The following is a 72,089-nucleotide window of genomic DNA, read 5'->3' on the forward strand; positions in this document are numbered from 1 at the left end:
TCGGATCCTTCCCTTTGTGGGCGTCGGCCTGCCGGATCTGCCGGGCCTGGTGAGCCCGGCAGATTTTAAAATGCCCCATTGTGGGCCGGCTGTCAGTGGAGGGCCGTGCTGCTGCTGCTGCTTCCTGCAGCAGTGCGAGTCGGATCGTGTGTGTGCGTTGATGGCTCCAGAGAGTCGGGGGACCGGTTCGGTGTTTGCTGTAAACGGGTAAACAGCCTCTCGCTTGTTTGATCGGTGTCATCCAAGTGAATTCACATTGCAAACGCTTTCCTGTCGATGAGAAGTGAATCAACACCAGCTGAGCATTCTATCTTTTTACCTTTTTTGCCTTTCTTGCGTGCTCCTGCGATGAGGAAAACAACCAAATTGCCGCAATTACTTGAGAGCAATTTGAGCGCTTTTCACCACCTCATCTCCTCTGGCCGAAACACGCCGTCTGACCGTATTCCCTGTGCGTGTCGTCTCAGAGCTACGCAAGCAGATGGAGAGCTCAGAGCTCAGGAACCAGAGGCTGAAGGAGGTGTTTCAGAGGAAGATCCAGGAGTTCCGCACGGTCTGCTACGTCCTGACCGGCTACCAGATCGACATCACCACCGAGAACCAGTACAGGCTCACGTCGGTCTACGCCGAGCACATGGACGACGCCCTGCTCTTCAAGAAGGTACACACACACACACACACACACACACCTCTGTCTCGGAGGGCATGGAAGCCTAAAATAGATTTTAAAAAGTACCCGTAACTAAAGAGTCTCGGCCCTTCGAGTCCACGACAGAGCGTAGCCAACCAGCTCGCGGCTCAGTCACATGTGACCAAACGCGTCACGAGGAACGCGTGCAGCAATCACGGCCGCTGCTGATAGCACTCGATGCGGCTTCGTATAACGGCATCGATGTATTTCAGCACGCGCGCGCACGCACGCACGAGCCTCCCGGCGGCGCGTGTTCTCCGGTAAGCGAGCGCGTCGCGATCCGTAGGTGTGAAGTTAAAAGGCAGATCGCTGACAGCGGCGCCGTTCCTGCCGGCTGCAGCATCTGTGCTGATATCCGTCTGCTCGGGATCCTTCAGCAATGCGTCCGGAAGTGCAAATTTGACCTTGCAAGGTGTTTTTATTTTTTTTAATTTTTTCTCTCCCTTTTATGAATCCCCCACGTTGATGCACCGTGTTTTGGCTTTGTACCCGACTCGGCCATGCAGGCAGAAGAACACCACGCCGACACACACACACACACACACACACACACACACACACCTCGCGTGTGTGTGTGTGTGTGTGTGTGTGTGTGTGTGTGTGTGTGTGTGTGTGTGTGTGTGTGTGTGTGTGTGTGTGTGTGTGTGTGTGTGTGTGTGTGTGTGTGTGTGTGTGTGTGTGTGTGTGTGTGTGTGTGTGTGTGTGTGTGTGTGTGTGTGTGTGTCTGTGAGAGAGTGATGACTGGGCAATGTCACCGGGTCGGTCTGCATGAATCGATCACCGCTCCCCCTGCACTCATTGAGAGGGCCGAATACAACCTCCACGTGTGGAACCCCCCCCTCAGCTTCTTTTACTTTAAAGCAGCTTTACAGTAAAATATATCATGCTGTTGTTCTCTCTTCCCACTTGTCCCCCCCCCCCCCCCACCACACACACACACACACACACAGTCCACCTCATCTCCCCGTCTACTCCCGCAACACCTTCTCTCCCGTCTTTATCTCCCTCTTGTTTATCTCGGCGCCTCTCTCTCTGCTGCTCTGTGATCGGCGTGTAGCAGCAGGAGCTAATCAGCAGCGCGTCGTTGCCATGTGATCGCCGGCGCCGTTACCTCGGCGGTGTGGTGACAACGAAGACGATGGCGGCGGCTCATTGCAGCCTCGCTCGAGAAGGCGTTTGACTTGAACGCGGCGTGCGGGCGGCCACGTGCTCCACCCCCCCCCCCCCCCCCCCCCCCCCTCTATCTACTCGCTGCTGTGTCCAATTGGCTGCATCGAACCCACCTGCGACCCCCGCCTGAAGAGATAACTCACTGTCAATATGTGTTAACCTCAGACACACACAGGCGTGATACCCTCATACTGCGCGCTGTTACACTAAAACACGCACGCACACACACACACACTCACTGCAAACTCAACCCCTCTCCTTCACATCACAATTACCTTCACCCCTCATGCATACAGATGTGCAAAGACACACATAACGGATGCTAACACTTCCTGTATTAGTATTCAAGGTGTTCTCTGTGTATGACACACACACACACCTGGTGGCCTATAGGAGGCATACAACCCTCACACTCACATTTAAAGGAACACGCACGGATCACAATATGCACGACATGCGCAACATGCTTTTGCTGTGTGAGCTGTTGGTAATTGTGGGGTGAGGGGCGGGCGGGTGGGTGGCGGCTCTGGGATTGTGGACAGGAAGGAGACAAATAGGATTCTAATGTTATTCACCTCCAGTAACGGCGTTGCCAGATAATCCTGCTAATATCCCCCCTCTGGCAGAGGCACCCAAATCCCCCTCCTGTGGCGTAAGCTGTTTAACCTGCGACTGTCACGTTCCAGCCCCCCCCCCCCCCCCCCCCCTCCCCTCATCCCCCCTCGCTCCTCACGCCTTCCTTCATCGTGTCGCATTTCCATTCAAAGGCTTTTCTTCGCCACCTTAATTCAGGTTCACTGTTCAGCCCTCAAACGTTAGCATAAGTTGTTAATTGAAATGCTTTGAGTTAAAACTGCACAACGAGCTTCTTTCTTTTCTTTGTGTTTGACTCGTCCAGTTTAAACCGGGCTGTAGAGACATGATGATGATGATGATGATGCTAATAATGACAGAGAGGGACGTTTTGTTTATTGCGTCTTTGTCATTGTCTGTCGCTGCGATGTTTTAATTCACCCTCCAGCGTCCCCACACACACACAAACACACAAATGTAATTTTGAATGGCCAGGGGAGGTTTGGTTTGGCGGGTCATCAGTTATTGCCACACGTGAGTGGTGTCTCAAAGGGTCTCGGTTGCTTCTAATCTATTCGGACACTTTGACTCACGAGGTAACGCGTCTCGTGTCGCAAGCGTCAGCGTTAAGTCTGCGGCAGGCTGCTAAATGATGCCTGTTAACACAATGACAAGAGTCCGAGTCGGAGTACTGACCGCTGGTCAAGTTACTTTATTAAGTCCATTAATACGAGCGGCGCGTGTAAGGCTGCAAACGCTGGTTTATGTGGATTAAAAAGTGTCTGTCAATCAAAGCCCGTGATGACAGAATGATTTAGACGAGCGAAAAAGGGGCCCATAAATTACACGTTTTATATCCGTGGCTCGACCCCGGGTGAGAGGGCTGATTAGCAGCGGTGATTATGTATTCTCGAGGCTCCGCTAATCAGCGAGACAAACATCTCGGCTCTGAGTATTTACAGCGCTCGTCTCCGGGAGTTTCTCCCCTTAACGGCGTTAGCGGGGGATCCATTTACACGTCGAGACAAAAGTCCATAAAAGTCAGTCTGACAAAACCCAATAATGACTTTGAAATTTGTTGCCCCCCCCCCCCCCCCCTCATAGTGCCGACGAGACTCTGAATGAAGCAAAGCATTTTTTTTCAGATAAAGACTTTTAAATTGAGAAACTCCATTTGAGCCGCGGATGAAGTAAAACAACAACAACAACAACCGAGGTGAGCTGAGGTGTCTCTGTGAGTAATCTCCCCCAAGCAGACCCTCTCCCCCGGGCGCACACACACACACCTCTCTGCTATTGATTAGCTCATTAACAAATAAACACACTCTCGCACTTTCCACAGCAGAGACGGTAAAGTTCCACATGTTCCCTCTCGACCGATCCGCTCCATCTCGCCTCACTCTTTGCCTCCTTCCCCTCCTTAACGCCTCCGTCTCCCTGCCCTCCTCCCTCCCTCCCTCCCTAATGAAAGGGGGAGATAGAATCTCAGGGCCGGCTCATTGACGCACGCTCTCACACAACCGGGGGGGGGGGGGGGGGGGTGGAGGGAAAGAGGAGAGCCGAGCGTTTCAGAAAAGAAGAAAAGACACGGCGATGGTTTCGAGATGAAAAAAAAAAAAAGGCGACATGAATAGTGTGAGAGGGTCGTGGATGAAGAACATCTTATGAACAATGTCAGCCACTGCGCAGTGATTAAAGGTTCTAAGCCTTCATCTTCATTGGTCGAGTCATTAACATATATTTATATATATATATATATTAAATGACTTTGAAGCATTGTGGGAGCACTGTGGCCTTTTTTGGAGTTTATGGGGGATAAGCCCCGCCCCTCTGCCTCTCAGACCAATCAGATCTAATGTCACTGGAGTGTTGGCTACTTAAAACGCTCTTTTTTTTCTTTCTTTTTTTGTTGCATTATTCTTGATTCATTTGATATTGTTCGGAGGCGTGTAAAATATGAACAGAGTTAGAGAACCGTCCAGTTGATGATTGTGCTCATCCTGTGGTGCACATACGTTAAGCTCGACAGCTAATTAAGCGCCAATCGATTTCTTTATTTATTTTTGCCTTCCCACTATTAAACGAACACGCTCGACTGAGACAGTCGAGACGTTTAAGTGAAGAGTCGTGCTGGGGGGGGAGAGTTTAAATGCGCCCCGGTGGACACTCATCGTGGTCTCAATATTAAAATGGTGGTTATCGGGGGGGGTTTTGGGGCCATAATTGTGCAGCTCCGTGCTGCAGAACAAAGGCCGGAGCGGCTGCAACAGAAAGTGTTCTGTTGAGATGCGGCGCCATTGTTCGAGTATGTAAATGAATGTCCGCGTGCGGCGCCTGTTTATCTTCAATCTGTCTCTGTGCAAAATGGGTTTCTTATTACTGAAATAACGGAGATCAGTCATGAGTTTCATTCTCAAAATTCTCATTTCTTTTAAGTTATCTATGATTACTGTGTGTGTGTGTGTGTGTGTGTGTGTGTGTGTGTGTGTGTGTGTGTGTGTATTAATGACGTGGTGGGTGTTTATAAATATTTCGGATACAGAAGGAGCGCATGCTGGGGACTGAATCTCACTCTGCTCACCGACCGAAACAAAACCCCTCTGATACATCGCTGATGGCTACGAAGATAAACACGAGCAAAGCGCTAATAAACAGTAAACACAGCGGCTGATGGGAACACGAGGGAGAATAAATTAGTGAGTACGACTCTGTGTCGTACTCACTGTCGTAAACCTTGGGAGAGAAAACCTTCGCGTTGGAGGCCCGGAGAAAAGCCCGGAACGTTCACTCTGATTTCTCCCGACAGTTTCCTGTCCCGCTTGTCCTCGGGGTGTGTGTGTGTGTGTTTATGTACGTATGTATCATTGTGTGAGTGTGTGTGTGTGTGTGTGTGTGTTTATGTACGTATGTATCATTGTGTGAGTGTGTGTGTGTGTGTGTTTATGTACGTATGTATCATTGTGTGAGTGTGTGTGTGTGTGTGTGTTTATGTACGTATGTATCATTGTGTGAGTGTGTGTGTGTGTGTGTTTATGTACGTATGTATCATTGTGTGAGTGTGTGTGTGTGTGTGTGTGTGTTTATGTACGTATGTATCATTGTGTGAGTGTGTGTGTGTGTGTGTTTATGTACGTATGTATCATTGTGTGAGTGTGTGTGTGTGTGTGTGTGTGTGTTTATGTACGTATGTATCATTGTGTGAGTGTGTGTGTGTGTGTGTGTGTTTATGTACATATGTATCATTGTGTGTGTGTGTGTTTATGTACGTATGTATCATTGTGTGAGTGTGTGTGTGTGTGTGTGTGTTTATGTACGTATGTATCATTGTGTGAGTGTGTGTGTGTGTGTGTGTGTGTGTGTGCACGCTTCGTCGGCATCCCTGGCTCCTCTGTTCGATCGGAAAAAAAAACATATGTCTGCTGTCTCCATGGTAACGTGATACGGCAAGAACCGCACTGAAGTCCAACAGCCGTTGGAGCAGCTCCGTGTGTGTGTGTGTGTGTGTGTGTGTGTGTGTGTGTGTGTGTGTGTGTGTGTGTGTTGATGAACTATCTTCTGAGGGGCCACATCAGGAGATGTGGTGGGAGAGTTGAATGAAGGCCCCTGAAGTCTGATATCGGTTCATATTTTTGGGGGGGCGGGGTGAAGTGGATTTCTAGACCTCGGGGCTACCCTAACGTAGCCCCGAGCTACGTTAGCCGCTGCTGGCGTGACGTCGCCGCATCGAGCGGCTGACGCGGTCAGTTGAAATGTGGCTGATCTTCAGCACCCGGATTAAAGAGAGAATTTAAGGACTGAAAATTACAATATTTGTTTTTGAGCCTCTTTTTTTTTAACCCTTTTTTTTTGCACTTGGTGCTAAATTGGTGGAGTTGATTTTTCTCTTCACTTCCTCCTCAGTGAGCAAAGATAAGAGGGTGCAGTCAATATACGAGGTTTCTTTATACTTATGAGACGTGTTCCCTTTTCCGAGATTTTCCACTGTGCAAAAAGTACAAATAGCCGTTGTGTGTGTGTTTGCGTGTTGTTGTTTTTGTCGGCGCTGTATGCGGCGCGCGGCTGGTGCTGGGCAGCCGGGGTGATTGACAGGCTCAACAGCTTCACAGCGTGAGACCTTCACTGACCTCCTCCGCTCGGTAAATGTGACAACCTCCTTTCCGTGACACGTCGGTCCCTTACGAGATGTTCACAACCCCCCCCCCCCCCCCCCCCCAGCGTGTTGCTGCACATTCACTCTTCACTCCTCGACATTCCACCTGTTGCTTTTTTGAGTCCGATCTGATCAGCAGGTCACGTGTCCCACTGCGTTCTGGCTGTAAATCCTCCTCCATATAAAACATCTGTTGGATCCGTCGGGCTTTAAATGGAGTAAATTCCAGCCTGTTGGACGAGTTCATTCTGTAAAAGTCCAGACTTTATTCCTCACAGAGGTCGTTCACGCTGCTCTAACTAACAGATTAATAACCTGTCAATCACGCATCAAAGGTGACATTCAGGGCAGGGCAGAAATACATCTGTGAAACACATTTTCCCCGCGATGACAAAATAATTAAAAACACCAGGAAATTGCTGTTCAGAACCAACAGGGACACAGTTAAGGTTCCCTCTGCCTGAGATGGAACAAAGCACAACGTTTTTCTTCATGTCCTCCATAAGACTCTGGTTGAGTTGATACCAATCTGACATTTAATGTGTGTATACTTTTATTTGTTGATCTTCATCTCAGTCAAAGGCAAAAGCTGAAATGGGAAGGTCTGAGTATTTATTTCTTAGGCTCTAATGTAGTTAAATGTACCCAGTTATTTGTTAATTACTGCCCAGACAGATGAATACCGCTTTAAAAACGGTAAACAAAATGCTGATTAGAACATAAATATGGATAGAATTACTTTTCTACTCTGTGACATCCTCCGACTGCGCGTGGGGTGGGGTGGGGGGGAAATCAGCATTTAAATTGAAAGCTCATCATCTGCATACTTGTGATTATTCAATCTATCTGCCTTCTGCTTTTTGTTTTCTTTTTGTTTCGACCCCACCCCCCCGCCCCGCGCTCGCCGTCCGCCACCGCCTCCGGGGCGGTTTCTGCGCGTGGGAACCCAATGCGGGGGGGGAGTCTGAGAGGAGACGAAAGTGTAGACGAGCGTTTTAGATGTTGTGTTCATCTTCGTCGACCCCCCCCCCCCCCCCCCGTCGGCGCTGCGGCGAGGCTACCGGGCGCCGGCTGACCCGCGTGTCGCCACCTCGGTACCGGCCCACGGCGAGGGGAGTCGCAGAAGTCACATGGGTGCAAAGCAGCGCGTGGCGTCGGAGGGACTGATGATTCAGATGATACGAGCGGCTCATCGAGCACGGAGATGAGATCCTCCGGCTCATGTGGTTATCTGCTCGGTTTTTTTTTCCTGCATCACAACCGCGCAAATTAGTGTAATAGAAGTCTGCACAGTCTGTAACGCGTGATTGATACGGTTGTCTTTTATCAGTTGTGATTAATTTACATGCGACAATCATGTAATTATTGGTGAATATTCAGGAAGGGGAAGAAGCAGCAGCTTGTTATTAGTCATTTAATGTCTTCTCTCATCGTATTTAAATACATATATGTGTGTATATATACATGTATGTGTGTATATATACATGTATGTGTGTATATATACATATATGTGTGTATATATACATGTATGTGTGTATATATACATATATGTGTGTATATATACATGTATGTGTGTATATATACATGTATGTGTGTATATTTGAAGTCTTCCAAAATGAAACCCCACTTCAGCCAGACACATTAGTACAGGGGGCCATGTCTGGCATGGCGGTTGCCCCTGGTAACCCCGAGCTTTTTGGATGAGCGCCGCGTGGCAGACGGGGAGGAGATGGGATGGAGAGCGGAGCGGGGGGGGGGAAGATTGGCGAGTGCGTCGGTAGAAAGAGAGTCTAAGGTTATTTGGCATCAGTCTAGGGGGGGTGTGTGGGGGGGGGGGGGGGGGTCTGTGAGCTCATTGTGTGTAACGACCAACCGGCGCTTTGGGGGCGGCCCCCTTCGGCAGCGAGACGCCACGCAGAGAGCCGCTGTGAAAGCATCCAACGTCCTGCAGACGTCTCACGACAAAACCAGGAGTTCTGTTTTACATTTTTTGCTTTTAATCGTCAACAGACCTTCAAAGGCAGCCTTTCCCTGCTGTGGTTGGCCAACTCATCACGTTGAAGGACAGCGATTGGCTGGGAGCAGAACACAATTACTCTGTCGACGTCGTGATTGTCATTCAGGCGGCGTGCTGCTCCCTGGTTGGATGAGGTCACTGTGCCCCCCCCACCACCAGACCCTCCCCAGCATCTCATGCCAGGCAGAGTATCGATTTCCGTTAATTGGGTCGACGAATGGAAGGAGGGGAAGAACGAGGCCACACTCCTCGTCTCCATTGTTGAGGTCACGTGCGCCTTTGTTTCTTATCGCTGATCCCGAAGAGACGGACGTTTTTCTCTCCCGTCTTTTGTCTGTTTTGATCCACGTCGAGGAGAGACTCGGGTTCTTCTGTTCTTCTGTTCTTCTGTTCTTCTGCCGCCTGACGCCACAGAACGAGGGAACTCGAGTTGTTTTCAGAAAGGTCACAAAGGGTTTAAAACGCCTAATAAGGAAGCGCAAGTATGCAAATGTTCATTGATAAGGTCAATATTTGAATAAAGCTGATTTAAAAAAAAAATAAAAAAAATACACTTGACCTTTCATTAACTTGTTTTTATTTTCTCCATCCAAAAGGAAGGAGATGCGGAGGATAAAAAAAAAAAGTCTTGCTAGCGGTGTGGCCTTCTGGGTAAAAACTTACCTGCGACTGCACTTTTTAGCCCTCATACTATACGCGTTTCTTTTTTTCTTTCTTTTTTTTACCAAAAAGCTAAATTTGGCAGATTTCCAAAAGGTGACAACGAGCGGAAATGACACGACTGCTTCGTCTGAAGTTCGCAGCGTTTGTTTTAACCACACGAGATTGTAATTAATGAATGAAGTCGGCGAGCGGCGCTTCGTCGGGCGGATCAGCCGAAAAAAAAAAAATCAATTTCAGCTCAATTTAGTGGTTTAAGCAGCTTTAGTTTACTGGATGAGCATGCTTACTTTATTAAATCACTTGTGCGCGTGTATTTGTGTAGCATCTGTTAATAATTGAAAGAATTGTAATTTTGTGGAGACGCTCATCCGACTCCCCTCCACCTTCTAACAACTCTAGCTCTCTGCATCCATATTTTTTTTTGGGGTTGGGATCTCTACGTTCACGGCCTCGGCTTCTCGCCGTTTCGGCGGCGAGGCGCTCGGACAGACGTCGTTGTCTCAAAATGTCCCCCGAATCGTCTCTGACCATCGCTTAAGTCGGCGGGCTTCACTGCCGCAAAGTCAAACCGTCTGGACGGAGAATGTAAGGAGATAAATAAATAACGTCGTTATTGCACAGGCGGACTCCGTGGGCAAACTGAGATCTCCATGGTAACTGCTCTTTGATGTGTGTGTGTGTGTGTGTGTGTGCGACGGGGAGGACGGCTGGAGAAGAGCTGCTGTGTGATTAGAGGAGCCCGAGTGGTGAGATTGCATTCAGAAGGTATTTGTGAGAGACAGAGACTCCTCGGCGGCAGACGGGTCTCCTTCTCGAGTGTTTGAGTGGCTCCGCGGCGCATCGAGAGCGTCCCGCTGCTCCATGCACGTTGCCCGAGAAAAAAAGAAACCATTTTGGTTCTGAGAGACAACAGAAGGCTGATAAATAGTCACTGATGCTGTGATAGAGAGGCAGAGGAAGCGTATGAAGCGTCATCCTCACAGGAACTTTGTTTAATAGGAGTTGAGATGTTGAAGATACCAGCGTTGGCGGCGTGTCGCGTCTAAGGCGCTTACCACATGACCGCGACAAATCCGTCTGGAGAACCCCGCGCAGCGTGTCATCCGCCCCGGTTTCTCCCCTCCGCCTCCTCACTTTATTCAGTCGTTACGGGATAATTGACTATTAAATACTGAATACAGTGTTGCTCTGTCGAAGCGCCTCGTAAACTCTGTTTTTAAAAGGTGAGGATTGTTACGTAACGATTATTACGGATATTAAGGGTCACTTTTTTATATATATATCTATTAGTTTGAAGGCCCCCTCTTCACATACAGCTGGTACAATAGACAATTAGTATTTTTACGAACATACTAAACTACACGTATCTGCAGGTTTTCTTTTACCGCCAAAGATCCACCGACCTTAAAACTCCCCGTTAGCATAATGCTAGCTCGAGGTTAGCTCACCGGAGCTGCCTTTTGGTTTCTTCGCAGAGACAGGAAGCCGTCGGGCCCCGTTTTTCATCAGGCGGCGTTTGGCACTTTGCAGCCCGCTTGCCAAAGTCATTAGTTTGGTCATGCGCCCCCCCCAACCCCCCCCCCACCGGAGATTTGTGGCTGTTCACGCGGAAGTGAACCTCGCCCCGCTGTGTGTGAGGAAGCACACTGATTGCTTTATCAAGTAGGGTTTACTTTCCAGGTACGCTTTCCAACGCGCTGCAGCTCAAGAGGGATTAATTTTTAAAAAGACACATACAACCTTTATTGAGTTATTCAGCTCCGAATCGCAGAGAGGACATCTACCCGCTTCGGCCGTTGTGACGCTCGGGGTCACGTGACGCGAGTCTTTCCTCCAGACGTCTCGATGTCTCTGCTGCCGCTCGCTGGCGTCCTCCGCCCTGCGACGCTTTAATTACTTCATCCCTCGCTTCCCTCATCCCTTCCTCCTTCACTCCATCGCCCCGAGCTGCTCCTCGCTCCTTTTAATTAATCCACACAGATTTAGACACCTTCACCCTGCTGTGAATGGGGAAACACACACACACACACACACACGACTATCCCCTCTAGACAACAACAACTTGAAGTGTTCTCGCTTCACTTTGAAAGTTTTTCTCTGGAGTTGGATGCAAAAACCCAGGTCCTAATGTTTCCTGATGTCTTCTGGTGTGTGTGTGTGTGTGTGTGCGTGTGTGTGTGTGTGTGTGCGTGTGCGTGTGCACGTAGGGCTCCAGTGGAAGCATGCAGCTCATGGAGACGGAGTTCTCCAAAACTCTGGGAGAGATGGTGGCGCTCCACCTGCATCACCAGAAGAGCCTCCCGGCGTTCCTCTCCGCCGTGACCCTTGACCTCTTCAGCCGGCAAACCACGATCTGAAGTAACTGGTGCATCCGGGATGGATCACTTCTGTCTTGTATATTTTCCTGCTCACTTTCCTGCGTTTTTATTTTCATCTCATCAGCGTTTGGTTGAATATTCACACGTTCTTTTGACACATGAATATATTTTTTGTTGCTTTTTACAGTGAAATACTCACTGTGTGGATCTTCTTTATGTGAATTATTCAGTCAAATCCAGTGTGAAAACAACTTTTCTGTTTTGTTCATTCAGTGATGCCGTATAATGTTTTAACTACTTTTAATCATTTTATTCATGTTTGCTTGTATTTGGAGATGAACCTTCCTCTACTGTCTCCATACCTTACTGTTGGAGAATGCTCTCTTTGCCTTCTTTATTATGTTGAAAATAAAGAGATTAAATAAAGGCAACCTTCCCCTTCATCACTTTGAGAACTCGACTGTGAGGGGAAAAACATGTGGTTTTAGATCTTCAATATTTCTTCCTAACTCCAACCAGAAAAGTGAATGTCTCACCCTCGTTGGACCTAAAGATGGAGAAAACCAGACTACATGTTTTCTGCAGATCCCTCATGTGAGCATCCGTCTGCTCCTGGAGGATCCAGATGTTGTTTCTCCTCCTCATTCACACTGTTCATAGTAGCAGATTAACAGAGGAGGCGTTAATACCTGAAACTCACTAAGAAGGTGTGTGTGTGTGTGTGTGTGTGTGTGTGTGTGTGTGTGTGTGTGTGTGTGTGTGTGTGTGTGTGTGTGTGTGTGTGTGTGTGTGTGTGTGTGTGTGTGTGTGTGTGTGTGTGTGTGTGTGTGTGTGTGTGTGTGTGTGTGTGTGTGTGCGCGCGCTTTTATCAGAACCGCTTTCACCCAATAAAACTACTGCGCCTCCTACTGGTCTGAAATGCAAATGCAATCAATAAAGCACAGTGTGGGAATATTAATTAACATTAACTGGAGTGACTGGTCTGCACTGTGGGATTCCACCTCTCTGTTTGGTCACAGGACTCGTGGAAGCACATGAGAGAGACGGATTGTGTTTCTTGGTTCGGACCCAGCGACTCCGTTGGGAAAGAAGCTTCGGAGACGAAGGGCGAGGTTTTATTTTTGGGCTCCGCTGTAAGAAAAGACTCGAGAGGGGTTCATGGAGTCCTCAAAGGACATCAGATCCTGCTATTTGGTTGTGTGTGTGTGTGTGTTCACACAATGGCCTCCAGCTACAGAAGCTTTCTTTAAGTCGCCATTCTTTTTTTTATTTTTATTTTTTTATGTTTTAGGGCCTTTAGTCAATTTCCCCGATGGCTGGTTCCATTTTGCCGGTGAGAATTAACCGAGCCTCCGGTCATAAGAAACCAAGCGGGGGGGTGTTTGAAGATAAATGTTACACAACGTGTAGGAAGTGAATGGCCCGTCATTAATGTGTTAGTAGCGCACAGCAGCGATGCTCATGGTCTCCATAACCGTAAAGTTCTGTTATTTGAGGAATAAACGGCGTGATTTGGTCCGTCCTTCCTCTCGACTTCTCCTCCTCCTCCTCCTCCTCCCGCTTCTCTCCACTTTTATTTTTATTTTTTATTCATTCCTTTATCTTTATTTAATCAACCCATCACCTCTCAGTGGGAAACAATTAGTGCATCCGCTGATATCTGGTTCATTATTAATGGAGTGGTGGATGGAGAGGGATTGAAAATGCCAAAGTTGAGCTTCATGAGCTCTGCAGCGCTCATCAGATTTTCACACCAAGCCTCATCAGGCGTTAAACAATCATTTGGGAGAGCTGTTTTTTTTTTTTTTTTTTTTTAATTTCGATGCCGCTCTAAATCGTTCAAAACAGTTCTGGTTAATTTAAAAAGTACAGGATTGGCATTTCGACTGCATCTCATTCCGATTTTCTTTTATTTTTCCACCGTGAAGAGACTCTGTGATTTTCATGGAACACAAACTTCTTCTTTTTTTGTTTTTATTGGAATCTTTAGAATACATTTATTTAAATAAAATACAAGCAAACTCTAAGGTGCTTTGATGATAAAATTGTAAACGAAGCGACTTCAAAGTGCACCAAAAAGCTTAAAACAGCGTGTTTCATGTCCCCATTATCTCGGCTAAATATAATTGCGATTTACTATATTGAAGCGCTTGATTACACTTGAAACGGTTTGGAAACAAACCGGAGCAGCTTCACCTTTAGATGATGTTTAAATCGCTCTCTTGCATCACAGAGAGGGTTCATATCTCTTTTCTCCAACAATCTCACTTGGAGATGATCATAAATCCAAAGTTCCTGCTGCATGAATAAATCAATTAAAAGTTGCCACACTTTCTGTTCTTTTTTCTCTCAGCTTTTTTTTTCTCTCGATTATCCCGGTAATGGAAACTCTCTACATTCATCTTATTGTTTACTTTTTACATCGTCCACAGTTCTTTATTAAGCAAAACGCTCACGATCACATGACCGCTGCTCAATCAGCTGAGGCCAAGTATCGGTGGGACCAGGAGGAGCGATTCGGACGCAGCAGCAAGGGGAAGAGGATGGTGGTGGGGGGGGGTGGGTGATGGAGCTCCTCGGGGCACTTTCATTAACGCCTCCCTCCCTGTTCAGGAGAACATTTTGGAGCGGCGCTGAAACATCTGGCGTCAAGTGTGAAGTGTGATTCTCGACAGCCTCTAATCCTCCCTCCCATGCAGTGTGTGTATACATATATATATATTTATACATTATATTTATACATATATATACGTATATATTGTATATGGCCATTCAGGGGCCCGGTGGAGGTCTCCAGGCAGGCTTCAATATGAAGCTGTAGAGTGACAGTTCGGCCAATGAGAGGGCTTTTAATTTGCTCCCTCTTCAATCCAGAGGGGGGGGGGGGGGGGTAATCAATTTTCCGGTGTAATTTGGGAAAGTTATTGCGCTTCTCTGAGCCCTCACTCTGTCTTTTTAGAGGGGTGTGAGATCCGGTTCCATCGCGTTCCCCCGACGAACCCCCCCCCCCCCCCCTCCCGCTTCAGCCCAGCGTCTCCTGAGTGACGCCCCCGCCCCCCCCACCCCCCCCCCCCCTCGTGAGACGTCGTGACCGAAGTCGCTGAGGTGCTCTGAGGTCGCAGATGAGATTTACTCATTTAACCGCTGACCTGGTAACTAACTACAAGTCACGTCGTTCGCCCCCACGGCCGACCTTCGACCTTTCCCGCTCACCCCGTACGCCATTAACGCCGCTCGGCCCTCCGTGCACGTGTGTGTGTGTGTGTGTGTGTGTTGTGAGCGGGGTGATTTTAATATGTAGTCATACCGTGGTGGCAGCGACTCTTAATGTGTGTGTGACCCACACCAGGCGCTCACGGCCAGCCCCCCCCCCCCCCCCCCCATTCCCATTTTTTAAAAAGGTTATTTCACAAAGACGACCCCCCCCCTCGAGGCTCTGAGGGAAATCAAAACCGGTGGCGAATGAGCAAAGAACCCCGGCGCTCTGCCCTCTGTTATCTTCCTCCGCCCCTCATTTCTGATTCCGTTTCCTGCTTCTTCTTTGTTCCTCCGTCCCTTCCTTTCCTTCTCGTGTCTTCTCCGCCCTCCATCTCTGCCCCGGAAGTGTCACCAGCAAATGCCACGTGCCAATGAAGGAGGGGGGGGGGAGTTATTGTTCGTACCCGGAGGCCGGGTGGTGGTGGGGGGAGGGGAGGGGGGGGAGCACACACGTTAATAAAAGAGAGATATTTTGGTCAGGAGCCTGACAGATACTTGTGTACCAAACCCTGACAGCGGGGGGGGGCGGGCCCGGAGGCCCCTCTTCGTCGGGCTGCTTTGATTAGACGGCTTCTGGCGCCACAGCGCGAGGTGAAATGAGGGTGGGGGGGGGGGAGTTTTTGGAGAAAAGATGATGCAACCGCGGAGACATACCGCACTCACCTGCCCTCGGTTAGAGTCACGCGGCACGGACGGCGAGATGTGAGGATAACGGAGAGAGCCCCAGCGAGGACGTGTTCTCGTCTCGATGGAAGCCGCCGCCCCCCCCCCCCGCGGGGGCCCTTAAGCCGCTTGTACCGCTTTGCAGATAAGGAGTAATGAAACCTCTTTGGCGTTGCAGCGGAGTTGCGATTTTCCTCCCGCTTCGGGTTGGCGATGGAAGGGGCGTTGCGCTCCTGCATTATGAATCCCAAAAGGGGTTATTCCCCCCCCCCCCCCCCCCGAATGGATGAGCGTCGCGTCCAGGCCTGTTGTGCTGCGGGGTCATCGCCCCCCACGTGTGCCACGAAATGATCAATTACGTGCTCTTACGTCCAAAACGCTTCTCAGTAGAACACACATTTTAGCCCCTAAACCCCCCCCCCCCCCCTTTCGCTTGGTTGATGGTTTTATGAGAGAATCGATAGCGCTGTTTGTCCTTCGGAGTCTGAGGAGCTCTGGTGGTTTCTAGAAGCTCATTTATGTCCTCTTCACAGAGCCGTTACTACGTCTAGCTGCTTGTCACCTGAATCAAACACCTAGCCTAGCTTAGCATAACTAGCATAGCTCCAGCTTGGCTCCTCTTCTCTAATCCACACTTGTTCAATCCAAACACAAAGGGAATTCGTAAAATAGCAGTTTGTGGTTTTATTGATACCTTATCGTGACATGACCCGCCGGTTGCTTAGCAACCTGACGTTGGCAAGAGCTGCTGATCGCGGGTATTTATGCTAAGCTAAACTAATCTCCCGGCTACTTGCTGAACCGAGACCATCTGGTAGGAAAGTGAATGAGCTTTATTCCCCAGGAGGTCAAACTTTACCTTCAAGCACTTAAGATAATCTTTCAAATGTTTTTTTAAACTCAGCATTTTTGGAAGTGATAGCTGACAACGGCAATATGTTCATTGTAATCTTGACTGCGCTGTGAGTCTCTAATGTGGGTCAAGCTCCAAAAAACCCCCGGATCCTCACTTCATGTTAAGCTTTTTCATTTTCGTTTTTTACCTTTTGAACGTTTCACTGACGTCACGAGTCATTGAACATTCTTATTGTCGGTTCTACTTTCACTTTTGTCACATTTTTGTCATATTTAGCGCTGCTACGGCATTATCGAGTATCAACTGAGTCCTCGTGGGATTCTCCAGCGTCGCCTCACTCACCTGCAGAGAAGCTTCTCATCAAGAGTCTCCGGATGAAGCCGTGAAGGAGTGACTGTGAGGGGGGGGGAGCCCCCTTTTCGACTGTCACACGGTGACGTTTTAAGCTGCCGACGGTTCAAACCGCTGGAGAAAGTCGGTTACAACACTCGGGCGCCGCGTCGTTCTTCTCGCGAAACCCACAAGAAAACAGGCTGTTTTTAAATGCTACATCTCCGCGGCCCATTAAGCGATTTCCAGAGCGAGAGCGCTCCTCTTCAGAGGGATCAGCTGCTGCTGTCAAATATTCATCCCGCCAAGGACACGCTGCGAGGTCGGCCTTTCGTCCACAATGCAACACTGCGTGTTGTGACATCACTGCATTTTTTCCCCCCTCTTGTGAAGTCTCTCTTGAAGACGGTGCCTCGGGTCCGTCGGTTCTCCATGCGGCGCCATGCGGCCCCCGGATTCAGCTCGGACATAAATAGTAGAGATGGGCCAAAAATACATATGGTTTTAAATGTATTTAAGCGGATTATATTCATCTGGGCGCCAAAAACATCCCACGGATATATGGGTTAACCAATTACAGTTAGTTATTGTGATGTCTTCATGTGGTTTTGTGTTATAAAACTACAAACTAGATTCAAGTCACATGTAAAATGATCTTTGAACTCTGCATGTTCGTGACTTCCTTCACGCTGAATTCTATTAACTTTGGTGGCCCCTTAAATGGCAAGAAAAGTGCAATAGCTCTGGAACTACTTTGTCTATTTGTACATTTTATTTTTGTTTAAGTGCTAGAATGTGTGACAATCAGTTTATATATCAATATTATGGTATACTGGTTCTGACCTGTTTCTGTCTTTTTTTGGGCCCCAATTGGGATCTGTTAGTGCCTTCAAGCGGCATCATCTGGTCGATATTCCACTTTGTCCTGTACTTTACGCCAGACGTCTTCAATCGGGGCCCGAAAGTCTCCCCCTGCCGGTCTGTTTTAGGTGGAACCAGAACCCAGAGACCCAGAGACTAGCATCTTATTCTCACCGCTCAGCGCCTGCAGGTACCGAGTCGTCGAGGATGCGCTCAAACAACCGTTGAAATGCGCTTAAGACATCTGCCGCACGTATGGTTTCTCCAGGGAAAGGAGACGGTGAAAGAAAAGCTAGTTTATTGTGCTCATTTAAGTTTTGTTTTTTTTGACAAGAAAAGAAAGAAAGAGCCTCGGAGAGAGATCCTACGGCAACACGAGCATCCGCCCAGGATTTCCTTGCATCATGCTCCGGTGTTTCTGTCTGTTGTCAGCAGGACCTCTATTTATTTCCACTTTCTAGGCATTGTAGTTTCAAAAAACAGTTTATTTTTTTTTTATCTTCTTCACGCCTCAAGGAGCAGCAGCGCCGGTCGGGGGGGGGGTCAGCGGCCTTCCGCCGACTCGTCGTCCGATTCCAGACGAAGCTCCGCTGCTCTCCGACACGTGAGGAATTCAGGCCATTATTGTTCATAAACAGAACCGGGGGGGGGGGGGGGGAGAAAAACAGAGAGGGAAACAGTACTATAATACATCGCTACATTGATATTACTGTTACTCAAAGAATGCTCAAGTGAGGCTTAAGAATCGAGCAATTATAAAATTGCAGTCAGGAAAAGTATGAGAGACGAGGAAATTCTTTGATTTTCCAAGCAACGCTTCGGTTAAAAAGAGTAATGAAAAAAAATTGAATGTTTTTAAGGCTGTTGTTTAAGTTAAAGCCACAATCTGGGACGTGTAATGCAGAAACAACCACGGCTCGTCTTCCTCCTTTTCGGGGGTCGGAGCTGCTGCGGTGTGAGGAGAGGACAAAAAAAAACAAAAACACTGGCTTATTTTTATTAATTTTTTTTAACCACACAAAATGTGCTTTTTGCAGTGCTACGAACAGCTGTGGTGATTTCACTATCCCGCGATTATGGCTTTAACCGGGCTTTAATGACTGGAGCATTCTGAACTCATCGTAGCAGAGAATAATAAAGAAAAGATTTTATACAGTGTTTCCATTCACCAATAAAGTTTTCATTGTTTGCCAACTGCGATGTTTATCCCCGATGTCACTTCTGTTCCGATTCCCCAAAATCCACTTGTAATTATCGAAATCGGTCAATTCTGCGAATATAATTCCAGCAGGTTCAACTCCAACGACGACAACAATCCACTGAGTTGAAATGTCCTCCTGTTGTCACATGTCGGCCTCCAGCATTCGGATCCAGCGCATAAACGCGTCGTCTCTTTTCACAACACTTCTAAACATCTGGAATATGTTTCTGTTAAAAACCTTTGATAAGGCAAACCCCCCCCCCCCCCCCCCTCTTCCCTCCCCAACAATGCTGTTACTTAAACAGACGCAGGAGGGTGGTCCGGGAGAATCTGGTCAGATCTCAGCGTCCTGGAAAAAAAGCCAAATATTCCGATTTTTTTTTTTTCCGTGTCCTGGTGGAAATGAGGACACTGTTGTTGATGTTGAACATCAGAAAACAAGGATTCCAGGCTGCTGGATACATTCATCTGTGTGTGTGTGTGTGTGTGTGGTTGTGTGTGGGTACACTTAAATGTGTGCGCCTGTGCTAGAGTTGCTGTTGTGTGGCGGTGATGGTGGGTGAGTAGGGAGGGGGTGGAGGGGGTGGGGGGGAGGGCTATAGAGGTCAATTTAATACCACAGTACTTTGGTCTTAGAAATGATTGGAGGATAGAAGGTTGAGCGGTGAGCCAATGGGGGGACGGGTCGCTTTGTGCAAATGGTTGTTGACGCGTCGACGTGAATAGTCGTTATTTAAATTCCTCTTTGTCGAGTTGGCACAACGGCACCACAGTGGAACCAGAGGAATCCCGAAGGAAACCCAAAAACCTGGAAGTGGGGGGGGGGGGGGGGGGGGGGGGATTTGTTGATAGGACACAGTGGAGCCACCGTGTATCGGGGGGGGGGGGGGGGGGGCTGAGAGTTCAAGTCTTCTCCCGAAGAGTCGTTTTTTTGATTTTGAACAGTGCAGATATGTCCCCCCCCCCCGTCAAAAACATTCATTTGAAGATTAGAATTCTTATCTCCATTTCAAAATCAATGAGTGGCAGGCAGCCGACCACCGGGACGTCGTGCAAACTAAACAGTCACCTCTGTTGCAAATATAGAACTTCTCTCTCTCATCTGTACAGCGGCCCCTCTTTAGGAGGAGGAGGAGCAGGTGTAGGGGGGGGGGGGGGTCTGGTTTTTTCGGCAGAGAGCACATTCCTCTTGGGTAGAAAAGAAGAACTCAAAAGTCTGGTCCGTCGTCGGTGCTTCTCGGACTGAGAGGTTTTAGAAACAGTCAGTGTTGAAATAATAGAATATTAATGGAGCGGAGCACAAGAATAAGAAGAAGACCAGTAATAAGAATAATTAATAGTAGTAACATATCATTCTAGGTTTTTAAAATCTCTATAAAAACAGTGGCGGGGGGGGGAAGTTGGTACGCTGCAGGGGCTCTACCCCCCCCCCCCCACACACACACACTTTGTTGATTTGGCACATTATGCTAACGTCCTGGTGAGAGCCACCGACTCCTTCCCAGCACGGTAGAATATGACTGTTGCCTGGCGACCCATCCACAGTCTGTCACTGTGATGTAAAAAAATCTCCCACATAACGGCGGATCTTTTCAAATGTTGTATTTTTTCTTTTTTCCTTTTTTTAAAGCAGCGTCCCCGAGCTTTCCCGTCGAGGCAGAACGTTAAACGGGTCACCGCGGCGACTGGCAACCACCGGAGAGGTCAGTCGGGCCGCGGTCGGGTCGCATGGATGGATCAAGTCTGGAGGCAGATTGAAAGCGTGGCTAGGCGGTTCAGGATGGGTTGCCTGGCAACATTTAAGGTTTCTGCTCTTAATTTTCATTATTATTATTATTCTTATTTTTTCTTCATTCAAAACTTAGTACAAACAGCTACATACGTCTGAGCTATAATGTGCATTACATTACAAAACGTAACTCAGTATCTCTAAGCTATGCTTTGTTGTTCAATATAATATATTAGTTTGGTCCAACTTCGTGTTCTTAGAAGCAAAGGCTTGGTTTGTGTAACGTGTGTGTGTATGTGTGTATGTGTGTGTGTGTGTGTGTTTAGATCTGTGTGTGCAGTCCAATTCCGTGGATCCTGCAAGTCGTGTGTGTGTGTGTGTGTGTTTGTGCGTATTTACAAGTCCATTGTGTATCAGTCCGTGTGTTGTTGGTATTTTCCGGTCTTCAGCGCGTTCCTGGCTCTCTCCGCGCGGTGGGGCGGGGGGCGGGGGGGGCGCATCAGGTCTTCTGCTGGGCGGAGACCCCCTTCCAGTAGTCCAGTATGTCGTGCAGATCCTCGTCCTTGGCGAACTGCACCTTCCGCCTCAGGGCGTGGCCGGCCGCCACGTACCCCTCGTCCTCCATCGACGCCTGCCGGTGCCTCTTGCGGTGCAGCTTGAACCTCTCCCACAGGCCCAGGGTCGGGGTGCAGAGGAGACCCTCGTCCTCCTCGTCCTCCTCCGGGCTGGAGCAGTAGCTGAGGTTGTGGTACTGGGGCGAGAGCGGGTAGTGCGGGGAGAGCTGGGAGTAGGCCAGCTCCCGCTGCTTGGCCTGCCTGCTGAGGGTGAGGGGGTCCAACATGGAGGGCTTACGGCCGCCCGGGTGGTGGTGGAGGTCCTGCAGGACCTGGGGGTGGTGCTGCTGCTGCTGCTGCTGCTGCTGCTGCAGCTCCTGGAGGTGCTGCTGGGAGCCGGGGTAGGAGTGGCGGTGCTCGTTGTACTGGCGGATTCTCTGGGCCTCGGCCCGCAAGATGGCCGCGGCGGGGTTGACCCCGCGGACCGCCTCCCCGCCCCGTTCCCCTCGCTCGCCGGCCGAGGCCCTCTCGATGTAGCGGCTCTCCGACGAGTGGTAGCCTCCCTCCGAGCGGAAGGAGCGGGGGCTCCGCGCGGAGCCGGGGGAGGAGGAGGTGCTGGGCCTTTTGGAGGTGGGAGGCGCCTCCATGCTGTGGTGGCGCTGCAGAGAGTGATGATAGCTCCTCCCGCGATCTTCTCTCCCTCCTCTCCCCCCCTTGTACACCGGCGAGAGGAACTCGCTTCCTCTCTCTCTCTCCCCTGGCTCGGAGAGGAGCACCAGCTGCGGCTCGGCGGTGGAAACCGCCCCCCCGCCCGCAGAAGAGGGGGATTTCATCCCCTGCTGGAAGGAGGTGGACTCCGATTTGAGGGCATCGATGCAGTTGTTGATGATCTGGTTGACTTTATCCACCTCTTTGGCGATGGTCGAGATCTCAGCCACTGAGCCCTGGGGATTCGCCTGCGGCGACATCTCCCTCTCCCTCTCCCTCTCCCTCTCCCTCTCCCGCTCCCGCTCTCGTTCCCTCTCCCTTTCGATGCCGGACCCTCTCACCTCCATGTAGTTGAGCTTGGCGGGCTTGTGCACCGGCGTCTCGATCACCTCCTGCAGCTTGTACGGGTCGATCTCGCCGCCCTGAGGGAGGTACGGCATTCTGGACAGACCCTCCCCGGCGCCGAGCTTCTGGGGGACGGATCCTCCGCCTCCCTCTATGTCCCCCTCCCCCCCGCCGTACTTGAGCTCTATCAGAGTCCTTTGGATCCTGCTCATCTTCCTCTCCTTCTCCTGCATGATCCTCTTCTTCCTCAGGCAGTGGACCACCAGGCCGAGAAAGAGCAGCATGACGAACAGGGAGCCCAGGATGGTCATGATGTAGTGGGTGGCCGACGACTGACTGTCCGCCGTGTCTTCTCCGGCCCGGCGTCCGGTGGAGATAGTCAGACAGGTGTGGTTGAAGCGCAAGGAGTTCCTTATGGAGGCCACACAGTACGTGTAGTCGGTGTTGGGCTTCAGGTTGTTCAGCTCGATGTCTTCCCTCTGGTTCTTCAGAACCTGTATGTCCAGGTAGAAGCTGTTGTTGTAGAGCACCAGGCTGTACATCTTCCTGTACGGCTGAGGGATCTGAACCGTGATCACGGCCCTGGAATGCAGCACCTGCTTCAGCACCATGACCGGCTTGCTGTCGGAGAAGATGGGGCTTATGTTGATGACCTCGTCGGGAGGGGTCCCGGAGGCGCAGTCGTCCAGCCCGCAGGGAGAGGCGAAATCCGGCGGCAGGGTGGGGGAGTCGGCCGTGCCGATCATGTAGAAGGACGTCACGCTGCTGCCGTCGTCCGTGCAGACGAGGCCGAGCACGTGCAGCGCGTTGCGCTGGGTCGGCAGCCGCGGGTTCTGGCTCAGGAGGTTGTAGCCGAAGAAACCTTGCGGCGAGTCGCACGCCATCCGCTCGCTGGTCCGGTTGGGGAAGGCCGAGAGCCAGCGGAGGAACGCCAGCAGCTCGCAGGAGCAGTTGAAGGGGTTGGTGTAGAGTTCGCACGTGGTCAGCTTGGAGAGTCCGGAGAACAAGCCGCCGTCCAGCACCTGGATCCTGGAGAAAGGGGAGAAGAGGGCGGAGACAACGTCACCCGGGCGCCTGCTTCTATCTGCTGACGGCCCTGGGCCCTGAGATCGAGGGGCGGGACCAAATTAGGACCCCGAGCATTTCCCATAACACCTTTCAACGGGCCCCGAGGAGCGCTGAAACTTAACACACCTGCTGTTGCTTTCAAGTCAAGAGATCAATACCGATAGCGTGAACAGGAGAGTTATTCCCACTGGGGAAGTATCTCAGCTTTTATTGCACGAACGGCTCGTTGCATCATGGCAGCGCGGCGTAATGAGGGAGCTGTCAAGTGAGGGGAGAAACAAAAAAGGCTGGATCGTTGAATTTAGAAAGCAGTCTTTGATCTTTGCTTTTTTTGGGGGGGGGTGGATGACACCGACGCTGACGTTTGTCGTCTGAGTTTTGGCGGCATTTAGGAAACAAAAAATTTCAGCTTTTCACATAAATATATATATATATATATATCTCCCCAATACACTTCCATGAAACTCCCAAGGAAATTATGAAATTGAAGATTTTATTAAACCAAATATTGAAGAGCGACCCAGTCATCATTAAATTATAAAAAAAGCCAAGTAATTGATTAATGAACTGATTGTTTCCACTGTTTTCCCCGTCATACCTGTTCATGGAGAGGTCGATGTTCTCTAGGTTGGGGCACTCCCAGAAGGTGTTGGGCGTGACGGACTCGATGAGGTTGGCTTGCAGGTAGAGGTACTGCAGCTTGCCGAGGCCGCGCAGCATCCCCTCCGTCAGGTTCCTCAACTTGTTGAAACCCATCTGGAGGACCTGGAAGGGGACAACGCGAGAGAGCGGGATTACTCTAATCCCCGGGGGAGAGCCGGGCCGGCGCCAAGCATCGCGCCGTCAGACGGCGGTTCAGTGCGGTTTGTGTTTCACATGGTGATCTGAGCCTGTGTGCCGCACTCAATTTACCCAGATCCTTCGTGTTCGCATTTTACCTCCTGGCACGGATCCACCGGGTTGTGTGTGTGTGTGTGTGTGTGTGTCACTACGCCAGCTCATTACGGCTGCGTTCAGCCCAGTTTGGTGAAGAACACTTCTGCCTCGATGCGTCTTGGAAGCCGTTATGAGCGAGTGTTTTCTTTCCTGTGTTTTTGTGTTTCCTTTGTGTGTGTGTATAATCCTGGAATAATTTACATCTGTAACTTCGGTAAAAGTAGGAAATTCTCCCCTTGACAAGTCCTCCACTCATGAATCTTTTGAAGAACTTTAGAATGTCCAGTACCAACATTGGACCTTTTTCTATTTATCTAAAAGAAAGTTATGCATTAGAGTGTAAACTGCATGTGAATGTTGCTGCTGGCTGATCAGGAGCAAACTGTAACTACTGTAGCTAATCTGTAAGAATAGAATGAATTGAACTAAAGCATAGTAACTAAAGTGGTGGAATGAAATGAGTCACATATAAGTCATATAAGTACAAAGAGTCGACACTAATTTCCATTAACCTCCATATTTTTCCACTTATATTCATACCATGTCCCCTAACTTTTCCCTTTGCTGTTTGTCGTCAACTACGACCTCGCAGAGCCAGAGGTCAGAGGTCACTTTCCGAGTGCTGCTCACCTGCAGGTTGAATTGAGCCGAGAAGGCCCCGTCCTCCACGTAGCTGATGTCGTTCTTGGTGAGGTTCAGATAGGTGAGGTTGCCAAAGCGACTGAGCGAAGAATAATGGACCGACCGTATCTTGTTCTCATTCAGCCTCAGATCCACGATGGTGCTGCGGAGATAAGTGCGAAAGGTTAAAAAAAAATAAAAAAATAAGTGATGGACAAAGCGGTCTTATTTTAGATCCCTTACCTGTTGATGTGGGAGGGGATGGCCTCGTAAGGCGGCTGGTTCATGCTGCAGATGGCGAGCCACACGAAGCCTTTCTCGCCCTCGATGAGCCAGCAGTCGGCCGTTACCGTCGGCAACCGCACCATCGACAGCAGGGCGAGCCAACGGAGGAAGGAGGCGGCCGCGGACAGGACCACCGACGCGGGAGCCCCCGCCGCGTTACGCCCCCGCCGGGCCACCTGGGGCGTCGTCGCGGTATCCATTGGAGAGAGCGCCATCTAACATCTATTCATCGGGGGGCCAGCGCCATTTTTTTTTTTTTTTTTAAAGGGAGCGAGGACGTGTTGGCACGGTAATTTACTTGTATTTTGTATTTTGTATCCATACACAAATTGTATCCGATTTGTGTATGTTTATTTATAAAATAACACAGCAGTAAGTGCACCTTGAGTCAATGTTGTGTCAGGAATGAATGATTTATCAAAGTAGAAAAGATAAATCCGTTGTTCAATTACGGGGTCGCATTTGATTCGTCACGCACAAATTGGCAAGAGGAGGCCGCCCTGGTGCCGGATTGGCTGGTGCTCATGTCTTCTGTGGTCCACCTGCGTCTCTGGTTGGACAAGGACCTCTTTTCTTTCTTCCTCATTGCTCGCTGCGCCGCGCTTTTGTGTCAGAACTCGTAACCTGGAGAACAAGGCAGAGAGAGAGAGAGAGAGAGAGAGAGAGAGAGAGATGGGAACGTTAGGAAAAGACTTGCTAATGAAAGTCAGTGGTATAAATACCGACAAACACACGCCTGCTACCAGCAGTGTGAGATTGTGGTGGTTAGTGCTTCTTATATAACACACACACACACACACACACCGTTTATGCACGCGTGCACTCACTTCCTGTGCTCAAAACACCTTTCTCGACAGGTCCAATTAGCGCACACCGGTGCGGATGCACAATGGGCACCAGCGAGTCTCTGAGAACACACACCGCCGTGCACGTGCACGCCCCCCCCCCCCCCCCCCCCCTGCAAACACTGTTACCCGCCGGGCCCTCGATAAACCCGGGCTGAGAGCGGCCCCTTCTCTGATACTGTATCTAATTAATTAATCTGCTCCAAATAAAACTCTTGCTCAGCTGAGGTCTGATGGGAGGGAGGGCGACGGGGGAGGAGGACGCAGCAGTGGGGTGCGAGAGACGTGGCGAGATGGAGGCGTGAGGCAGAGGGGAGGGGGGAAGGGGGGGGGGCGGCGAGAAGGCGAAGCGCCGGTGGTGTGTGGAGTGCTGCATTATTGCATTATACCTTAATGTTGAGCAACTTCTACTATCTCTGCCTCTGAGTAGAGGTTGATCAGAGGTTACCAAACTAAAGAAATGGCTGCTTCAAAGTCATTTTTTTTTTTGATGAACACGTCATTACATCCTGACAGCAATCAGGAGCAGAGCAAACAACAAAAGGTCCACCACATCTATACAAAGACAGTGAGTTGCTGCTATTTTACTGCCACCTGAAGAGAGTAGAGACTTTTGTTAAGTATGGATGTAAAAATTAGGGCCGGGACTTTAGCGCGTTAATTATGATTAATTAATTACAATGTGAATTAAGATTAATTAATTACACAAAAAATAACACATTCAACATTTTTTACGCATTTTTACACTTATTTTTTGCACCGCGGAACGTTTCTCACTGGATGAGTTTCGGCGGACCGATTATACTGGAGCACCAACTAGCGTTCATGACTTCAGACACCAACAAACCACAGTGAACATGAACGAAGAAGCTGACGAGACCGTGTCGGGTGGCCCCGTGAATGGGAAATCTTATTATAATAAACACACGGATGGAAGCGTCGATAAGAGCGTGGTTGTGTGCAAGCTGTGCAACAAGGAATTCACATCGAGCCTCAAGTATCACCTCAACGCAAAACAATTAGCAGCTAGCGTGGACGTTAGCCCGACTCCGAATACAAGGACCCACACCCAACCCACACTGCCCCAGATGACTGGTTTAAGGACCAGGGTAACTAAGACCACGTGGTTGAACAAAAATAAAAATCCATGTGAAAAAAAATACTTCTCACTGTTCTCAGGTCAAATATTTATGCAATTAAAATGCGATTAATTTCGATTAATTAATTACAAAGCCTAATTAATTAGATTAATATTTTTAATCGAGTCCCGGCCCTAGTAAAAATATATCAACGGGGCTGATGCCCAAAACTAAACACTCTGCCTCTCTGCTGCTGCTGTATCTGCAAACGTCACATTTACATTGTTAACCATTGAAAACCGCGGCGGTTGACCTCCTTCTGCAGCAAAAACACTTGTTGTCGGCGGCGTGATGCGCGCAGGAGGAACTGCTAAGAGTCTGTCGGCCTCTTTTCCGTGTTGCATCATTCATCGCCTTCCACACACACACACAGACACACACACACACTGATGGTGCTACGAACAACCTCATGCATCATGACTCGTCTCGCTTTCCAGCTGTGTCGCATTTAAAGATTCAGGGCGTACAAAGCGCCACACGGAGAGCGAACCCGCCCCCGCTGAGAGGTGTGTGTGTGTGTGGGGGGGGGGGGGGTCGTTGGTCAGGTGGGGTCGTGGGTCAGGTGGCTCCGGGATGAGTTGTGTAGACACAAAGAGAGCAGCGGTACGTCAGAGCAGCCAAACTCGGCGTAAAAAACAAAAAGAGACAAAGTTCTCTGAGTTTAATGACTCGTAAAACTTGATTTCTTCACAAACTCGTTGAGAGAGCATGTGAGGAAACAAATCAAACCAGTTTCTTAAAAGTTTCACCCTTCTGCAGCAGAAAAAAAAACATCTTTTATTGTATTCTCCAAAGCTCAACGCTGCTCTGAGGCCGCTGCGTGTCGGAGAAGAATCCAACAACAACAACAACAACGGCAGCAACCAACATCCCGACTGTGAGTCAGAGGGGGTTGAGAGTATCAGGAATACAATGAAGGCGTTGAATCCAGCTGAGGAAGGTTAAAGTTTTATTCTCATGTTCAGTCCTGTTCGTTTGATACTGACTGATTGATTCCAGTCTGCTTGAAGGTTTCTGTCTTTTTTGTTCTCGAATGAGTCCAATCTGGTAAACTTGTGTTTTCCAACAACGTGAGTTTTATTTGGTGGTGCTTTTCTTATTGAAGGTTATTTTAAACGGAGATTGGCTCATTCGGGTTAAGTTTGGGTACATTTTTCAAGGTACTGTTCCTCAGAATGTGCTATTCCAAATTGTAGATCAGGCAGTTAGAGGGTTAAATGGATATTGATTCCTTTCCGTTGTAATGTACACTAACTATACACATCGCACCCCGCCCCCCCCCCCCATTTCCCCCCGACGGGCAGCACTTAAAGAGATGGGTTCTTCTCCCGTGCAGGTTAATGAGCACATTAATAACCGGCAGACATCAATGTAAGCACACACACACACACATGGAGAGAGAACCGGAGACACACAAACACACAGCTCACTGGTGTCTGTCGGTGCTCTCATTAGATTCCAGGGGGGGGGGGGGGGGGGGGGGCTTATGACACCCATCAGCAGGAATAGGACGAGGATGGTGAGGGAGAAATCGGGGAGACAAATGACCCCTGATGCCCAAATGTATGTGTATATGTATATGTATTTAGCGACGCAAACCCAACTGTGTCACGTTTTAATAATTGGAGGCTTTTCATCGTGACGCAAGCACCGGAAATGCATCGTTTGGTCATTGTAGAGTTGACCAAGAGAAACCTGTAAGGAGGGACCGCTCAGTCCTAAAGTAGTTATCTACCTTCTCTCGCTCGCTGCTACCGAGCAAAGTTTTCAAAGACAATTTGGGACTTTTGTGTGTGTGTGTGTGTGTGGGGGGGGGGGGGGGGTGGTTTAGCACAGGAAATGGGGAAAAGCTAATTCTCTGCGACGTCACTGTGGGGAAGAAGATTCCTCTCCATCACCTCGGCGGCGGCTTCGGCACCCGAGCGTCACTGAGCCCTGGTGTTAATGTCCCGTGTTAAAAGTCTGTCACGCGCTTCGGTCGGCAACCGTTGCCGTGTGTCCACAGGCTGCCTCCCGAGAGGCCGTCGCCGGCCCGCTCGCGGCTTTTAGCCCTTTCTTTGCTTTCCAGCCGAAGAGCTTCTCCCGACGCCGCGTGTTGACACGAGAGGCTATTTTAGGAGTGCTTCCGAATCGTTTAGATATTCACGCAACGCGTAACCACGGAGACGCAGATGTGCTGCGCAGCCTTGGGTCCACGTGTACATTTGTCTTCCTGAAAGCTGGAGAAAAATAAAAAAGAAATCATGCACCAATTTCTCCCCGCGGGAGTTCAAAGGTCACCCAGCCAGCCTGTCGCCCCCCTGAACCCTCCTCCTCTCCGGTTCATCTTCTCCGGCGCGCCGCCTTGTTTTCGGGAGGGAGAAGAAGAGAAAAAAAAAGAAGAAGAATTGTTTTCACCGTGAAGCGTATCGATTCGCCGACGTGAAGAATAAATCTGTCCTCGCTGCCTGGGGACTTCTCATCAAGCCGCGTTACACAAACTCTTCTGGGCAGTGCACAGCGCCCCCCCCCCCTTCCCCACCCCCCTCCCCCGGTGAATGTGAGCACTCGCCAACACAGACACAGACGCCTCTACGGGGCACAAGGGACAAGCATGTTTTTTTTGTGCGATGGATGCGAGGGGATCAGATCACACGGGGAGAAGGAGTGAAGAGCGACTCCCCCCCCCCCCCCCCCCCCCCCTCTAGAAGAGTGACTGACTTTAAGGAAATAAGGCTTTAACATTGCACGACATCACCCATCCCTCTCTCAATCCTGCGCCTCTGGGGTATTCAAAGGGGGGGGGCGGTATTCGGGGTGGAGCTGACGTTTGGACTCGTGATGGACATTTCTATAAGAGATATGGGAACCGGGAGCGTGACGGACATTTCTATTATAGAAATATTTCCCTGCCTGCTAGGGAGCCTGTGGCGTCGACATAGAGGGAGGGGGGCAGGGGGAGGGGGGGGGGGGGGGGGGCATCCACTGCTGCGTTCTAGTCGATGGCAGCTGGCACCGAAATAGGGAAAATACTAAAGCTTTTCATACAAGATTTGACTTTTCTCATAGCGGTGCAACATCCCTTCCCTCCATCTCTTAGCGGAGTGTGGGGGGGTCTGTGGGGGTGTGGGGGGAGGGGGAGAAGGAATTACCCCTGATATGCATCTCCTCCACCGGCCCTGCGGTGCTCCACTTGTCACTCCCCTGCAGAGGGAAGCCAACATGCGAGAGGCCCCGGATGATCCTCTGTGGCGAGGCGGCGCGTGGTTACGTAACGCGTTTAGTATTCAGAGAGCAGAGGGAGGGGGGGGGGGGGGGGCAGCTGCAGGGGGGGAGGAGCTGCGGGGGGGGGGAGAGAACGGCGACAGAGAAAAGACGGGAAGAGTCAGAGCTGCACCAGAGAGAGGCGAGAAAACGAGAGCAGCGGCCAATGTGGAAGTGTCTTTGAATTACTGGAGTCACTTGGAGGTCCTTTCTGAGGCGGCTCGGGAGAAAAAGGGACCTCGAAGGTCAGATTGCTTTGAGGAGAAAAAAAGAAAAGCACCGTTTCCAAGGTCAAAGAGTGACCTTTGACCCTCACGTGAGCGCCTGGCGGCCACGTTGGTTGGTTTTCGTCAAAAAGTGGTTAACATAGAAGTACGAGAGATGAAGAGCAGAGTGAAAGTGAAGAGTTCGATCAGCCGAACCACGACAAATTCTGCAAATGATCACCGGCTACGGATCCTTTCATCCACACGTTTAGATTTATTTGGTTTAACGCTTCATTGTGTTACTTGATGATATTTTAGTGGAACCAAAACTTTCATTTCTTATAATATACTTTTCAATTTCATATACATTACTTTTTGTATTTTCGCTTCCCAGACCTTTTCATGCTTTTCACTTTGTGCCCTGCTTTGATAACATTTTTCATTCATTTACTGGGTTTTACATTTTAAAATAAAAGCCCCTCTAATTAGAATCAAAAGTAAAATCAATTGGCGATCGTAACGGTCCTTTGGTTTAGGTTGAGAAGGGTTGCTTTTTATAAATAATGTAAGAATCCATCCGTTAGTTATGACCTGAAAAGTCCTTAAATACTGGTGTGGCCCCGTAGGTCAGAGGAGTGTGTAGATGTTATGAAGCGCACACCAAGGACCGCACACACCTGACAGAGCACCTTTCCAAAGACTGATAGACACAGGCCTGCACACACAGACACACACGCAGGTGTGTTAATTCATCTCGTGTGTGTGTGTGTGTGTGTGTGTAGTCTGTCTCTCTGGGTAGGCAGTAGGCCAAAGAGGGTTTTAACACACTTAATAGGATTTCACACTCGGCAGTACACACGCGCACCCACACACACACACTCTCGGACGCACACGCTAATGTTGAGGATAAACATTTCTGAAAGCAACGCGTGAACCCAGACAAATAAACACGCACACACCCACGCACGCACACTCTGATATAAAAGGATTTTGTCGGGCTGCGACGTCGCAGACGTGCAAATCTAACGCGGCGACGTCGCTCCTCTCCAAACAGGAACGAGGCCTCAACCGCGCAGGAGGCTGCAGGAGTGCGTCTGCGAGGACTCTTTAGTCTTGATGTCAGATGTCAGTTTCCACCGCGCTGGCACGTGACCACGTGACCACGTCCTCCGCAGAACAGCGCTTCCTAGTGACGTCCGCGGAGCGCAAAGACGAAACTGCTTCGCGTTTTTTTTGATGATCCAGCGTTCCGACGCCCCGACCGAGCCGGCTAAAGCCGCCGCTATCTCCTCGGTCGATGGATTATTCTTTTTTCGGTGTGTGTGAATAATTCCTCTAAAAGGCACATCTTGTTCAGGCAGATAATCCTCAAAAGAAAAGGGGGGTCTGCGTTATGGATCAATCCGACGCGCCTCCAGAAAACAGCTCTCCGAGAAGCGGGCCTAGTGTCCCTCCCCATCCACCCCCCCCCTCTCCAAACGTCCGTGGTGATTTGTCGTCTCGGCGCCAAAGTGTGGGACCTCCGCGCTGACGGAGCGGCGGGCGAGATTCCGGGGTAATAGGAAGCAGAGCTTATGTGCTCGGGGAGGTGGAGCGTGTTATGGCCTGTCTGAGAACTTCTGCAAAGTTTGACTTCAGAACTTTGCCAGACAAATGACCATGACGGCGTGCAATAACTCACGGAGGAGAGCAGCTCTCCCTCTGTCTTTCTATTTCTACAGTATCACACACACACACACACACACACACACAGACACACACACACACACACACACACACACACAGACCGAGCAGCAGCTGAAGAGGCTTCACTCAGACACCTCAAGCTGTTCATATCCCTCTCGTCTTGATACATGCAGCCAACTGTAAAATGTTATAAAAGCAACATCGGCCTGTCTGCTGAGCACACACACACACACACACACACACACACACACACACACACACACACCCACTCACTGCCACTTCCTGATAAACACATTATGGTTGAAAGTGTTCACATGACCTGTAACTCTGCCACAAAGTGCATGTTTGTGTCTCCCATGTTGTCCACTCTTGGTGTGTGTGTGTCTGGCTGTGTGTGTGACAGGCAAACACACACACACACAAACACACACGACTGGTTGAACGTGATGGGGAATTGGCGCTCACCCGCCAGCCGGGCTGCTGCTGTGTTGACAGAGATGGAGACGGCCTCCGCTGTGATGGTCGAACCGGCAATTGAGATAAATGATGCAAATAATGGAAACACCCACACGCGCACACACGCGCACACACACACACCATTGGAGTACAGATAACATATGTTTTGTTGCAGCCGAACTGTGAGCCATCCTGATTCCTGAAAGCATCTGCTTCACTCGCACCCCGTGTCCGGGCGCTTTGAAGTGAGCGGATTGCGAGTCGTGGCGAGGCCTCACTTCTTCTTCAGGAAGGCAAAGGTTGCACAGGTTGGAATGCGGCGCGCACTTTGCTGCATTTAAATGCTTGTTTTCGGAGCAGAGGATGTCTGTACGGCAGACTCCGAGCTGGAATCGGGCTTCTTTTGTTTCCTTCTGTCAGCAAGGTTGTGCGGCCTCGCCTGGGCCGTGCAGCTTCTTTGAAATGGTAAATTTGGTTTTAATGATTCATCTTAACATTTCGCCCCCACCTGATTTGGTCGTCCTGCTCCGAGCTGCCATAACAACTCATCCCTACTTCTTTAGTGTGTGGTCTTGAACTTTGTAATTATGCACAACGGCAATGTGCAAGGCTTTAATGGCAATTAAGAGTGTGACTTAATATTGTAACATAATTAAAACTGTACGTAGCTGGCAGCCAGTGCGACTTTCACATAATGTGAGCTGTGACTCGACTCTCCAAAAGAAACCAGTGAATGTGACAAGATTAAATGAAAAAAAGGAGTGAAACTTTACACTGTTTTACTCTTAAAGTCAACTGATGCTGAATCATTGGCTGTGTGTGGGTGTGTGTGTGTGTGTGTGTGTGGGGTGGGGGGGCAAGAAGACAGTAGTTTGAACAACAACACTCACACTCCTCTGTGTCTCATTTAGTTTGAACTTCTTCTCTCATGCTGCTGGAAAAAATCCCGCCCAGAGCTCCTTTAACAATGTAATCAAACATTTCTAAACTCTTTCTCAGCTCCGTGTTGTCCTGTGCACGAAGTGTGTCATCTTTCTCAAACATCTAATAGTGTGCGGCTCCCTGGTGTGCACTACAACACAAATTGCCAAACAGCAGCTGCAGGGCACTTGCACTCTCATCATCCCGATGACTCAACGGGCCTGTGGACAAGCTAGCTACTGTTAGCTACTTCTAGCTGCGCCCTGTGTGCCTGTTGGCCCTTGTCGCGACGTTGTCTATGTTGCGTTTACTCGTGGTGGTTGTACACGTCTGCCTTCTGTTAACGTCGAGCCTACCTGCTGTGGAGCACCTCGTCTTGTTTGGATTAAAGAGCACTTTGGAAAACCGGAAACTCTGCATCTGAGTCCTCCCTGTCCCCACCTGCACCACCGCCTATGTGACACATTCTGATGATTAATGCTAAATGCATCAAGGTCTACGTAATGTTTGCGTGTGGACAAAGGGTTTGACTATGTGTTATGAACTTCTCTGGAAGAATTTTAATCACCACTTTGTGTTTTTTTTTATTCTAAAATGATCCACATTTTTTCAGACAGCTAACAGCTCTTAATAGTAATTGATCACGAAATGGGTGTGCTTTCTGTCTGGGGAACTACAGGACATTTCCCCTACACTCAAGGACAAGGAAACAACAAGGAACAAGGAAGCATTTTAACTTTTTATATACATACTGTAGGCATAGAATAATGTTGCATTACGCATATCTCTTGATCTTACAGATTGTGGAAAAGTATTTTTTGAAAACAGTTTACTGTTTTTTAATAAATGTGTAAGTTGAGCTTTGCAATTTTTCATTTCAAAGAGGAGTCTGGCTTTGTACTGTGAATATATTGTTTGTTTGTCTCAAAAAAATGTGTATTCAATATACCTCTCAGCAAGTGGCCTGGAACTACAAGTTTAACAACAACAACAACTGTTTGTCTGATCATGTCAGAAAGATACAACACATGTGGCCACAATGTGGCTTTTTCAAGGAATCAGAGAAGCAACTAAGAGGTCGTGGTAACTGGATGAGCTGCAAAGTTAAGTGGGGAGAATCTGTCCATAAGACAACTATTTGCTTCGTACTCCACAAAGGGTTGCCAAGAAGAAACCGCTGCTGAAGGTAAACCAAAAGAAATCCCGTTTGGAGTTTGCCAAAAGCCGTGTGGGAGACACAGCAGACATGTGGGAGAAGGTGCTCTCATGAAACCAAAATGGAAGTTTTGGCTTCAATGTAAAATGTTATGAGTTGTGTGAACCCAACACCGCACCTCACCCTGAGCACACCATCCCAAGAGTGAAATAGAGGAGATAGTAGCATTATGCTGTGGGGATGCTTCTCTTCAGCAGGTACAGCGAAACTAGTCAGAATTGAGGGAGGGATAGATGGAGCCAAATACATGCCAACACTTGAAGTAAACATGATGCAGTCTGCAAAATACTTGCGACTGGGGCGGAGGATCATGTCCCAGCAGGACTATGAGCCTCAACAGTTAGAGCTGTTCCCAAAATGTTTAGGCCACTTGTACTATCCAACTGTACTATCCACTTGTACTATCCAACTGTACTATCCACTTGTACTATCCAACTGTACTATCCACTTGTACTATCCAACTGTACTATCCACTTGTACTATCCAACTGTACTATCCACTTGTACTATCCACTTGTACTATCCAAGTGTACTATCCACTTGTACTATCCAACTGTACTATCCAACTGTACTATCCACTTGTACTATCCAACAAAATTAGGTCCGCTGTTAAACGTTGCAGTGTGAACACGGAACAAAGAAAGAGGCAACTGCAACATTGTATCATATTAATTCTGAATCAGTACAAAGCGAAAATACAACATAAATATCCTGAAACACTGCAACAAAGTTTAATAAACTGCAGTTACGTCACTTTAAAGCAGCGATAAAAAGGACGAGCACAAACGAGGCAGATTGCATCATATTCCATTTACAATTAACCAAACATAGTAGCAAAATTATGTAAAATTCAAAATGTAAAGTTACACATCGCCACTGATCATCGATCGACCCTACTGAGGTAGGGGAGCTTGAAATGACTTAATCCCAGTAAACCACATAAAGAGTGCACAGGGGGCCCAGGCCAGATTTCAGTCAGTAGTTTTATAATTCATGTCTTTATTTTGTGAACAAACCATATTGATTTTTTAAAAATTATATCATTTTTTGAATTGTTACTCCATTAGACCACCATTACGCTTCCTCTCGTGAATCCCACTTTGCGAATCCCAGGTTTAGATCAAAGCATGTTTTAAAATGGCCCAGTCAAAGCCCAGACCTCAATCCAGTTGACAATCTTTGGCATGATTTGAAAATGGCTGTTACATCCAATCTGACGGAGCTGAGAAGAATGGATGAACATTTCCATGTATTTTGCACCTTCCAGTACTGTGCACGTTGTGTTGAAAGTCTGTTTAAGTCTATTTGAATTTCACTTTTTAACAGTACAAAATGGGAAACAGGGTTAAAACTTATCAATAGCCCTATTTTGGAAATATCAACAGGCTCCATGGCAACACTTCAGACCAGATAATTGACTAGTTCCGTCATCTGGGCCACATGCACAGCTGATCAGGATGTGAAGTGGTTGAGTCTTTATTGGGGAATTTTTAATCACTGCGTCTTTAGAGTTTCCTTTCCTGCTGTGGCACATTCCAAACGGAAACGCGCCACGGTCTGGTTGTGTAACATTTAATTTAACACACCGGACATCATGTGATAATGTTACATACTGCTTACATAAACAGTACATATATCTGTTATCCATGCTGACGGTGGAAAAACATTTCTTAAAGTTTATAGTTTTTTGTTCTATAGCACTTGTATAACCTTTTTTTCAACGAGTATTTCTTCTTTCTCCTTGCTAAGTATTAATATGGATTTTTGTCTTCTCAAACTCTCAGCCGGCACTAAAACATTACGTAGGCCTTGATGCATTTAGTAAAGTACACAAGGATCTGTCAAATATATACAGGATATGTATAGAATATGGTCAAAAAAGGGTTAAACTTGTTAAACTTTGACAAATGGCAAGGCTTTCTAAACTATATAAATAATCTAAAAGATTGGAAAAAATTATCAATTGGTTAATCCATACTGCTTAACGAGGATCCATTGGAGGGAAAGTCTGGTGCCAGCAGCCACGGTAATTCCAGCTCCAACAGCGTAAATTAAAGCTGCTGTAGTTAAAAAGCTGGTAGTTGGATCTCGGGATCGAGCTGACGGTCCGCGAGGCGCCACCGTCTGTTCCAGCGCTGCCTCTCGGTGCAAGATGCACGAAAGCATTTGCCAAGAATGTTTTCATTAATCAAGAACGAAAGTTGGAGGTTCAGAGATATTGTTAATATCCACATTAACGTTTGAACAACGTTACCATGGGAGTGAGGAGTTTTCAGGACGCTTGATAAAGTTTGATTTAGCACAGCCCGATCTAGTGGATGCATAACGTAACACCAGTAAAACGTTTTACTGCAGTATCTTCTATTCTATGCGCCTTATAATCCAGTGCGCCTTATAGTCGCGAAAATACGGTACATTTCTGCTGCAAGATTCAGATGGTAAAATCAGAATGTGCCATAAACAATGTGTTCTGGGCTATAACTGGTTTGTTTATTAGTTGGACACATCAAGAAAGGATGGAATCTTTATCAGATGCCAAACCCCGCCAGCTGGTACTCAGAGCCAATTAACTTATAATTTGTCAGTTGTACAATTAAGAAATTGTAACATTCTGACCTACATATTTGCGCCAACTTGTCAGCTCCCCGACTACATAAAGCATCGCTGCAAGTCATCTTTCAGTCACTAGACACAGCAGAGACCGTGTATGCTTCTCTCACCCTTTGTAAGTATACCTTTTACTTTGATCCTTTTCATCCACTTTTAACTTACATTCCTTTTGTGTTATTTATATTGCTAATACTTGTAAACAACGCAGGGATACTGTGAGGGTTTGTGCTGAGCACCAGCATCTCCCTTCTAGTTTAGAGCTAGACATTTAACGCTTCACAGTTTAGTACTTTCTTTTTGGATTCTGCTTACATATTTGTACAATTTGAATGTGAATCTAGGTGAGAATGGAGAATCTCTTAAAATATTTGGTTGTGAATTGCTCTGGATGAGGATTTGTCAAATGAATCATTATGTTCATATTTTTCACACTGCATATTAATCGAATGCTTATTTTTCAGCGCATCCAAACCGTGGCAAAATGTGCAAGCTCACGCTAACTGCAGGTAAGCACACTGATGAAGTAAATGTTTGAATTAAAAGGGTCAGATTAACAAAATCATTCAAACATATTTTCTACATTTGCTCTTTTGGTATCTTACCAAGTTATGGCCTCACCAGCCCAAAATAGTCTTTACAAGCTCCTTTGCTTGAACTCGGCCAAAATGAATTGCTTAGTCGATAGTTCAATTAAAAGCGAAAAAACTTGCATTTTTTAGTTGAATTATAAGGAATCTATTCTATACTCTTCATAATCCTCACACCAAAGAGTGTGGTTATCAAGAATATAAATAACTCTTGATTTTAAAATGTTTTAAAAAAGAAGACACATACAAAAAAGACAGCCTGCAAGTAAGGAAGAATGTATGATTTAACATTATTTTAATATCACTGCTTCATCTAGAGCATGATGAACCTGAGTGTAATTACATGGCTTTGTTAACTTATGCAATAACATAGTGGGGTTCTTTTTGTACCTGTTTTCCTTCAATGATTTGTCATTTCATTTGTGATCAGCCAGATGCTGGAAAATCTTTTTGTTTTAAGTGAACAGGCTCATATTCAGATTAGAAACCCTGGTTGGATTTACAAAATTGATAACCAGCTTCATGGGGCTGCTTAGCGGTATTGCGATTGTCATGGTAAAATCAGAAAAGCAACAGATATCTCTAAGGATGTAAAACTACTTGGCACAGGCCCCTGTTAATCTTTGTTTGAACCCAAAACTAACAAATGTGTCCCTTTCAAGGTCTCTGTTTGATCATCACCAGCTTGGGTAAGTTTACGAAATGGAAATCATATAATCGACATGTCTTTAACTAAGTGGAGAAGAAGACTAGTAGTTTTATTCTTTTTTTATTGCGTTGAAACTGGTTGAACAGCAATTAATACATATCTGAAAATGATTATTTTAGGTGTACCTGGCCTTGCGAGTAATCTTCCAGCGTACAATCCAGGACATGGAAACCCCTGTTATGGAATGCAAGATGGGCTGTACCCCAACCCCAATGATCGTCATTCGTATTACAACTGTGTCTGGGGATACGCCTACATCCAAAAATGCCCATTGAATTTGGTGTATAAGCATTCTATAACTACTTGTTACTATCCCGGATCATCTGAATACACCACCAAAAAGACTCCCATGACGACAACCTGTCCCCCCCCCACACCTCCCATGACGACAACCAGTCTTCCCACCACAACTACCATGACTACAACCAGTCCTCCCACCACAACTACCATGACTACAACCAGTCCTCCCACCACAACTACCATGACTACAACCAGTCCTCCCACCACAACTACCATGACTACAACCAGTCCTCCCACCACTACTACCATGACTACAACCAGTCCTCCCACCACAACTACCATGACTACAACCAGTCCTCCCACCACAACTATCATGACTACAACCAGTCCTCTCACCACAACCCCCATGACTACCACCAGTCCTCCCACCACAACTACCATGACTACAACCAGTCCTTCCACCACAACTATCATGACTACAACCAGTCCTCCCACCACAACCCCCATGACTACCACCAGTCCTCCCACCACACCTCCCATGACGACAACCAGTCCTCCCACCACACCTCCCATGACGACAACCAGTCCTCCCACCACAACTACCATGACTACAACCAGTCATCCCACCACAACTACCGTGACTACAACCAGTCCTCCCACCACTACTACCATGACTACAACCAGTCCTCCCACCACAACTACCATGACTACAACCAGTCCTCCCACCACAACTCTCATGACGACAACCATCTCTACCAAAAATCCCTGTCCAAAAGGCAAATACTGTCGAACTACTACTAAAACCACTAGTCCTCCCACCACAACTCCCATGGCTACTGCAACAACTACAATCATGCCCACTGCCACTACTGCCCACCCTGTCCCACCTACTACAATTGCAAACCCCTGTTATGGATATGCAGGACGTTACTTTCCTCATCCAACTGACCGAAAACGATTCATCCAATGTGACAATCATGGAGGATTCCACATCCTTACATGCCCATGGGGTTTGATCTTTAATCCAAAGATCAGTGTCTGTACTTTTTACTACTAAATGCGGTCAAATTTGTCAATACATCTTGCAGCTTATTTACATTTGTTTCCTTATAGATGAAGACCTATTTAAATCAGTCTGTTGTTTCTCTGTTTTTTTCACTGCTATAATTACTAATAAAGCAAAGCAAATCAAAATGAACACTGGTATTCTCACTTTCATCTACTGGTCTGCACTATTACCATTTTTTTTTTTTGGCAAGGTTATTGAAATAATTCCCCCCGATGTTAGTATAATCAGAAAAATGACATTGGATTTGAATCTGATTTTTTCAAACATTTTAATAATAAGAGTCATTCATATTCTTGATAATAACACTCTTTGGTGTGAGGATTATGAAGAGTATAGAATACATTCATTTTAATTGTACTAAAATATAAAGTAATTTTGTCAACTAAGCAATTTATGTTGACCGAATTCAAGCAAAGGAGCTTGTAAAGACTATTTGGGGTTTTTGAGGCCACCACTTGGTAAGATGCCAAAAGAACAAAGATAGAAATATGTTTTTATGATTTTGTTCAACTGACCCTTTTAATTGAAACATTTACTTCATTAGTGTGCTTACCTGAAGTTAGCGCGAACACAACACGACTAATTTGACAAATCCTCATCAGGAGCAATTTACTACCAAATGTTTTAAGAGATTCTCCATTCTCACTAGGGCTGCATGTTCTCCTTACGGAACCGTTTTTATCGGTGTTAGGCGGTAAAAAAGGTAAAACGATAAATGACTGTAATGGAAAAAATATATGTAACTCCTCTAAATGCTTCATTTGTATAACCAGTTTATTAATTGCAAGTGCTGAGATGGCAAAGGCCATGGTATAAGAGCTGTTTACCACTGATAAATGTCCCCAGCGTCCTAGGTGCTTTTTCTTCAAAATTGTAACTTTCATGTAAGTGTAAAGTGTCTTTTTCCATTTATTGTGGACGCTGGTATCCTCGACTCTTTTGTCTTTTAGAAGATGTAGCAATTAAATAAAGATCCTAAGATAAGCTCAATTGGCAGAGGAAAGACGGACATGGCCAAATACACAGACTTCCTTTCGTATCCTGCCTTAGGTTTGTGAATGCAAATGGGTTCTCTAACAGAACAAGGTCGGATTCCTCTTAGAAATAAGAAGCGTTCTGTTAACCAAATGTAATTACTCCAGGGATTAAAAATCCCTCATGAAGAACACAGAACACATCTAATTCACACCCAGTTTCGATTGAGCAGCTGTTGGTGTGGGCCAGCTGAGAGGCACAGTCATAGATGTGATTTCCTGCATTCTAGAACTTATTCTGATTCATCTTCAGCATTCTAGACTTGAGCTGAACATTAAACCAGAAAACTATTGTCTAAATGACTGCATATGCACCACATGTAAGCCTTATTCATAGACCAGTGTTTAAGATTGGACCTTAGATTGGTATTATACTAGTTCTTAACTGAAACCATACCCATGTTGTGATTAGCTGTATTCTTAAAGAGCACTTCATGATTTATGTTCAGCCAAAAACGACACGAGATTAGTTAATCATGTTCACATTCACAAACGAATAATTTCTTTCAAGATTTAAAGAGAGTGAGTAGTGAATTGGATGCTATTTCATTGTTACATACCTAGCTAGTCGGTAATGACCGTTTCTTCGTCTGTTTTGGTATTCTTTCGCGCCACTGGTATCTCTTCTTCTGTCGCTTATTTCGGGGTGCAGCGCATATGGCTCAGTGGCGCTCATCAGCGCCATCTATCGTGGAGTTTTGAAAAAGGAACGAACGAGTCTCGGCCGGATTTTTTTTTTGCATGAGAAATTGGATGTGTGGCGTTGAGTGTGTGTGAAAACAGGCAAAAACGTGTGTCACACGGCGAAAGCGTGAGAGTTGGCAGCTCTGCTACTGTTAGCTACTGCTAGCTACTTCTAGCTGCTGCTAGCTACTGTTAGCTACTGCTAGCTGCTTCTAGCAGCTGCTAGCTACTGTTAGCTACTTCTAGCTACTTCTAGCTGCTGCTAGCTACTGTTAGCTACTGCTAGCTACTGCTAGCTTGTTCTACTATTATGGCGTATGACCTACAGACACACAGACAGCCAGCAGCCAAATGCAGCACGTCTTTTGCCATGTGTGTGTGTGTGTATGTCTGTGTGTGTGTATGTGTGTTTATTTGTGCATGGCCGAGAACATGTCCGCTCATGAAACAACAAAAAAACAACGTTTTGTTTTATTGATCCGCGGCCTTGACCTCAGCGGCCCCTCGCCTTCCATCTCTCAACCTCTAGTTATGAAAAACAGATTCGGCGAGCCGTTAACGCGTAAGACCTTGAGGGGGACAACACGTTCATACGTGTTCGTATGTGTGGGCGTGCTCACTCAACACGCACACGCGTGCGAGCCGGTGTGTGTGTTTGTGTGTGTGTCTGCTTTGTAAACGTGCGTCTGGAATAATGGAGAAACCTGTGATTGATGGAAAGGTTAATCATTCCTGACAGACGGCGTGTGCTGCTAAATCAGCATTAGGTGAAGTCAGACTGTGTGTGTGTGTGTGCGCGCGCGTCTATACGTACAACAATGTGTGACTGCCTGCTTAAGCTCTAATGAGCGGGTGTCTGCCACTTGATTGGCCGCGAGGGGGGAGGGGGGGGACTCAGCCAGTGAAGCATCATGGGAAACAGCAGCCTCGTTATTTTCAGCGGAATTGGGACGCGAAAACGCCATCGTTCTCGCCTCCTAACTTACATTGTGAGCGTGTGTGTGTGTGTGTGTGTGAGTAGAAAAGCTGCCGTCGCAGAGCAGCCGCTGAGTCGAGGTCAACGCCTCAGTGTGCGAGATCTCAGTAAACCTCGTGTCTAAACCTCATAAAATGTGTTGACCCAAGGACGCCGCTTCACTGACGCGTTGAATAAATAGCAAACACACGCACGCACGCACACAGACATGCACGTACTGTACATAAAACATGATTTTGTGTAGACAAAATGCCTTCGCACAAGCAACCTCGCGCTCGGCCTTCCCCGGAGGAAGGAAGGAGGCGACTAGCATTGTTTGTGAGGCCCTTCAAATAATGAACCAAAATGACTTCCCTGAATCATCTGCTCCATCAAGTTGTATTTCTTCTGAATGATTTATGATGTTTTGTACCAAGTTTCAAACAAATACCTTTATTTCCTTCCCGGATAAAGCAGCAGTGTTTGACACGTCGGTCCCCTGAGAGGCACTGAGAATTCAGCTCTCAATCTGTTTCTGTTAATTGTTCGAATCCTCCTCATGTTTCGTCATAATTCAGCTCTGACGTGCTTTAGAATCGTGACTTTAACACTTCTGGAGATTCCCTCACGTTTGATGATCTCATACTCTTACCTTTGAGTCGTCACATTGCTGAGCCTGAAACGCGAAAACCTCGCGTTAAACGCTGTCCATCTGAGCATCAATGCTGCCAGATCACATCTCTCCCCAACACACACACACACACACACACACACACACACACACACACACACACACACACACCAGTGGACCAGCCTGTTCCTAATGCAGCCAGCGGCCTTCGAGCATGTCGCTATTATTAACACAACGATGGGCTCCGACCCCAAGGCCTTGTAGCATTTCCACCAGTCCCACATCTACTCACTAAGAAGATTTTACACATAAACCCAATGTTCAGATTATGGAATATTATTATTAAGATAAACTGTCCACGTTATGAAAGTGCAACAACTCAAAATATCCTTTTTACAATGTTATCTTGATCAGATTTCTGATCCTATGCGATGATTTGAAATGTATTTTTTCTTTTGCCTCATCACAAACGTATAATTTAATAAACTGGCCGGATGAAGCTGCTTTCATTCAGCTCCCTGCGAGTTACTGAGGAGGTGTTGATGGCATGCTTTTCATAGCCAGCAGACAGCCGTATGAATATATGATATTTATTCTGCTTTAATCTCTATTTTTGCTCATTACTGAGTCTTATGGGAAATATCTCCTAAGCAGAGAGCTTTTTCTTTATCTTCATCTGTCCGCTGTTTGGTTTGTAGTTGATTTTTACAGCTTTTGGGACCTAAAACCACCAAAAAAATGTGCTTTTTTTACCAGAAACAGAGCAAGCATTCTGCAGGATGAAGAGCTTTCCTCAGACGGATATTCATGGGGTGAAACATACTTCTATGAATGTTCCGAATGAAGCACTTGACAGATGAACCAGCTGCCAATGAGCTCCTTTTTGGAGGAGGAGATCCGACTAAGGCTGCAGATTTACAGCGAGGTTTTGGAGCGTTTTTGCATAATCTCGTCGCAGACTTCGAGAAATTCGGATCAGATGCCGCGGGACGAGACACACGGACAGACGTCTGCAAACAGGCAAAGACGTCCGTCTCCAGCGGATCGTCCACTATTTTGGGCTCTGCCTTGTTGCCCCAAAGCGTGGAGGCACTTTGAAATCTGATCCTGACTAAAGGCAAACGTTTTAAGTGTGTGTCACTAAAGCTGAACAGTCAATAAAAAAGCCCTTTTTAAAAGCGATTCAAGGCCTTTAAACACACGCGGTAAGTCTCACTCACACGTGAAAACATGGAAGAACCGAGTCGGCGACCTTTGCTTGTTCCTTGTTGTTTGAAGATTTCAAACCTTTTTTCTCTTCAAGAGCGTCACCTTTTTTTTTTTTTTTCAAGTGCGTAACCCCCCCGCAAAAAAAAAACTTGATTGCACACATTGAGCCGTTGATTGGCGACGGGTTGAAACTGAGATGCAGATTTCTTTTGCTTGTTTTCCTGTAAAACCAAATGACGCTAATGAATTCTAATCAGTGCGAACGTGAAGGTTTTAGAAAAATCAACCACAACATATTTATCTTCCACCGGAAAAACCCAAGTGGACCAAAAACGTCCGGAGATTCGCTCTGGATTCGAGCAGAAACTTTGCAGTTATTAATCCGACAAAAAAAGAAGAAGGTGGCCCGTGTTTACCTGGCGCTGCAGACGTCTGAGTGCTTCATCAATAAACAGAGATGGATCCGCTGCGACTCGTCTGCGCTTCAGTCGTTTATCGGAGCCCCGAACGCCACGCGGGGAGACATGGACGGCTCTAACGGCGTCTCATTAGGCCGCGCACGCCACTCCTTCCCCACTTTGTCAGGTCAGCGAGAGCTTTTATTGAAGGAAAAACGCTCAACCTTTAGCTCGGCTTGTGTTACGTACGGACTGTGATTGAGTATATGAGGAAAAATGCATGTGCACTACTCCTCCACATGCTTACTTTTTAGTAAATGATGTGAGAAAAGAGAGAAGTGCAAAAAAAAGGGTTTGAATTTCTTAAATTGGCAGTGCATTAGTTTTTTTTTTAATTGTCATTAAAGATTAAAAAAGTAAAAACCGTGTAACGCCTACTCCTCCATCCTCCATTTCACTGGGTTGTATCACTTTATATTTAAGCCGTGATCACACGAGCCCCGGTTGTATCGTTTAAGAAAGCACAGGTACACAGGTCATGTGACGCAAATAAATACCCCCCCCCTTCCCCCGCAACAAAGAACTGACAGCTGACGTCAAGGTAAAGTGATAACAATGTAATTTAGGACATGTTTCTCCTTCTGTTCGCACAACAGCCCCCATCTTCCTCTCTCCTGCCCCCCTGCTGCTCCTCTCATTTCTTCGGTTTCTCTCTCTCACACACACACACACACACACACACACACACACACACACACACACACACACACACACACACTGAGGGAAACGCGGCCTTGGTAGCTAAACCTCTCTCTCTCTCTCACGAACAAACACACACAATCTTTCTCTTTCAATCTGGACACATAAATTGAATCCGTGGTCTTGACGGGCCGAGAGGACGAATAAAAATCACCTCATTACGCGCACACACACACACACACACACGTCATTCACCTGCATTGGGGGCGGGACTAGCAGGGCCTTGAATCCCGGGGGGTTTGTTGGGGCGAAGCGCTGACACGCTGACCTGAGGTCGGAGGGCGCGTTGGTCCACGTGCGCAGTCAGCCGCGAGGGGGCAACGCGCGTTGGGGTTCTCTCCACCTTCCTCCACCTTCCTCCTCCTCCTCGCGGAGGAGGCTGTCGATGCTCTCCGAGATAAACGCGGGGCTCCACCGACGGGTGACCGCGATCCAGCGTCCGAGGTGCGGCCCAAGAGATTATCGATCGTGCCCCCCCCCCCCCCCCCGCCTACTGTTAATTCCTTCTCCTGTGCACGGCTGCGATAGACAACGGAGAGAGGAACATTATCATATTTCAATCATTTCATTTATTCCACCCATAAGGAGTTTATAGTCTATACAAATGAACGTAATGTGTTATATATTTTTTTAGAAGCGTGTTGTGAGAGGAGCACATCTGAAGATCAAGGGAATTGTTCGTGGCTTCAGAGCTGAAATCCTGAATCGGACATTTAAACCCATTTAAATTAAACTCAGTGGGAGTTAAGTCCACTTTGTCCGAGACGTTGTCCGTCGGATGCGTCCCTGCATCTGAATGCTGCCAAAAAATAACGTCCCGATGGATGAATTCTCAGATCCCTCATATGGAGATGAATCAAATTGAAACATACAATACTCAAAGTACTGGAATCAGCAGAATGAAACTACCCGGAGAGCACAAGAACAAAGATGTAACCATGTTACAGTTTGTTCTTGGTATTTGCTTCGAATGCGGCCGACGTTAAAAAGACAAAGAGACAAAGAGACAAAGAGGGGGGACGTCTTTACCTCTGGAGTTGGAGGACCTCCACGGAACCAGCAGAGCCGTCAGCTTCTCTTCACATCACTGTCGAGGGGAGAGAAGATGGGAAAGGGGGGGACACACAGGGTTGTTAGAAAGGTTGGAGATTCCTTTGAAAGCGATTTGGCGGCCACATAAAAAAAAAAGAAAAGACCCCCCCCCGAATAGCAGCGACAGAAGTGGAAAATGAAGTTTACACCTTGACTGGTGACTTTATTCAAGTGAAACGATCCTAAATGAAGTGATTTATTTCACGCGTTTCATGGGGCACCTCAGCAGAGCTCTGTGTGTCAAAGCAGGGAGCGTGTGAAATGAGGGCGAAGTGGGGAGAAAACCGAGGGGGGGGGGGGGGGGTTCCCATTAGGAAGACGAGCCGAGGACGGCAGCACCGCTGGACAGCTGGAGACGTGATGGACGCAGAGAGGGAGGCTGCGAGGAACACCTCTTATTTCCAAGGCTAATGGGAGCCTTTTTTTTTTTACGGCCTTCGTCCTTTTCCGACGTCACCGCTGTGACATGCGGGGCGTCGACCTCAGTGTGCGCTTAGAGACGCCAGGGGACACGGGGGACGACTTCAATGAGGCCACCAGGGAAGACGTACTTGACAAAGTGCTGCTCTTATTCAGAATCAGAGGATTATCTGAACAACTTTCTTTTGGATTTCCTATAACTTCCAATATGTTATTTTTCTGCCTTTTTTCCTCATCATTCATTGTTTTTTAAACGCCGCACTATCCTTATGCATTAAATTTCATTTTTTTATGATTTTTCTTCACACCATACTTAAACAATAAGGCAGAGAGGCTGTACTTTTGCCTGAAATCGATCATTTGTGGGATTTCCGTGTTTTTTTCCAGCGATCGACAACGAGATAAAAGTGATATGGAAAGCTCGGGTCAATGTGAACAGCAACTGTACATTATCGCTGAATAATGCACGCCCCCCCCTCCCCCCCGTAACTCGCTCTCAACCAATCAGAAGGCTGGATTTCATCTACCTGTGTTATACAGTGATTTATTTGCCTCTTTTTCAACATAACATACTGAATGGCTTAAATGTTCCCAGACTGTTGCTAAGCTAAACTACATCATGTTTTTTTTTTATCCCTTTTGTAACACACCATATCTTGTAAATGTCGTTTTTCAAAGCCCCCGTCCACTCATGAGACGAAGTGCTCAAATTAGTTTTTGAAGGTCGGTATTGAAAATATGATCCTGTAATCAACTCTGAGATGTTCTTATTTTCAGTGAATGGCCCTAACGAAGGTTCCAAACAATTCAAGGTCATGTCTTCATTAAGCCCTGAATGTTACGCTTTCATGATTCAGGTGAAGTAAATTCCCACCGTAGTCAAGTCGTTATCTCATTGTGTCTAAATTCTACAGCTCTATTCTCCACTTTGACCCAGATCCATTCAACCCACTGCCACGTGCACGCTCAAAATAATACAACAAAATATTATGGAACGAACAGACGCACAACTGAACACACACTGCATGGAAGCCTTTCATTCCTGCATTGCAAGACGGCCTGAGGACGGAGCGATGGAGAGAAAGACTGAATGAGGAAGAGAGCGATGCCGTTAGCTGCTAAGTGTTCGCGCGCGATGCTTGCATGCATGCGTGTCCGTGTGTCTGCATGCGCGTCCGTGTGTCTGCATGCGCGTCCGTCTGTCTGCATGCGTGTCCGTGGGTCTGCATGCGCGTCCGTGTGTCTGCATGCGTGTCCGTGTGTCTGCATGCGCGTCCGTGTGTCTGAATGCGCGTCCGTGTGTCTGCATGCGCGTCCGTGTGTCTGCATGCGCGTCCGTGTGTCTGCATGCGCGTCCGTGTGTCTGCATGCGCGTCCGTGTGTCTGCATGCGCGTCCGTGTGTCTGCATGCGCGTCCGTGTGTTTGCATGCGTGTCCGTGTGTCTGCATGCGTGTCCGTGTCTGCATGCGCGTCCGTGTGTCTGCATGCGTGTCCGTGTGTCTGCATGCGCGTCCGTGTGTCTGCATGCGCGTCCGTGTGTCTGCATGCGCGTCCGTGTGTCTGCATGCGCGTTCGTGTGTTTGCATGCGTGTCCGTGTGTCTGCATGCGTGTCCGTGTCTGCATGCGCGTCCGCGTGTCTGCATGCGCGTCCGTGTGTCTGCATGCGCGTACGTGCAGTCATGTGTAAAGAAATGACAGTAAGTAAAGAGTCCGAAGTTCTGTCCACTTCCCCGAGCTCCTGTGCTCTACTGCTACTGCAGAGATCTCACCTCAAAACAACACACGTTCTTGAAACCCCCGGAAGGCCTCCAACCACACACACACACACACACACACACACACACACACACACAGAATCATGTGCCAGTGGGGAATCTTGTCTTTGGTATTTCCATCATTTTACTAAAAACAATACAACTGACTGTATTTCCAGTGAAGCGCAAGAGGAAACAGAGCTCATTTCGTGGCTTTGGTGTGGGGGGGGGAGACAGAGGGGGGAAAGGGGGAGAGAGAGAGAGAGAGAGAGAGAGAGAGAGAGAGATGGATGAGAAAGCCTGCAGAAAAACAATAACTGAAATCCGAGGCTCTGATGCATTACTGCTGGCAAATTAGCTAACCAACTACTACAGTGCTGTCACGGACACACGCACACGGACACACACACACACACACGCACTCGGCTCCTTGCTCCTCTGTGGTCCCCTCGGCTGAAGGTAATAGCAGAGAGGAGCTGGCTGTTTGTTGTTCTCCTCGCAGACTGGTGTGTCTGTGGAGGCTGAAAACATTAACCAGCAGCCCAGGAGCTGTGAGTGAGTCACACTCAGCTGCTCTCCATCAGTGATAATCATGTTGGCTGCAGGCGAGCTCAGGGGCGCACCGAGCCGACCCCCCCCCCCCCCCCCCGGGGCTCAGGCGCTTCTGGAGGTCACGTCTCCTGACTGTTGACCTGCGGTGTGATATATGCGTTGCTTTAAAATGTGGATGAAATGATGCAACAACAGCATCGATCCCTGTGAAAACGGAGCGAACGGGTTCACTTATGGATTCACCCTCTTCATAAGGCCCCCTTTTCCTGCACTGCACGTCTGCTCGGAATGAACTCGCGCACATAGTGCAGTGAACGGGGGCAGCTGGACAAGAGTTCAATTCGATTCTGTCTTTTTTCACAAACCGCGACCTTTGAAGTTTAGACAAGCCGGCGCACCCTGCTCTTATTTGATCGGGTTTGTCGGAAGTACCATCCATTGGAACAACGTGTCAATGTCCTCCTCAGTGCAAGGAGGACACCAGCATGAAGAGATCAACGGAGGTTAATGTCAGAGGTTTTTTTTTTTCCTTTGGTTCTAATCATCTTTGTTGAAAAGCTGTTCAGCATCTGGTTCAGTATCACACTGATCGCTCTCATCAACCGAGCAGGAGAAAGCAGACACAATTAATGACCAGCTTGTGAGTGCGTCGGACTATTTGGCAGCTAATGAGTCCGATATTTCCCCCAGGAGTCGGAGAAGACCAAAACCTGAGCTCCGAGCCGGCGATAAACCTGAATACGGCTTCACGTGGAGAGCGTGGAGAGACCCTAACACTGTCACCATCACGACTTCATAAAGCGGGATAATAACACGGCCACGTTTGAACCTGCTCTGCGGGGACTCGAGAGGATCACCTCCGCGCCCGCAAAACAAAACAAAGCCATCAAATCCCCTCTGAATAGAAAGACGAGGGCTCTCCGGGGACAAGGCAGGTGGGTAAGTGCGTCCAACGGGGAGCTGAAGGAGGACACCGGAGGGCGGGACGAACACCCACCAGGAAAGGACACAAAACAATAATCCGGAGGCGGGCCGAGGTCGAACCACAGACGAGGGACCCCGCCGCCTGGTAAAGACGCTCCTCGGACCCGACGGGCTCGTCCCCTCAGGAGCGCCACGCTCACACGCCAACGCTTCGGACGGGACAAACGGGGGGGACGCATTCCAGAGGTCGTGTCAAATCTGCAAAATGATGTCTGCACGACTTTGGGGGAAAAAAAAGAACATTTCTCTCAGGCCCCTGAGCTCGAAAAGTGTCGCTTTGTGTTTCTCAGCGGCATCACATGACTCAGAGTCCCGTCCCCCCCCCAGCCGGGCGAAGCGAAGACGCCAACAGGTTAACCTGAACTTGACCCACGCATGCATTGCTTGATTGACTTGTAACACAGCGTCTGCCATGTGACCGCCTTCACTGCTCCCTGCTCAGCCATTGGATGAAGGACATCGTCTCATGACTCATCTTCGAAAAACCCGTCCATCCATTTGTGGGACAAACCGATGTCCGTCCTAAGCGGCATTTTCGACCGGGAATCACATGACGTCCATTTCCCGCTGACAGCAGGACCCTCGGGACGCACGAGGCGCGCTCGGCTCACCGATCGGCTGTGGCTAACACACACACACACACACACACATACACACACACACACACACACACGCCTGGAAACATATTGCCTGAAAGCCGAGTGCGGATTTACTAATGAGCTGTCATGGTGACAGATACTGCCATTTAATTGGCTGGTAAAGGAGGCAATTAGAACGCAGTGCTTAGGTAGTGGGGGAGGGGGGGCTCCTGTGTACGTTACGCGTGAGAGTGTGCGCTTCACGGGGAGGCCGCCGCTCGGCCTCGGCGTCTCACGCCGTCGCTCCCTCTCTCCCTCGCTTCCCTCCTGCCTTCAGACGCCACCATCTGCCGGGCTCAGTGTGCAGCATCTGCTCCCCCCCCATCCTTCTTGTTCTCGTTTCCTTCCCGCCATCTTGCTCGGCTCAACTTCTTTCTGGCTTCCTGATGTGGCTCGTAGCGTTTCAACGGTCCTCCTTTTGACCCAAGTTCACACCAAGGTTCACAAAGTGTGACAATTCACGGCAGCGAACGTGAACTACGAAGGACGGATATCGATGCTTTAGAACTTTCTTCATTGCTTGCAACAAAATATTTTATCTATATATATTTGTAATTTAATGCTTAGACTTGTCTGTACTTCTACCTCCATGATGATTACTTTGATAGTTAAAAGGGAATCAAAGACTTTTTATATACTGAGAATGTGCAGGCCAGTTATTAATACAGATGTGCCTGCAGCTGCTTCCTCACAACATTTGATCTGAGGAAAATAAAATGAAGATACATGAACGTGAGGTCTTCAGTATTCTTGCATCATTTATTTATATGGTTTTTGGTCATTGTTCAAAGGATTTTTGTAGGATGTTGTCTCACGTTTCATCCTCCATACTGTCCATGTCCATTTTATGCTTTCCTGAAATCTTTTGACTATGTGAAGAATCTACTGTAAAAAAGGTACAAAAAGAAGTGAAGAGACAGAGACAGATGTGCTTCCATTTGGCCATTTCCTCTCCCTCCCTCTCGCCATGCACATGGTCACGCCTCATGCGTGATGTTCTGTAAATATTTTCCGTGTGCGTCAGCGTATGTCAGCGCGCGCGTGTGTGTGTGCGCGTGTGTGTGTGTGTGTGTGAGTGCGCCCGTGCGGGATCATGATATCTTGTGTGAGGCAGCAAGGGCCGAGCACGGATCAGTGACCTTCGCACTGGTACATTTTTAAAGCAGACCGTGCATAATAGATCGAGTCGGAACCCGAACAGCAATGGATGAAATAAGAATTCAAATAGTCCGAGTTACAGAGATGGGTGCCCGGGGGGGGGGGGCGGGGGGAGACGTAAGAGACAATGGACGAATGTGTCCTCATGTTCTGACTTTAACTAAATCAAAGCAAAGGGCTCACCTTGGATAAAAGATTATTCTTTATTAACCAAAAAACGATTGCTGTCCCTTGAATAAAAAACTGAGAACTAAAATGAGAGCAAAATGTTGATTGAAATCACTCGACAATGAATCCGACCTTGTTTTTTCTTCAGTCTTTTTTTCGTAATAATTTGGTTGCGTCGCAGACTTTGAGATTCCGGACTGAGTGACAAACACAACCAGGTCAAACTTTGCACTCCGAAAACCTTCAACAAACAAACTCAAACGAGCTTAATGCAGTTCATTCTCCTGCTGTCTATTTGTTTGTCTGTTTTCCTGTTGCGACTTTAACAAAGGTTTAATCAAGTGAATAAATAAAACGCATTATTCTTCAAACAAAGCTTTGATTCTCAACCCGCAGGGTCACAAAAATAAAGCCTTAACTTTATTTTATTCCGCATTAAACATTGTGAAGATGAGTTTTATGGTCTCACTGGTTATTTCCCAGTCTCCAGACAGACACTGAAGCAGAGTATGCTTCAGGGCGGGGCTACCTTTGATTGATGTGTCACTGCCATGGTGCTGGCGGATGATCAAAAACCCGGCGAGTTCTCGCTCATCAGCAGAAACCCGCTGCGGATGCTCATTAGATTCGAGGCCGAGACTCGAGGAGACTCGAGGCCGAGACTTGTGGCCGAGACTCAAGGAGGCTCGAGGCCGAGACTCAAGGCCGAGACTCGAGGAGGCTCGAGGCCGAGACTCAAGGCCGAGACTCGAGGAGGCTCGAGGCCGAGGGGAGATTCGAGGCCGAGACTCGAGGCCGAGACTTGAGGCCGAGGGAAGACTCGAGGCCGAGACTAGAGGCCGAGGGGAGATTCGAGGCCGAGACTCGAGGCCGAGGGGAGATTCGAGGCCGAGACTTGAGGAGACTCAAGTCCGAGACTCGAGGCCGAGGGGAGATTCGAGGCAGAGACTCGAGGAGACTTGAGGCGGAGACTCGAGGCCGAGACGAGATTCGAAGAGACTCGAGGCCAAGGGGAGATTCGAGGCCGAGACGCGGCGGAACCGACGGACCAATCAGCTCACTGCCACCCCCCCCCCCCCAAAAAAAGCTGCAATAAGTCGGAACAGACCCGAGACGGAGCCACTTGTGAGCTCCCCTGGTCACCGAGTGATGGATCGAAGTCGCTCCGCGCGGGGAGAGGTGCTCGGCTCCTCTGTTCTAATGATGATATATTTCATAAATCATGTGGGTTTTTATTTTTTTTATTTTTTATTGAGCAGGAAAAGAGAGACGCCATCGGAGAGAGAAACCTGGTCGGCGAGGGAGTCCGTGGGCGACGCTGAGGATGAAAAGCATTTCACTTCTCATTGTGCTCAATGTGTGCCCCGTGCGCTTCATATCCGTCCCACTTCATAACAGGCCTCCTGCTGAAGAGAAAGGACTCACATCGCAGCAAAATACACATTCTCTCTCTCTAACTTCAAAATGTCACTTTTTTCAGTTTTGCAGACAAATTAAAAGTGTATAGAATTATAATTAGATACTGAGGTGAATTAACATAAAGAAAGAAAGCTCGGGGTTGCAAGCAAAATGTAGCCTCAGGGATAAACAATACAGTAATCATATTCCAGGATCTAGTTTTCTTTAGTTTTTTTTTCTAGCCAGAGATCATCAGCCCCAAAATAAACCAAACTCTCCACCCTGTCTTTATTTCAAAAGGTTTCTACTAATGGGTAATACAAAAAAAGTTTCACAAAGAAAATCAATACATATTTGAGTCAGGATGTAAAGAAAATAATTATTTTGGACATGGTTTGATCCAACGTGTGCAAATTGACGTATAATAATAATAATAAGATTATATCTAAATTGCCTATTTTCAACCCAACAGCATTAAAACCTACTTTCATGTTGTATCAGTGAAAAGCACCTCGTTGGTTCGAGCCCATTTACGCGACATCCCTTTGTGCAGCAGAGCCTCCTCGCTGAAGGTCCTCCTGCTGAGGACGTTGTCCCCCCGGCTCAGAGTCCACGTGGGTCACAGCCACCAATGGACACGTTTCACCACCATGTTCAGACCGGTGCGTCCCGTCTCCCTCGGCCCGCTGTCACAGGAACGCTCGCGCGTACACGCCTCTGATTTCACGCCTCACCACCCCCCGTGACCCACATAGACCGGGAGCTAATTCACACAGGAGACAGGGCGGGGGGGGGGGGAGGAGGACGAGGAAGGGGGGAGAGAGGAAACAGAAGAGCGACGGGAGGCAGACGGACCAAGCGAGGAGGACGGGAGGCCGGCGCTAAATGAGACAGAGCGGAAAAGACAAGCAAGATGGGGGGGGGAGGTAAGAGGGAGGAGGAAAGGAGCTGGATGATGTAGCCGGTAAGTGATAGACTGAGCAGAGGGAGACGGAGAGCCAGGTCAGACGGAGAGATGGGAGGAGGAGGATTTTGGGTCGGCGGAGGGTAGAAAACAGAGAGAGAGACAGCAGGCAGGAAATCAGATGAGCAGACAGAACGCGAAGATGCAAAGAGGGGATAAACGGAGGGGGGGGGAGAGGTAGAGCGATCGGAGGCGACGGAGGGGGGGTGGGAGGGGGGGGGGGCGCAGCAGCAGTCATCAGTATTCCAGCCCTGTGCTCGGTTTCCAGCCCCGAGACAAATGAGAGGCAACATCGGGGAGGAAGTGGATCAGCTGAAAACACCCCCCCCCCCCGCCCCTCCTCTCCCTCCATCAGCCCTCTTCACTCATCCCATTTCTCTCCTCCTCCCCCTGTCTCAACCTACGCCTTACTCCCCCCCGAAAGGGGAAAAGAGCCTTTCAGCCTCCAGAGATCACACGGCGGCGGGGGCTCCGTGAACATCGCCCACGCGCCGACATGATGTCGCACAGCGAGCCGCCGCCGCCGCTCGGCCCGCTCTCAGGTCGATGCAGCAGGATGGACGCCGTGTCACCTGAGGGGACATTAGTCTCCTCCTCTCCCCGCGGGAAGGACTTGTTGGAGGTGTCATGGTGTCAGGATTGTTTATTGATGCTTGTTTCAGAGCCTCGAGGGAAGGAGGATTTACACATATGAGGGTTTTTTTATTTGTTGTTCAACTGGACTCGGGGGGAAAATAAGTTACAATTTGATAACTGAATAAGCTTGAAAGCTGTCAGTATTTTTATCACTTGTATGTGGGGACATTTACAAGAGATATAGCGGTACTTCTGAATGTAAAACTGTTGAGGAATTAACAAGCATAACCAATATACATATCAGGTTAAATAGTGGCTCACTCTAATTCTACATTCTATGGCCCGGCAATAACTTCTGTATTCATTTGAGAAATGAATATAGAGCCGAGTGATGGGAGTGGTCCATTGCAACGATGCTGCCCGTTTTCCGCATATTTCTATGCACACATCAGCTGATCTTGCACATTTGGTGGGGTTGAAAAAAAGGTGAACCTGTCTGTCGGGAGGAATAAAAAAAAAAAAAAATGTATTCGTCTGTCACAGGAGCTTTAGTTGCCTCAAATGGAAGCGCTCACATGTTCACATGAGTCTGCTGCTGGAGCGACGGCACCTGCAGGCCACGCAGTCACATCCGGCGTCACGTGCACGCCTCACCGACAGCGGCCCCAAATGTGACGGCGGCGTCATTGAAGCCACGGCGCGAGGCGACGTCAAGGCCTGGATCAACGTCGTTTTTATGCACCTGCATGAGAAAAGCCAGCGGCGAGCAGGCAGCCTGTGAGTCATGCGGAGTCTACGTCCCAAAAGGAAACGCACTCAGCAGAGGGCAGACATCCGCCAGCCGGTTCTCCCTCAAGATGGAGGGGGCGGTGATAACGGGAAATAGAGAGACCAAACTTTCAGTTGTTGAGGGCGCTGGAGAAGCAGGAAAAAGGCTCGGCCTTGGACGGGCCTGAGCTCTGCTGCCGAGCCACTTGGGTCACTCGGGGGGGGGGTGACGAACAAGCACTCAATGACAGAACGTAGTTTTGTTCATCGTGAATCACAGCGTCTAAAGCAGCTCATGGAGTACACAGCCACTAATTAGCACAGTGCAAAGCAGGGCCGATGGGGTCCGGCGGTGTGATCAGAAGGTTTGAATTACCTTGAACATCGACTCAAACAGATGCGATCAGGATTTTGAGGCATTAAGGCGTGAGATCACGTGGTAACAAACGGGGGCCAAATGTGCTCAAAATGCGACTTAATTGCACAAACGATATACATACAAGGACTTTGGGAAACAGTTCAGCCTGGTTGCTTTACAGATCCTCGGGGAGTGAGAATAAAAGTAATTGTGCGTTGAGTTTAGCAGCCTTGGGTCTTTCAGTTCCGTACCACCGAAATGCCATTTTGAAGAACTGTGTGCGTAGTTACATTTTTAATATGCACACATTGGAGAAAAACCTGAACCCCTCCGGCATCTTTCCCTGGAATGCAGCCTTAGACTTTACTGCAAATAACTTCATTTCGGGCAGGAAGGAAAATCATGAAGGTCCCCCTTAAGTGCCCAAAATACGCTATTCATCTTTCTCCAGCGGCACGCAATTTTTGGTGCGAGTGCAGGCTGAAGGGCCGCAGTGCAGCGCGCTGCTAAATATACACTCCAACGCGCGCGTTTACAGCGGCTCCGCCGATAGAGGGGTGTCAAAGAGAAACAAGCTATGATCTCGATGACACTACAATATCAACATGAGCCAGTCACAAGCCCTGGCCCGGCCACGGCCTTCAATCAGATCGGATTTATCCCCTCAGTGTAATCTCCTCTCTCCCCCCCCCCCCCCCCCCCCTTTCTCTCTCTCTTTTCCTGCTCTGATTACTGTTGGTCATGCACAATTCTGGTTGAAAATGAGAAGACATATTTTGTCAAGTGTCTCTCCCTCTTTTTCCCTTCACGACGTACAAAATTATACTGACTTGATTCTACTAATGTATATTTTCTGCGAAGCCAAAGCCAGATTCTTCTTCTTCTGTGCCATAAAGCGCCGCTAGCCCCCAATGAGAGTCACTGTTGCACTGGGCCACATCGACCTCTGACCCTCACCGTCAGAGCTTCGTGCCCAGCAGGTCTGGGGTGGTGCTCCCACAAAGCCAATGAGTTGCTGCGTGGTTGGAGGTCGATGGAGGCGGAGCAAAGCGGCAATTGAAGGGATTTCTCCAGATGTGGACATTTCAGTTCGTCCACTACTTTGGTTTCATGACCAAATGGCAGCGGATCCGACCACAGGCCCACCGGCCTCCGCTCCCCTCTGTGACGAAGGATGCTACGCTAACGCGTTGGACTGATTTGATGACATCAGCGCGACAGTCTCGGCGCGTTAGCATGCGGATGTTAGCGTCAAGCCGGATGCGCCATCTTACATTCGGAAAATAACGTTTTTAATTAAGCATTATGCCTTTAGGAAATTGGCATGTACTACTTGAAATCAGCCTCTAAACATTTATTAAAGACTATATTTAGACATTAATTAAAGCACTGCAGCGGAGCACAGGCGAGAACAACAATTCCACCGCTATTAACAGCCCTCTGCATTGTCCTCATTGCTTCTGTCTTTCTGAAATAAACTGCACTGACAAACACATTCACACACAAGTTGCGCTCGGGTAATAACGGGAACGAGATGGAGGCGGCAAATTGTCTCCACTGCGTCTTATTTTCACCGAGGAAGATGTGCAATCGAAAAAACAGAAATGAAACGAGGGAGAGGAGCAGCCACAAACAGAAAAGTGCTGCTAAGTTGAATTCAAAGTGCTCTGAAGAGGATGAGCAAGTAGGCCAGGCAGGAGAGGAGGAGCACCGGGAGGAGAAGAGAGGAGGAGATGGGTGGAGAGGAGTGAAACAGGAAGGGGAATTGATAAGTAGATCATTGTATGCAGGGAGAGGCTCAGCCTCTTCTCCCCGTCTTTCCCACGTCTCCAACTAACCCCTCCACCCCCATGACACCAGACAAACAGAATTCATAACTTGTCTGTTTACTGTAAATGGGCCAAAAATAGAACACACAGGATTCATACACACACACACACACACACACACACACACACACACACACACACACACACACGCACACAGCCGAGAGTTGAACTGTACAACGTCTTTCTGTTTCACCCCCTTGTGTTTCTTGTCTTCTCTTGTTCCTCTGCAAATGAGACTGTGTGTGTGTGATCAAGGTTTTGACAAGACTCCTAACAGCACAACGCACACCACAAAACACACACACACACACAACCACACAAACAAATGCACACACCAATACCCGGAGGCTCCTTCGACATACTGCATCTGCAATAGAGGGAAGGGGCCTGCTGTACAATTTATTGCGAAAGGAACCATTAGACTGAGACTCACTCTTCACTGTTAGCCTGATATAGCATGACAGCATGACAGCGTGACAGCATAATAGCATGATAGCATGACAGCATGACAGCATAATACAGCATGATAGCATGAGGCATGGCAGCATGACACCATGGTAGCATGACAGCAGTATATAGCACGATACCATAGCATGAGGCACTATAGGAGGATATAGCATGATATCATGCTATCATGCTAGCATTGTACATGGCATCATGACAGCACAATATAGCATAATAGCATGAAGCATGACAGCATGACACCATGGTAGCATGACGGCAGTATATAGCACGATACAATGATAGCATGAGGCACAATAGGAGGTTATAGCATGATATCATGCTATCATGCTACATGACATCATGACAGCACATAATAGCATGAGGCATGACAGCATGATATTATGACAGCATGATCGCACAATATCATGTCAGCATGATAGCATGATAGCACAATATCATAACAGCATGATAGCATGATATAGCATGATAGCATTGCACATGACATCATGACAACATGGTAGCATGACAACATGATGGAAGCCATGGATGACCATAATGACTCAGATCACGGGTGGAAACATGAGAGGGATGAGTGGGTTTAGGGGGCACAAAGGTACTTTTCTCCTCCATCTGAACTTGCAGAAACTATTCTGCAACCTTTCCACAGAACGTCCTTCCTCCGTGTGAAGTCATTACTGGCCAGCTAGTGGTCTGTGACTTCCAGTCTAGCGGTTGTGGGGGTTGCATGATTCATGGGGAACAATCACATTTTGATCTAAAAGCTAGGGAGGGGTATAAAGCAATGCCTCGTTTCTTTCTGTAGATGTATAAAATCAATAAACCTCGAAAAGCAGCGACAGCGAAAGAGATACAAATCAAGAATCCAATATATATTTTATAGTTCAGATTGTGTATCCTCTTTGCTTTTTGTTCTCACAGATGTTGGGGGAGAGGGATGGAAGGAGAAATGTATTTTTAATTTTTTTTCTCGCATTTTGTAGATTTTTGGGGGGAAAGCATGGGAGGGCCCTTTTAATTTGTACTCATCCAAGATTTATAACCCAGGATTCCCTTGCAAGATGAAAAAGCCCATAGTGCATAGTAATCTTGGACATAATAGAACTATCTTATCACAGTTTTTTACTAATATTCATAAACGACTGATTTTATACAATGAATGTTATCGCTCATACAAAATATATATATATATATATTTGCCCTCTATGACACATAGAAGTCTCAGAATCTACTGGAGATGAAGAAGATTTCAAGTCCAGTCAAGTTCACAACTAAACCAAACCACCATTCACTGTCGGATGAATTTGAAAATAACATTATTGTGGCTGCTCATAAAAGGAAAAAGGAAAACACGTAGTAATTAACCTATGGTTTGCCTTAGATTATTTTATCACAACACTTTATAGTTATAAATCCACATATATTCATACATATTTTAGGGCTATGGTTTGCATGTTCCACGTTTTATCTGAAGTGTGCCATGCCGTGTGGCTGCATTAACGTGTGCGAGGCGAAACGTTCCCCTGCCCAATCAGTCGAGTAAAGCTTGTGTTCTTTGTTTGTTGGCTGATTTTCTGGGGGCATAAACCCTAAAATATTGAAGCTGTAACTTGTTTTTTGTTTTAGCTTCTCATTTCATTTTTTTTTTTTTTTACACAAAGGCATTTGCACAGGCTCATCAACCCCAGTAGAAGACTTCAAAGGTGTGGTTAAATTATGGTATTTATTTCCTTCACACTCCAAACCACCTTTGAGGAGTATTACCACACATCTACACGCATTTCATTCCATCAAAATGCTTCATTACGCTTATTATGGATCAAGGTTTTAGTACCAGGTGTCTGGCTTTGTATGCTGAACACTTTATTCACACCATTAAGCAGGAGTTTAAAGCATCAAACAATAAAGTTGTCCCAACTGAGAGGCCTTCAACATGTGTTTGCCCCTCGTTATTCAGCTGCTCATCCGAGGGCCAATTTCAATTTAAGACTCCACCTGTTACTGTTTGATCACTTTGGTCTGAACTTATAAACATGGAACAAGGCTCTCTGCTTATCCTCATTCCCCAAAGTGTTCATAGACTCCTTCTTGGTTCCTCACGCTGATCTCTGCTCGCTTCTCCGTCAACTCGCATTATCTCACTAATGTCTCAGAGTTTGTTTCCTCCACATAAAAACGGCAGGGGTTCTTTTAGTATCCTCTGCTCAGGAAGCGCAAGAAGCTAAGGAAGGAAAAAAACAATCCGATCAATATGGGATCTCTAACATTAATGCCAATGGTTTAGATTTTTGTCTACTGCAATAACATTTAGACATGTAGGCTGGTTAAAGAGCACTGAGCTTAGATTTTATTGTTGCATAAAACCACCCTGATATGAGGTTCCTATCAAAGCCAATGACATTACTTCGCATGCAGAGAACCTGAGACGAGACTTACAAAACACACTTTTGTCATAGTGTCAAATACACTAAAAAAGTGCTTAAAGGTGGTGTTTCTTAACCACAGTCGGTTGTGAAGGAGTCCATGCAGCTGGTCATGAATAAAATGACGCTCTTTCAAATGTCTTGTGAGGGAAAGTGGAGTGTGGCTTCCGAGGAGAGACACGTACGACACAAACAGATAAAACTCAGCTGCGAACAAGCTTCGATCGTAAAAACACACACAACAAGAGTCAGCTGCTCCGGGAGGAACTCTCAAGACACCACGTCCGCCTTTCGAAATGTTAAAAGTCAAACGCTTGCCACAGTCGGAAAAACATGAGGTAATAAATACCCATGAATCCAGAGACGTTACACGGCCCTGGCTTTGTACATGCTGCCCCACTGTCACAATTTCACGGTTTACTGGGACACAAAAATGAAATGGTCCCCGAGATGAAAAGGGACATCGGAAGGGTCTCATCGTGTTCGATACTGTACGATAAGGGTCCTCACTCCTGTTTTTTTTTTAGAGGTTTTAGTACAAAATGCAAAGGATAGACTCTTATTTAAGCTATAAAGTGAAGCAAATTCAGAGGCTTGATTGCGTCCATTCAATGGAATTAAATACCGTGTTTTTAAAGTTCCATGTGTCAATTATTTGAAACCCAAACAAGAGAAAAAAAGAGAGGATAAACACCAAAAAAGGAGTTCCCACTAAGATCTGAAATCTGACAATGTATTCTGGTAAATAGTCAGCAAAATTTGGAAAACAAAACCTCAGCTTTCTGCTAGTAAAACTGTTGCGGTAGTTCCTTGAAATGATTGAGTGTGCTGATGTGTTTTATAACAACGTTACATTATTTACAGCAGGTAAACACGGCTGAATGACAGACCTTAAATCCTTCACTTCAATTTAACACACCGAATGAGGGTGTAAAGTGTTTCAATTAATGCACGAGTAAAAAATAGTTCAGTCAAAGCCCGTAAATACTCAAGATTCAAGAGAATTGCTCATTTCCTCACAGTCGCTGCTTTTTCAGTCGCTGGGTAGAAGCTTAAGATCTGTACTACTGTGAGCGTCACCAATCTGTGCATCAAACCACAAGGAGTAGTTTGATTGTCAAAGGACAATCACCAATCTGACACGGCATCAACGACCCCATTTCCCTTGCATGTGTCTGCTTCAAACACGTCCTCCTTTTGAGAGAAAAGAAATAAACCCAAACCACGACAGACGCCCCTCTGGAGAGAGATGATGATTTGAGGTAGAGGCGATGGAGGAAGACGTGGGAGACCCGGATGAATGATGCTTGTGTTCTGCACGGCCCTTTTGAGTTGATTAGTGCTTTTATTTGAGCCCCGGGCTAAAAAAAAAAAATCATACAGTATGTGGAATTTGGGGCGGCCCACATACTGTACTAATGACTCGGAAATTAAGTTAATTTTTCATCAGGAAGCACGAGCTCTGCTGTCTCTCGACCCCCCCCTCCCTCCCCCCCGGAGCGCACACAACACACAACGGGAAGGCTAGCATATACTACGTGGTTGATGGTCAGGTCATGTGACCATTCAACGTTTAAACTGACTTTTAAAGAAAAGGCCCTCATGTTAGTTAGTATGTTTTATTCAAAGTGAACAGTTTGCATCAGTTCTTGCCTTCAGCGTGAGAAAAGTGGAAAAGCACAATCACACACAATTACACACACACACACACATCTGCGTTCACAATGAAGCGCAGATTGGTTGCCTGAGGGTCAATCAATTACTTTAGATCAATCCGGGTGCTTGTAACATTGACAATATCTGCTGCAATGTTCTTAATGTAACATTAATGCCGCTGATCATAAGAGTCCAGGAGACTATGAATTGTTAACAGGTTCGACTCAAGCGTTTTAAAAACAATGAAACACAGGGAATTAAGCAGTGGGCCTGCTTCTGAGTAGGTCTTCAGTGTGTGTGTGTGTGTGTAGATGTATGCCGGCAGAGTATGGTTGTCATGGCACATGCGTGTGAATGCGCCCTGCAACGCCTTTGGCTGCATCCCAAACTTTTCAATAATTCAGCGATTCTTCTTCTACATATTCATGCTCAATTTGTAAAAGACAGCGTTTGCAGACGTGTGGACGCATCTGAGTGTGAAAGAGAGAAACACCTGGATTTAAATACCGCCGTCCGAACAATATGGCAAATGAGGAAGTAGAGCATCTGCACGCATTAAAGATGTGTGTGCCAAACTGTGTGTGTGTGTGTGTGTGTCTACATGCCAAAGCTTAAGAGCTATGATACATTGAGAACATTACAGTTAACTCAATGACTCAACCAGGGTGGAGGCCTATTTTTTTGATGCAATCCCATTTTGTTCAAGTCAGAACTAGTAAATATTTTAGTCATTTCAATCTATGTAACCATTCATCTCTGCTAACACAAACGTCTCCGCTAACACAAACGTCTCTGCTAACACAACGTCTCTGCGAACACAACGTCTCTGAGAACACGTCTCTGCTAACACAAACGTCTCTGCTAACACAACGTCTCTGCGAACACAACGTCTCTGAGAACACGTCTCTGCTAACACAACGTCTCCGCTAACACAACGTCTCTGCTAACGCAACGTCTCTGCTTACACAAACGTCTCTGCTAACACAACGTCTCTGCGAACACAACGTCTCTGAGAACACGTCTCTGCTAACACAACGTCTCCGCTAACACAACGTCTCTGCTAACGCAACGTCTCTGCTAACGCAAATGTCTCCGCTAACACAAACGTCTCTGCTAACACAACGTCTCTGCGAACACAACGTCTCTGAGAACACGTCTCTGCTAACACAAACGTCTCTGCTAACACAACGTCTCTGCGAACACAACGTCTCTGAGAACACGTCTCTGCTAACACAACGTCTCCGCTAACACAACGTCTCTGCTAACGCAACGTCTCTGCTTACACAAACGTCTCTGCTAACACAACGTCTCTGCGAACACAACGTCTCTGAGAACACGTCTCTGCTAACACAACGTCTCCGCTAACACAACGTCTCTGCTAACGCAACGTCTCTGCTAACGCAAATGTCTCCGCTAACACAAACGTCTCTGCTAACACAACGTCTCTGCGAACACAACGTCTCTGAGAACACGTCTCTGCTAACACAACGTCTCTGCTAACACAAACGTCTCTGCTAACACAACGTCTCTGCGAACACAACGTCTCTGAGAACACGTCTCTGCTAACACAACGTCTCTGCTAACACAAACGTCTCTGCTAACACAAACGTCTCTGCTAACACAACGTCTCTGCGAACACAACGTCTCTGCGAACACAACGTCTCTGAGAACACGTCTCTGCTAACACAACGTCTCCGCTAACACAACGTCTCTGCTAACGCAACGTCTCTGCTAACGCAAATGTCTCCGCTAACACAACGTTTCTACTAACACAACGTCTCTGCTAACACAAACGTCTCTGCTAACACAACGTCTCTGCTAACACAACGTCTCTGAGAACACAAACGTCTCTGCTAATACAACGTCTCTGCTAACACAACGTCTCTGCTAACGCAACGTCTCTGCTAACACAACGTCTCTGCTAACGCAACGTCTCTGCTAACACAACGTCTCCGCTAACACAACGTCTCTGCTAACGCAACGTCTCTGCTAACACAAACGTCTCTGCTAACACAACGTCTCTGCTAACACAACGTCTCTGCTAACACAACGTCTCTGAGAACACAAACGTCTCTGCTAATACAACGTCTCTGCTAACACAACGTCTCTGCGAACACAACGTCTCTGTGAACACAACGTCTCCGTGGTCGGCCTTGATTATGCACTGCCGTTCTCTCCAGTACTTCATTGCGCAGCACATTAAATGTATCTAGGTTGGGATTTACAACCTCCAGTGTGTGCGTGTGTGTGTGTGTGTGTGTGTGTGTGTGTAAATGCTTGTTTCGTGTTTCCTTCTGTGCAGAGGGGAGCATTTTCTGCAATAATGATAATTCACCATCATTAAAGTCTCCCGTAATAATGATACAGGCAGTATAGCTGCCAAGCAGACGTCCCGCTAATCCTCCAGCAGCCTCTTCAGCTTTCATGAACCAGGTGAAATTCTATGGTGAGAACACACTGATAACAAGCGTCTGAACATGTGTCACCACACACGCACACACACACACACACACACTGTAAATGCCTGCAGGCGCAGCCTTAGCACGCGGCTGCACGGGAAATCTCATTTGCACGGATCTGTACTCAGTTTCTCTTTAAAAGGGGCGGTTTGGGCATTCTGAAGTGGGGTTGCACCTTTAAAAAGAGAAAGAAAAATGAGGGTAAGTGAAGGGGAGACGTATCTGTGTTGTCTTTTGGCCACAGAGTCCCGTAGCCCTGAAGAGGGAGGAGATGCAGATGCAAGGTAAACCAATGCCGATCAATTACTATCCTCATCCTCCAGAGTCTGTCGCCACCTCTGCAGCCATCACACTACACTCCAAACACCTGCACCTCTGTCTCTCTCACGCACACACACACACACACACACACACACACACACACACACACACACACACATTGTGATTGACAGACCATATATTTGTCATCCAGGAAGGCTGAGACACTTCGGTGTAAAAGGTGTTCTGTCTCTCTCTCTCACATCCTTCATCCCCCTGCTCTTCTTATCTGTCTTTGTCCCCCCCCCCCCCACCCTCGGCTCTGGGTGCGTTACTCTGTGTGTGTGTGTGTGTGTGCGTGTGAACACTTGCCGGCTGCAGCTCCCAGCCTTTCATTGAAATGTTATTTAGCAACCCAATTAGATGTGGGGAACAGCAGGTGAGCCCTGAGTTCTATCCAATCAATGACCTTAATCCTCCCTAATCAACCAATTAAGATTCTATTATTGGCAAATAAAATCACACACACACACACACTCACAAAGATGCACAACCGCGCTGGAAGTGCCGGAAACGCTGCATTATCTTTTACATCTGCAGATATATCTCATAGCAGCTGATCATAAGCTGAAAAGACAGTATTGTGTCACATCTTCTTACAGATTGAAGAAAAACAAAGAGCAGAGATTATCACTGCTTCAGTTAATCAATTGTTGGTTTATCATAAGATGCACACAGTCCACAGAGCAGTCTGGCTTTGTTCATTCAACTCTTAACGGATTTTGTATTAATACTCGGCTCGGGGTGATGAAATAAGATTTTTTAAAAACGTCCATTATTTGTATGGCCGCCATTTTCGTGTGGCACATGCCTTTAAGTGCCTTTATTTAGCATCCATGAGGACATACTCTCCGTGATTTATGACAAACTACCATGCATTTATTTGCAGCAATAAATACTTTTCTTGTCTTTTTCCTCCATAATAAATGATCATATGAATATATATTTCTATTGTACTCTAATTCATGGTGTGTGTTTGTATTCGCCAGCATCCACGTATGGCGCCCTACAGAAGTTATTGTTGTTGGCAAATATACATTGAAAAATATTTTAATGTTAATTATGATTTGAATTGAATTGTATGTTTTTAAAGGATATTCACCCCATGTGTCAAGTTTGTCATTTGTTTGGTTTCCAACATCACTCTGAGTTCTTCCTCCCTCGTCCCACTGCACCGTAAAATAAGAAAGGCCATCAATGTTTTAAATAATGCCGCATATGCATCCTCAAGAGTCCTGCAGAGGCCGATTTTTTCAATTGAAATGTTTTCTCTCTTCTTCCAAGATCGTAGAACAAACGACTCAAATGGAGGTCGCAGTAAATCAGGGACCAGGGTGGACCGTCTGGACAGAATGCATTAAAAATGTATGGCAACACAAGCAACACGACGGCAGGGATGCAAAAGAAGAAGAGAAATGTGTATTATTTCCTTCCCCAGGAACAACAGAATGCCGTCCGGCCCGACAGGATCCTACGTTTTCTTTAGTGATCCCTGAAATAAAATAACATCCTCCCTGCAGGGCTGTAATGGCAACATGAAAACAGAAAACAGAAATGTGTTGACATGTGTATGTAATTGTCAGGTTCACATATGTGTGTGAGAGGCAGACAAAGACAGAGGGGGGGTACTGTGACGCTGAGCAGCAGTGACATCCTCTTAGTAAACCTCTTATTGCTTTTCTTCATCTGTTCCTTCTTCAACCGCATTACATTTCTGTTGCGACTGAGATCCCTACATTTATTCAGATTTATTTTAGTCCAGAGTGTCTCAAACAAGGAGAGTAATTGTTTGCTCTGAGCAACGAGACATGAGGGGGAGCGGTGGAAGGAATAGACGGAGAAAGAGGGCCAGGGGCTGGGAATTAAGTAAGAGCTGGAGAAGCTAAAAAGTACAAGGATGCCACGAAGATTTTGACGGAGGATGAAATTAGCAACGGCTGAAAGCGGAAAGTGTTTGTATCTTTTAGTATGATATTGCACAGTGTAAGGCAAAACAACACATTAGCAACTCCAGGCAGTAACCAGGACCGCATACATGAGAGGAAAATACACTATATCTACTCCAGGCAGTAACCAGGACCGCATATATGAGAGAAAAATACACTATATTTACTCCAGGCAGTAACCAGGACCACATACATGAGAGAAAAATACACTATATCTACTCCAGGCAGTAACCAGGACCACATATATGAGAGAAAAATACACTATATCTACTCCAGGTAGTAGCCAGGACCACATACATGAGAGAAAAACACACTATATCTACTCCAGGTAGTAGCCAGGACCACATACATGAGTAAAAAACACACTATATCTACTCCAGGCTGTAACCAGGACCACATGCATGAGAGAAAAACACACTATATCTACTCCAGGTAGTAGCCAGGACCACATACATAGGAGAAAAACATGTTCTTTGCAACAGTTTGACTTTACATCTAGAGAAAAGTGTGACCCACAATTCCTGTTTTGCGTGTTTATGTCACCCTCAAATCTTTTCTAGTCTCATAGCAAGTATTTTTTTCATGTTTTGTGTCAAAGCTTTGCACAAACATCTCTGACACAAGCTAGAAACAGTTCAGTCGTGAAGCCTTTTGGTGGAATTTCAGGGTTCTGGCAGCCGTCATCTCCCCCGTTACCATGGCGCTCATGTTCAACACCAACTTCCTCATCTAAGTCCATGTTTTTTCCACCACCCTCTTCATGTGTGTGTGTGTGTGTGTGCGTGCTCTGCATTGGGTTTAACAGGAGAGCACATGCTGAGAGTGGGGAACAGTTCTTCACATCTTCCTTAATTGAACAGCGCTGAAGCATAAATTAGCCGCCCCTGCCAGCTCTGCACTTTCTACCGTGTGTGTTTCTGTGTCAATGTCTAACAGCCAACGCACAAATTTGCATAATATGTTAAAATGCCAAATTTGTTTTTTTCTGGTTTTTGCCCGTTTTATCTGTTGGATTTTTGTGCATGTTCTCACTGCTTTGAATGGCAATGTGCAGCTTCCTCTCTCTCGTGATGCTCAAAAATCGATTTGTTTTCATTTCAAATCAGAATATATTGCTTTGGTAATTTACAAGAGACATCATTTCACAAAGCTTTTTGCGAGGTATCACATTGAAGTCTCCAAAAATCCCAGTTTTTGTCTCTCTCTCCTTCTCTTGTTTGTCTCGTTTGTGGTGATCTTAGACATTATTCACGTGATCGGGACACGACCCGTCGTCCCGCTCGAAAACAGGTTTTTGGGGTTATTGGTCAGCTCTTTCCCTCATTCTTCCCCCTCCCAAGTTTTTTTTTTTTTTTTTTTTAACAAAAAAACGATGATTCCTCTTTTTTGCATAAGTCATCTTCGTGTCACACTGGAGTTCAATCAAATATATCCTGGCTTGTGTGCTGTAATGATTGGAAACCTTTGGGTTCTATATAAAGCTTTGGGTAAATGACAGAGTAAACCGCCTCTAATGAACACCTTCATCCCCCTACCTGGATCCATAGGAAATGAGTGTGTGGGTGGAAGTAATAAGTGTGTGTGTGTGTGTGTGTGTGTGTGCGCGTCACGCTGCAAAGTTAGAGTTGATCTGTGTGTGCCGGAGGAAAAATCTCCCCGATAATTCAAACCTCGGCAGCCTCGGGGTCCCGGCATCATTTCTCGCTCCGTTTAACACATTCATCATTCGACTTTCTCTCACTTGTCCAAATCACAATTTTCACTTTTCTGACCGATCACCCGTCTTCCCCGTGCTCCGTTCCACCATTAAATGTCTTATGCAACCCTCTGCTTCCTTTTCTTTTCTTTTTTTTATTACACAAGTACAAGTTCCTCTTGGAATAAAGGGCAGCGATTCTTCAACAAGTGTTAAAAGGCCGCGTCGTGTAATTACTCCAGAGGACGGTAATCTACTGTAAAAGATCACAGCGCTCTGCCGTGTATTTAAACTCAAGTGTTACTGCTCATTAATCCAAGAGGATCAATCTCCACTTGGAGGAATAAAAGACTGAATGATTACAGGCGTTACAACGCAAACAGACCCGAAAGGGAAGAGGCACTGAGTGCAGAGCCCACGCACAGATTCACCCCCGAGTCACACGCGCTCGCTGGAAGACTCATTAACGGCGAGATTCCTCCTGTGAAGGACTCCCCCCGAAACCCCCCCTTCCCTAAGTCGGGAGGGGGGGGGGAGTCGATGGAGAGACGCGACTGGACGCGAGCGGGCTTCGGGGCGCACGACGAGCCGGGATGTGGAGCGACGAGGTGAGGAGGGGGAGCGCTGGGGGGAGGGGGAGGGGGGGGGGGTCACGAGGGGTCATTCGTCGGGATAGTGTGCGTCATTTTTAACTGCTGGTGAAGAGGGTGTCGGGGATTTTGTCGTGTTGTGTGCACGTTGTGTGCACGTTGTGTGTGTTGCAAGTTTTTCTTTTTTCAAAGCACGCATTCATTGTCAGGTTTATTCTAGTAAAAAGTAAAAATGACTTCATTTGAATATTTTATGACACACACAGGCTTCCAAAAATAGTGAAACCCTCTCTCTCTCTCTTTGACACACACACACACACACACACACGCCATGTAACAGACACTATTATACAGTATATTCTTATAAACATTTACATATTCTTCACTCAACCACTTCTTGGAGTCATCGGCATGCAGAATTTAGAAGGGCCACCGGCCTCCACACCGGGTCACAATCAGCGCTCCCTTTGTCACCCCCCCCCCCCCCCCCCCTTCACCTCTCCTCCTCCCTTCTCACCTTCCCTCATCTCCTTCCTGTCACTGTGTCGACTACACGTGCGGTAAGAGGAGCAATTGCTCACTTCAATCAACACCGTCTGCACGACTATTTTCTCTTGAGGGGGGGGCGTTGTGTCGCGAGGGGAGAAGGCGAGGGGGGGTGGGGGGCACGTTTTGGACTTGGGTATCTGACGGGCGGGTCGTAGGGTCACAGGGGGATTGTTGGATGACAGAGACGAAAGGTGCCGCTGGGCCGCCGATGAGAGCCACCGGAGACGAGAGGCTGCGGAGGAGAGAAGGCGATGACACGTGATGTGAGGGTTAACAACCCGAGACGCCGTTTAAATCCGGTCGTGCAGAAAGTCACGTCTTCTGCTTTCGCTAAAAGCAGCAATTATGAAAGTGGAGAAACACGTGAGCAAGAAGTGTTAGAAATAAAACTCCTGCATTTGGATTTTCGCTTCTCAGACCACACGAAGGTACCAAGCGGCAGAAGGTTCTTCACCTGCTCCTCGGGGGGCGCTTTGTCGCGCCGTTGGGTTGCTTCGCATCACTTTGTGGTTTCTCTAAACTCACGCATAGGATGTGGGCCACATATGTGCTGCCGATAGGAAAAGTACAACTCACACATCTGCACACACACACACACACACACAAACACGCACAGGGGCGCTGCGGGGTCTCTCGTGGCGTGCGTGGTTTCCATGGGGACCCGAGAGCATGAATATTCTGGGATAGAGCAGAGCACGGGGAGAACTCAGGCCAGATGGAGGCAAGCTGTGTTAAAAAGAAATAAATAAATAAATAAAAAAGCTGCCTGCTACTTAGATTTTCAAATCACATGACGCAGTTCTTCTGGGACGAGCTGGTGAAGTGGATCCAGATATTTTACATCCTGAGATCACCAGACGCGGGGGGGGGTTGAGTGAGATCTCAACGGGGACCTGCGTGCACCCCTCTCGCCTCCTGACGGGACGCCGTTCAGCTAATTGTGCATTCAGTGGGGATCCTTCTTTTTTTTTCCTGCTTGCAAAGCATTCAGCGTCCTGAATTAGCTGCAAGAAAGACTTGTCACAACAGATCACTCAGAGGAACTAATCAAGTGGCGCGTCGCGCCGCAACCTGCGCAGGATCAACACGCCAAGGGCCGTGTTTTGGGTGGCGTGACCCCTCCGCTGTACGAATCCGTCTGTGACGGCTGGCCGGACGTCACTTGGATTATTTGTTTAATGCAAAAGAGATTAAGGTGATTTTGCACTTCAATAATTTATTGACTTTATATTTAACTCTGGTTTGTGTTTATTTCATTATCTTGTATGTCTGACTGCGAGGCAGTTTAACTTTTCTCGGGGGATCAATGGAGTCGACCATCCTTCCATTCTTCCTTCTTTCCTTCCTTGCTTGCTTCCTTCTCTCCCTCCCTCCAGTTATTGATTGGACTGTTTGATTACTTCTGTGTTAAGTTGTGAGTTGTTCTGTGTTGTGTTTAAAAAAAACATTAAAATCCCAAAGAGAATTAGTCTTTTGTGAGATGAATTGTAAAACAAGAGAGCCGCGAATCCTCATCAGTCAACAGCGATTTGTCAACGTTCTTCATTCTCATCGGTTTGCCCTTTCTACAAATTGTCTCCCGTTCAGCCGGTTTTAACGGGCAGATATTTCATCTCAACGGGGGCGTGAGTCGCCAGCGACGCCTCTACGTTTCGCGGCCCCAGACTCGAGTGCCGCCGTGATGCTCCGCTCGGGGCAGGAGAGCGACGCTGAGGAGAAGATCAGCGGCTCCTCAA

General features: G+C 47.4%; 2 protein-coding genes across 2 annotated transcripts in view; one reads left to right on the top strand and one right to left on the bottom strand.

The window, feature by feature from the left end:
* The window catches only part of mad1l1 (mitotic arrest deficient 1 like 1), a 32,406-nt gene extending 20,398 nt beyond the window's left edge, over positions 1 to 12,008 (top strand). Inside the window, exons 17-18 of the mRNA XM_037471935.2 lie at positions 468 to 661; positions 11,472 to 12,008. Coding sequence (XP_037327832.2) covers positions 468 to 661; positions 11,472 to 11,621 — 344 coding nt within the window. The 3' untranslated portion in view covers positions 11,622 to 12,008. The remainder of the gene's footprint in view (positions 1 to 467; positions 662 to 11,471) is intronic.
* A 7,638-nt stretch (positions 12,009 to 19,646) lies between these two features.
* Positions 19,647 to 46,687, bottom strand: LOC119217884 (protein ELFN1-like). The gene is made up of 5 exons (XM_062564633.1): positions 46,623 to 46,687; positions 24,956 to 25,621; positions 24,722 to 24,875; positions 23,754 to 23,920; positions 19,647 to 23,116 (listed from the first exon to the last, which is right to left on the bottom strand). The coding sequence occupies exons 2-5, from the start codon at positions 25,210 to 25,212 to the stop codon at positions 20,980 to 20,982; spliced, it is 2,715 nt and encodes a 904-aa protein (XP_062420617.1). The 5' UTR covers positions 25,213 to 25,621; positions 46,623 to 46,687; the 3' UTR covers positions 19,647 to 20,979.
* Positions 46,688 to 72,089: the final 25,402 nt, after the last annotated feature.

This window comes from Pungitius pungitius, chromosome 9 (genome assembly GCF_949316345.1).
Source record: "Pungitius pungitius chromosome 9, fPunPun2.1, whole genome shotgun sequence".
Lineage (NCBI taxonomy): Eukaryota > Metazoa > Chordata > Actinopteri > Perciformes > Gasterosteidae > Pungitius > Pungitius pungitius.

Bases quoted from the DNA above. Each gene is read 5' to 3' on its own strand.
- LOC119217884 (XM_062564633.1), bottom strand. From the start codon at position 25,212: ATGGCGCTCTCTCCAATGGATACCGCGACGACGCCCCAGGTGGCCCGG. The intron at 24,876-24,955 runs GTAAGGGATCTA...TTATCTCCGCAG, and splicing joins ATCCCCTCCCACATCAACAG to CACCATCGTGGATCTGAGGC. The intron at 23,921-24,721 runs GTGAGCAGCACT...GTCCCCTTCCAG, and splicing joins CGGCTCAATTCAACCTGCAG to GTCCTCCAGATGGGTTTCAA.